This window comes from Ylistrum balloti, unplaced genomic scaffold (genome assembly GCF_031769215.1).
Source record: "Ylistrum balloti isolate Yb309-2 unplaced genomic scaffold, AGI_CSIRO_Ybal_v1 Utg370000, whole genome shotgun sequence".
In the NCBI taxonomy this organism is placed as follows: Eukaryota; Metazoa; Mollusca; class Bivalvia; order Pectinida; family Pectinidae; genus Ylistrum; species Ylistrum balloti.
The window spans coordinates 1,193,571-1,265,659 of NW_026782078.1; the positions used below are offsets into that span (position 1 = coordinate 1,193,571).

At 36.7% G+C, this 72,089-nt stretch overlaps 3 protein-coding genes across 3 annotated transcripts; 1 reads left to right on the forward strand and 2 right to left on the reverse strand.

The window, feature by feature from the left end:
- The first annotated feature begins 1,119 nt into the window (after positions 1 to 1,119).
- LOC132548081 (integrator complex subunit 13-like) lies at positions 1,120 to 47,142 on the forward strand. The gene is made up of 14 exons (XM_060211905.1): positions 1,120 to 1,235; positions 22,333 to 22,423; positions 24,869 to 24,997; positions 26,066 to 26,150; positions 34,336 to 34,428; positions 34,969 to 35,058; positions 35,416 to 35,594; positions 37,027 to 37,114; positions 42,263 to 42,339; positions 43,019 to 43,176; positions 43,580 to 43,795; positions 45,092 to 45,201; positions 46,124 to 46,268; positions 46,651 to 47,142. The coding sequence occupies exons 1-14, from the start codon at positions 1,120 to 1,122 to the stop codon at positions 46,667 to 46,669; spliced, it is 1,596 nt and encodes a 531-aa protein (XP_060067888.1). The 3' UTR covers positions 46,670 to 47,142.
- Positions 47,143 to 60,078: 12,936 nt separating this feature from the next.
- LOC132548082 (periostin-like) lies at positions 60,079 to 64,795 on the reverse strand. Its single transcript, XM_060211906.1, has 6 exons — positions 64,642 to 64,795; positions 63,028 to 63,239; positions 62,336 to 62,525; positions 61,195 to 61,293; positions 60,956 to 61,066; positions 60,079 to 60,179 (listed from the first exon to the last, which is right to left on the reverse strand). Exons 1-6 carry the CDS (start codon positions 64,793 to 64,795, stop codon positions 60,079 to 60,081), a joined length of 867 nt encoding a protein of 288 aa, XP_060067889.1.
- Positions 64,796 to 66,775: 1,980 nt separating this feature from the next.
- On the reverse strand, positions 66,776 to 70,504 carry LOC132548083 (transforming growth factor-beta-induced protein ig-h3-like). Its single transcript, XM_060211907.1, has 6 exons — positions 70,354 to 70,504; positions 69,877 to 70,088; positions 69,138 to 69,327; positions 68,681 to 68,779; positions 67,273 to 67,383; positions 66,776 to 66,897 (listed from the first exon to the last, which is right to left on the reverse strand). Exons 1-6 carry the CDS (start codon positions 70,502 to 70,504, stop codon positions 66,776 to 66,778), a joined length of 885 nt encoding a protein of 294 aa, XP_060067890.1.
- Between the last annotated feature and the right edge of the window lie 1,585 nt (positions 70,505 to 72,089).

Genomic DNA, 72,089 nt, shown 5'->3' on the forward strand with positions numbered 1-72,089 from the left:
CAATAAGATATAAGCCATAACGGTATTGTGATTTATTGGTTTGTACTTGGCTGGCTTAGAAACAGTGCCAAACCTATAGGGTTTCTTTATCAACAGTTTACCCTTAAACCCCTTAAAACAGACTTAGAACGAGCCAAAGCCTCTAAATGGGTAACCCACAGAGGAAAATTAGTGAGAAGAAGTATTGGGTCATATTAAAAAGGTCCTAGAATATATCTTATCATCCAGTACAGTTTATTGGGCAAATCTTATGGGACCAAGTGTTCTCTATAAGTCTCAGCGTTTCACTTTAGAATCTTCGGCTCTCATGCAAGCATGGTCTATCTCATGTTGATAATTAGCCTGTCAGATGTACATTGACTTAAGAGACACTGATGATTGACTCAAACAATAATTATTAGGGGATCCAAAAGGGAGAAATCTGACCCAGATAAACATGACATTATAAAAAGATATATGATGATGGCCCAAATGTATTATTTATCAGGGGATCAAGAAGGGTGGATTCCTTATCTAGATCTACATTGACTCAAGAGACACCTTATGATGGCCTCAAAGTACTCATTAGGGGATCAAGAAGGGTGGATTCCTTATCTAGATCTACATTGACTCAAGAGCCACCTTATGATGGCCTCAAAGTACTCATTAGGGGATCCAGAAGGGTGGATTCCTTATCTAGATCTATAATGACTTAAGAGACACCTTATGATGGCCTTAAAGTACTTATTTGGGGATCCAGAAGGGTGGATTACTTATCTAGATGACATTGACTGAAGAGACACCTTATGATGGCCCCAAAGTATCAAAAATTATTAGGGGATCCAGAAGGGTGGATTTCTTATGTAGATCATCATTGACTTAAGAGACACCTTATGATGGCCCCAAAGTACTTCTTAGAGGATCCAGAAGGTAAGATTTCTTACATAGATTTACATTGACTCAAGAGACACCTTATGATGGCCTCAAAGTACTTATCAGAGGATCCAAAAGGTGAAGATTTCTTATGTAGATCTTCATTGACTGAAGAGACACCTTATGATGGCCCCAAAGTACTTCTTAGAGGATCCAGAAGGTAAGATTTCTTACATAGATTTACATTGACTCAAGAGACACCTTATGATGGCCTCAAAGTACTTATCAGAGGATCCAAAAGGTGAAGATTTCTTATGTAGATCTTCATTGACTGAAGAGACACCTTATGATGGCCCCAAAGTACTTCTTAGAGGATCCAGAAGGTAAGATTTCTTACATAGATTTACATTGACTCAAGAGACACCTTATGATGGCCTCAAAGTACTTATCAGAGGATTTCTTATGTAGATTTCTTATCATCTTCATTGACTGAAGAGACACCTTATGATGGCCCCAAAGTATCAAAAATTATTAGGGGATCCAGAAGGGTGGATTTGTTATCTAGATGACATTGACTGAAGAGACACCTTATGATGGCCCCAAAGTATCAAAAATTATTAGGGGATCCAGAAGGGTGGATTTGTTATCTAGATGACATTGACTGAAGAGACACCTTATGATGGCCCTAAAGTATCAATAATTATTAGGGGATCCAGAAGGGTGGATTTGTTATCTAGATGACATTGACTGAAGAGACACCTTATGATGGCCCTAAAGTATCAATAATTATTAGGGGATCCAGAAGGGTGGATTTCTTATGAAGATCTTCATTGACTCAAGAGACACCTTATGATGGCCCTAAAGTATCAGTAATTATTAGGGGATCCAGAAGGGTGGATTTGTTATCTAGATGACATTGACTGAAGAGACACCTTATGATGGCCCTAAAGTATCAATAATTATTAGGGGATCCAGAAGGGTGGATTTCTTATGAAGATCTTCATTGACTCAAGAGACACCTTATGATGGCCCTAAAGTATCAGTAATTATTAGGGGATCCAGAAGGGTGGATTTGTTATCTAGATGACATTGACTGAAGAGACACCTTATGATGGCCCTAAAGTATCAATAATTATTAGGGGATCCAGAAGGGTGGATTTCTTATGAAGATCTTCATTGACTCAAGAGACACCTTATGATGGCCCTAAAGTATCAGTAATTATTAGGGGATCCAGAAGGGTGGATTTGTTATCTAGATGACATTGACTGAAGAGACACCTTATGATGGCCCTAAAGTATCAATAATTATTAGGGGATCCAGAAGGGTGGATTTGTTATCTAGATGACATTGACTCAAGAGACACCTTATGATGGCCCTAAAGTATCAATAATTATTAGGGGATCCAGAAGGGTGGAATTCTTATGTAGATCTTCATTGACTGAAGAGACACCTTATGATGGCCCTAAAGTATCAATAATTATTAGGGGATCCAGAAGGGTGGATTTCTTATGTAGATCTTCATTGACTGAAGAGACACCTTATGATGGCCCTAAAGTATCAATAATTATTAGGGGATCCAGAAGGGTGGATTTCTTATGTAGATCTTCATTGACTGAAGAGACACCTTATGATGGCCCTAAAGTATCAATAATTATTAGGGGATCCAGAAGGGTGGATTTCTTATGTAGATCTTCATTGACTGAAGAGACACCTTATGATGGCCCTAAAGTATCAATAATTATTAGGGGATCCAGAAGGGTGGATTTCTTATGTAGATCTTCATTGACTGAAGAGACACCTTATGATGGCCCTAAAGTATCAATAATTATTAGGGGATCCAGAAGGTTGGATTTCTTATCTAGATGACATTGACTCAAGAGACACCTTATGATGGCCCTAAAGTATCAATAATTATTAGGGGATCCAGAAGGGTGGATTTCTTATGTAGATCATCATTGACTTAAGAGACACCTTATGATGGCCCCAAAGTACTTCTTAGAGGATCCAGAAGGTGAAGATTTCTTATGAAGATCTTCATTGACTCAAGAGACACCTTATGATGGCCCTAAAGTATCAGTAATTATTAGGGGATCCAGAAGGGTGGATTTCTTATGAAGATCTTCATTGACTCAAGAGACACCTTATGATGGCCCCAAAGTACTTATCAGAGGATCCAAAAGGTGAAGACACCTTATGATGGCCCTAAAGTATCAGTAATTATTAGGGGATCCAGAAGGGTGGATTTGTTATCTAGATGACATTGACTGAAGAGACACCTTATGATGGCCCTAAAGTATCAGTAATTATTAGGGGATCCAGAAGGGTGGATTTGTTATCTAGATGACATTGACTCAAGAGACACCTTATGATGGCCCTAAAGTATCAATAATTATTAGGGGATCCAGAAGGGTGGATTTCTTATGAAGATCTTCATTGACTCAAGAGACACCTTATGATGGCCCTAAAGTATCAGTAATTATTAGGGGATCCAGAAGGGTGGATTTCTTATCTAGATGACATTGACTGAAGAGACACCTTATGATGGCCCTAAAGTATCAGTAATTATTAGGGGATCCAGAAGGGTGGATTTCTTATCTAGATGACATTGACTGAAGAGACACCTTATGATGGCCCTAAAGTATCAATAATTATTAGGGGATCCAGAAGGGTGGATTTCTTCATTCAATGATACTTACTAATTTATCCAAATGTTGTTAATATTGTCCAGATCTACAGTGACTTACAAGAGAGACTCGATGAGGTAACCAGGCCTCGAAATATTTATCAGGGATCCAATTTAATAGGAAGAAATCATATCTGAACCAATTAGCACTGAATTAGTCCTGAATCCAAATCTGTAGCGTGTTTCTACTGACATCATGGAACAAAAGTGGAAGTTAAGCTTTACATTCAAAACTGTCCTTGTAGGAATTTTGATAACATCACAATTAATGATGAATGTGTTTGTTGTTTTGTTTGTTGTTTTGTTTATTGTTGTGATGCTTTTCTTCCAACTGTTTCCCTTAAGTACCTTATTGTATAGTGAGGACAGTCAGCCAATAGGATTACTAATCGTGTGCAGCAGTGTTTTATTTGATATTAAACAGATATAAATCTGTAATAATCCTTTTAAATAACACATGTTATAAACTGTGTATAGACGTACAGATAATACAGCAAGCTTATTCCTTGTCAGAGGTTTTCATCACAGGTGATTTGGAGATAGCAAATGTTTGAAAGTTTTAGGATTGATAAATATCAGTTTGTGATGTTTTTGTTTTAGCCATGTACTGACCAGCGCGTTGTTATATTGCCCATCCAATTCTTACTTGACGTCATCACTTTAGCAACTTTTATGATAATATAGCTTATTTGAAGGAAAATACTTTGGAGAGTTCCATATTTCAACAAGGGTTCCAAGGTCAAGGTCACTGATTTAAAAATAAATAAATATTAGGTGATTCATATTCTGTCTCTGGATTGTCCATGAAAATTTCATATATATTTTTTTTCATAAAGTATTTAGCCCTTTTTCCATTGTTTTTTAATGTGAGTGAAAAATTAAATAAGACATTGAAGGTTATTTACATAAGGAGCAGGACACAGCCAGCCATGTTGTAGACATTTCCAATATTTGTCTTCAGATACTGAACTTTTTATTCATTTTTATCAAAGACGTTACACAATGTGATTTGTATTGTATTCTGACGTCAGAAAGACAGATACTTTATGAGAGTAGCTATGGTGATAGAATAATTAATAGCTATGGTGATAGTATAATTAATAGCTATGGTGATAGTATAATTACACTTGGTGGTACATTTTTATCTTAATGCATTTAGCACATCTTAAATCAAAAGAAATTAACTGTTAACAGTTTGAGTTGAAAAAAAAGTACATGATGTGCTGTTTCCCTATTTTTTTAGCCGATACATTTTCTGTGTTACTTGACCAACTCACATCATCCTATCGCCTGTTACAATTTCTCAATAGAATCGTGTCATTTGGCAGTCCTAGTGAAAATAGCACCCATATTGGTACAACTGAGCCACACTCCTGACAAGAATATGTTTACAGCTAATTCTTACAAACTCATTATACCATGATGAAGATGCTAACATCTGACATGACTTGAAGGAAAAACTTGAGCCACTGATTTCTATGAACAACTACATCATTGGAATCAGCCCTGTGGGACTTGTATGTCAATGATGAAAGAGCTTGCACTGGTCGTTTTACACGAAAAGCTTCTCCTCCTGCAACAGGTCACTAAATAAGCTTGGAGACTTACTACGTTCTAGAACAAGCTATTTTGTCAATTCTAGAATCAGGGATGAGGCAGGCATTGAACACGGCTGTCGCCAGCATTTCCAGATAAAACTCAATCTGTTGCATGTCTGTGTTAGGTAATGAACGCAACAAATTGTCTTGATTGGAATGGAATTGGGTTTTTTACAGTCACAGAGAAAAAAGGGCTTTTTTATTGGGAAGAAAATGTTCTGTTATTGCAGTCTGTTTCAGCTCCAACATCCCACGAGAGAATCAGACATTTCACTAACACATTTTTGCCCCGATTTCTGTGTCTATTCATTTTTAGGAAAACAAATTCAAGCAAAACTTGTCTTTTATTTTTATCTTCACTTAAATTTTTTTTTTTTTTTTTTCTTTGATTGGAAAATTTCATTTGAATTTATTTTGTTTTTCTTAAAATGATGTTTCTGTATACGAATATCACTTTCTATGCAAATTGAATTTTTATGTCCTTGAAGGGAGAGCATATAGTCACTGCTTTGTCAATCCATTTGTTCATCCCTTTGTCTGTCCATCCCTCCGTCTGTCCATCCATCATAACTGTGTCCAGATCATATCACAAAAGCTATAAGCGATATCAACATGACACTTCATAAGGTAGATAGATCTAGATAAGGAGAAGTATAGGGTACAAGAACCATAACTCTCTTTTTCATAATTTAGAGGTTATTGAAACTTAGTGTATACATCAGTCATACTAAGAGAATGTGCAGTGTACCAAATTCAGGGCCTGAAACTTCTTATTTACAGAATTATTGCCCTTTGATTAAATTTTGTTTTCAGTAAATTTGTTTTCGGGGAGCATTCATCACTTTCATAGATACTCTTGTTTCCTGATGTAATGAAAACGTTTTGATGATTAAATATAAAAGGAAGTTACACCTTAAAACTGATTTGTGAAATGTCCTGTCATATAATGTACTATGTAAACAACATGATATATGTGTTTGGAAAAATTGTATAAAGTATACAAACATGTATATATATAAACAATCACACCTGTGTGCGATATTTGTAAGTCAAGCATGCGTGTAATTGTCTTGATGGTGAATGCGAGACATGGATTCCAGCATTGTTTCCACAGTCCCAATAGAGAACTGTGGCCGGCTTCAGAAGTTCTGATATCAGCATGTATTCCTAAAGACACTATAGACAAGATCATTCTGCGTCAATAACTACAATGTTTCAGATCTCTCATCCTAGTAGTATTGTCCCCAGATTTCTATAGTACAACCTATTATTAGGCAAAATCATGGTGCTGGAGGGGAAGAACCAAAAGAATTTGAGATGAAGCAACAGAGAAAATATAATTTGAAATTGGGATCAGACTTTTATGGAATGGGACGTTTCCTTTTGTGTTGCTATGTCATGCCTCAGTGGGTGGTAATTATGTCTGTAGATTTTGAGGTTAGATCGCTGAAAATGGTTTCCAGTCATGCCCTGAAGTATTCTTCCTCCGAATCAGGCGAGTGTATGTCACTACTTAATGGAAAAATAGATTAGAAATCTATCTGCTTTTTCAGATTGGCGTTAATGTTAATGCTTCTCATCATTAAAGTTGAAGGTATAGAGGATTCAGTTGACTTTACAGTTGTTGGCGTTTACTTACTTATCATAGTTTGTACCTACTGTAGTATCAGGCTTCTGTATTCTCCTCGTCTTCAACAAGCCCAATAGTCATTCTAGTTTCATGTCAGGTAGTCCTGGTTTCTCCAGTGTTGTAGAGGGGCCTTGATGCAAATTTACAACTTCAAAGATAATCGTAGGGTGGTCGGGTGGCGCAGAGGTAACATGCTTTCCCGAACGGACAAGGGAAGGTAAGGGGTCACCTGCCAGACCACGTGTGTTAGACTGTTATCATCAGCGTGACCCATACATGTGTAATGTATTGTGTGTTAGACTGTTATCATCAACGTGACCCACACATGTGTAATGTATTGTGTGTTAGACTGTTATCATCATCAACGTGACCCATACATGTGTAATGTATTGTGTGTTAGACTGTTATCATCAATGTGACCCATACATGTGTAATGTATTGTGTGTTAGACTGTTATCATCAATGTGACCCATACATGTGTAATGTATTGTGTGTTAGACTGTTATCATCAACGTGACCCACACATGTGTAATGTATTGTGTGTTAGACTTAAGTTATCATCAACATGACCCATACATGTGTAATGTATTGTGTGTTAGACTGTTATCATCAATGTGACCCATACATGTGTAATGTATTGTGTGTTAGACTTAAGTTATCATAACATGACCCATACATGTGTAATGTATTGTGTGTTAGACTTAAGTTATCATCAACGTGACCCATACATGTGTAATGTATTGTGTGTTAGACTGTTATCATCATCAACGTGACCCATACATGTATAATGTATTGTGTGTTAGACTGTTATCATCAATGTGACCCATACATGTGTAATGTATTGTGTGTTAGACTGTTATCATCAATGTGACCCATACATGTGTAATGTATTGTGTGTTAGACTTAAGTTATCATCAATGTGACCCATACATGTGTAATGTATTGTGTGTTAGACTGTTATCATCATCAACGTGACCCATACATGTGTAATGTATTGTGTGTTAGACTGTTATCATCAATGTGACCCATACATGTGTAATGTATTGTGTGTTAGACTTAAGTTATCATAACATGACCCATACATGTGTAATGTATTGTGTGTTAGACTTAAGTTATCATCAATGTGACCCATACATGTGTAATGTATTGTGTGTTAGACTTAAGTTATCATCAATGTGACCCATACATGTGTAATGTATTGTGTGTTAGACTGTTATCATCAACGTGACCCATACATGTGTAATGTATTGTGTGTTAGACTTAAGTTATCATTAACATGACCCATTAATGTACAATTAATATTTTTTTTTTTTATTGATTCTGGATTTACAACTTATCTATGTTGATAAAAATGAGAAATCACAATAAAGCGATGAAGATTATTTTCTGGTTTCAAATGAATATTAAGAAGAAAAAAATTCCAGACATTGCTATTTTGTTTTGAGTTTAACTAACATTAGCAGAGTATGATTCCCTAGCCTAGGCTGTAGTATTATGTAATTTAACTGTTCTTATGACGTAAGCAATCGTTGATCATTGATTAAACGATAAAAGCATTGTCTGGTAGGGATGGAATTAAAAGCCTAGGACTACACATGTATGGTTCTGTAAAATTATCTCAATGACTGATAAAACCTGGATATAGGTAATGTAATGTTTGTCATTGTCATAATACACACCACAAATCCAAAGGCTTTAAATAAAATAGGCTTTATTTCTCACAATCTTATTCTGTCTAACTGGCACAAGATCTGTCCATTTGTCCTTAAATCTTGATAACTGACTTTATAGATCTGTCCATTTGTCCAATAAATTCTGTTTTATTGCAAGCATGAAGCCTTTCGTTAATGCTTAAAGAATGGGCTTATCAGTGAACCTTGTAAACAGTGCTTACTTTCAATTCCAAGCATGGGCTCAGTACTAATTCTGCTAGTTCTTTAAAATACAGTGGGCTGAAGTAATGTGTTAGTCTGGGCCTTAAATACTGAGCATGTTTTTATTCCATTTGGTGTTAGGCCCTGTTGTCTGGTTATGATATAATGAGCTAGGTGAGAAATTTGTCTGTCTATGGCTGTTTATATGCCCTTTTTATCATTAATCAATAGTAGATAAACATCGACTTTGGTAGGATATCAATGGTTATATACTGGCCCTGATATATAATTACCAAATCTGTAATGGTTCTTTATCTCAAAAAAGCTTGAAAAATTCTTCTATTCATGTAATTTTGGATTTTAAAGAGATATAATTAGGAAAATTCCATGTTGATATGCCTCGAGGGAATTTGTGATAAATGGAAGCGTCACTGACAGAGCCTTAAGCACAACCTATCAGGCTACAAGACTGCTCATGTCATGCTTATTGGATTGGGGAAAATCTTGATCATGTGAATGTTTGTTATTGTAAAAATTCCTATACAGAGAGAAAAGCTGGTGATGATGCAGATCTAGAATTAGTACAGAAATGGCATATATCTATATACAGGAATTTCCCTCCTCACAGAATCCTATAAAAAATGATGTTGTCAGAATTTATCTCTGATCATTTGGCATGTGGTTTTTCTCACATTTTCACCCGTTCTATAGGGGATACGACTGCCAACTCTTCTATTTTTCTTTACTTCCAATAATCAGGGAATAGGCATTGTTAGGAATACATTACTTAGAATAAGTCTTTACATGTACATCTGTTATTGTCACACCTGTGCCAAAGGTCATGGAAGCAAGACTTGTACTATTCCATTGTACTGGATTATAGAAGAAAACAGTTTGAATTCACGTTGTAGGAACTGCTCAATTTTCCTTTTCAACTAATCATGTTTTGGAGTAATGAGATTAAAAAAGTAAAATTTTATTGAAAGACGACAAACAAAATTCACATCTTAATGAACTAATTTGATAATCCTGACTACACTGTTCATAGTTACACTGACAAGGACAAGAAACACTATCAAGAATGGGGTTTCAATTCAATTGCATATTTAAACTGAAAATGTTGTAGAATTAAATTTCTCAATGGAATCAGCATGGCTGACTGTACATGGAAATGATTGTTCTCTTTTTCATTATTCCAAGAGAATAGGATGGGTTATTCCAAGAGAATAGGACTGATTATTCCAAAATAGAATTGTATGTGGAGTAATTGTTGTATTTTCAAGGCTTGCTCTTCTAAAATTAGCGATTGATATCTTTATGGGTAATATCAGATGTCTCTAATTTGTGAGATAATTTCAAGGTGATCAACGAGTTATATATAGTTCTTTAATGAAAAGCGATTAATTATCAATTGTAATTGTCAGGCAGATGATCACAATTGTGCATAAAGATGTGGTTGGAGTAAAGTTGGGATATCTACCATATGATTTGTCTTGTTGTTCTATTAAATGTTAGAATTGAATGTTCTTTTCAGAATTTTCTATCACAGATATGTTTTAAATGAATGTATCAGTGAGCATACAGTCTTTCAATAGATATTTTTTCTCAAGTTTTAGGTAAACAAGTTTGATGTTTTACAGGTGATTACACGAGAGCTAAGTAAGGAATATAAGTCAGTTCCACACTGTTACCCAGACAGAATGTCAGGACATCAATGTCAAATTCTGTAGAAACATAGAAAGATTTTGTGAACTTAGTAGTTCTTTAAAGTTTACAACCGTTTTGGGGAGAACTGACAGATCTTAAGCCTGGTGAATGACCGTTTCGGGGAGAACTGACAGATCTTAAGCCTGGTGAATGACCGTTTCGGGGAGAAATGACAGATCTTAAGCCTGGTGAATGACCGTTTCGGGGAAAAATGACAGATCTTAAGCGTGGTGAATAACCGTTTCGGGAAGAACTGACAGATCTTAAGCCTGGTGAATGACCGTTTCGGGGAGAATTGACAGATCTTAAGCCTGGTGAATGACCGTTTCGGGGAGAATTGACAGATCTTAAGCCTGGTAAATGACCGTTTCGCGGAGAAATGACAGATCTTAAGCCTGGTGAATGACCGTTTCGGGGAGAAATGACAGATCTTAAGCCTGGTGAATGTCCACTGCTTTGTCTGTCCATCCATGAGTCCGCCTGTCCGCTTGTCTGTAGCATATCACAAAAGCTGTAAGTGGTATCAACATGAAACTTCATCGGTAGATAGATCTCGATAAGGAGTGCAGTGTTTAACAACAACAACCCTCTTCATTATGTTATGTAAACTCTTTGTCTAATATGTATATTTATATATACATAACTAATGGAACCGAAGAACAAAAAGTTCCATCCATGATCGTTTTACTATATAATACAAATTATCAATCCTGTATCTTTGACCTTATTTTCAAGAACAAATGAAGAATTTTATCAAATTAGGTATGATATCTATATCTTATAGAGATACAGAATCCATTTGCTTGAGAAAAATTGATGGACAATGTTTACGATGAACAGACAATGTTTGCGATGAACGGTTGATATGATTCTTGATGAATTATAAACACAATTGAGTTCTATGTTCCAGAGCACTGTAACAGACTAATACATCGTAATGTTTCGTAATGAAGAACGGTTATTTAACCTGCAGGCATGGATAAAAGTACAGTAAACCTATATATATATATATATATATAGAAAAAAAATCAGAAACAAAGAACCACTTTTAGTCCTAAATTCTTCATGAAAAATTGGTGGTAAGTTGAACAATAGCATCCCAAGGGCAAGGGTGAACAAAATGTGGAAATTGGAGTATTGTTGGAACAGATTTGGACTGAAACATTCTTTAAGAAGAGTTGTGGTTGAACTTCTTCAGAAGCTAGCTAGAATTCAGTTTTTCTGTGGGATCCAGGAAAGCTTTTTATTTTTGCTGCCAGATTACATAAGAGACAAAATGTATATTTGACTGGTGACAGAACTGTTTTGCAAATTCAGAGATTAAAGGGGCTTTGAATTTAAACAATATCGTATCTAGAATTCTATTTAAACCAATTAAATGATATAAACATTCGGGGCCTTTAAACTCTTTTGTCAAATATACCAAATTTTTATTCATATCTTTCTTTCCTTTTTAACATATGAACCATCTCGTCACACTGTTTTTGACCTTAGTGTACATAGGATAGTACAGCCAAAATAGTGGGTTGATTCCTTACCATCTCTTACACTACGTATGTTGGTGCTACTCCAACCTGGTCATTTGTCTGATGAAGGTGACCATGAGGTCATCGAAACATCATGCTCTAATCTTCTACTGGTTGTGTTTTTGAACAATGGGAGAGCCAGATGTCATTTTAAAAAATAGATGTAAGAAGTTGTTTGACAATCGAGGAAACAAAAACGGTAGATAGAATGCTAATCAATAAGATTTTAATTAGTTTTTGTTGGTTGTTATTGCAGACTGTTGTAGGCGTAATCTGTTATCGATACGGAGTATCGGAACATGTTAAAAGTACATTTAATCATGGTGTGCTGAGGCCTTATCTTGTCTATTTCATAACGACAGCTCCAAATCTTGACGAATCAAAATCCTTTTGACCCTTGACCTAAAGTTATGTTGTCAAAATGATATATCGTGCAATACTTAACACACACAACCTGTGCTTAAAGTACAGTATATAAAAATCTGCAATAAGTTAAATCAAAGACGCCAAAATGGGACTTTGATAAATCGGCAAGTATGCAACTCTTTGCCTCCCCTATGACATGAACCTTTTACACATTTTAGCCTTTAAGCAAAATTGTTGACGGACCACCGTTTCCAATCATCCATATTTCTGGATGGGAAATACTGTGCATTTAACAGAGACATTGCAGGTGATAAACGATCAGTCATTGATCCATCTACTTTACTGCGTCTGACAAATTAATTAAAGAACCATCTATATATAGTCACACAAAATCGATGAATTTGCTCAAAACACCTTTATTGGTTTTGCAAAGTCATACCCTGCAGTATTCACATGACATGAAGGTATCACTTTTCCTCCTGGAAATAAAAGAGATTTGGCTGGTTTTGACACTGTATGTGGTTTAACAGGCTCGGAGCATCACTGTTTGTATGTTTGTTTGTCGTCCCGCGTGAGCCAGGCTCATTTTGAGGTTTGACGTCCCACGTGAGCCAGGCTCATTTTGAGGTTTGTCGTCCCGTGTGAGCCAGGCTCATTTTGAGGCAGGATCTCCTTGTAGTAGCCATTGGCTTTCTCACTCAATAAATGACTTCTGAAATTGAGCCCATAAAAAATCATTAAAAAAGAAGAAAAAAACAGACGAAAGCATGGCTTTGGATACTGGATATCATGACTATGAAAATATTGCATGGGTGAACTGCTTGTATGTACTGACATTTCATGGGTTTGTCGTTGGTATATTGAAACAAAGATATTATGTCACTACATTTTCATGGCACCATAAAAAATGAAAAATTTAAAAACAAAAGTTCATGGTTTAATTGAAGTTTTCATGTGAATTTCACATTTTTTTCATGGAGTCTGTGTTCAGTGATGTAGTATAATTCATCATATCACTAATGTTTCATTCTGAAATGATGTTTTAAGTGAGTAGATGACAGTATAAAGTACAAAAGGGGCATCGTTTTCAGAGGTTGTTGTTCTGAGATAATTCCTATACAAGTGTACATTGATTTCTGTTTTGCTAAAAAAACTGTGAATTTTGTACAGGATTTTATTTTATCTGTGTCCAAGCTGCTTTGGCTGTTTAAAATTCCATCGAGATAGTTTTTGAAATTAATTAATTTTACTTTAAAAAATAGACAGAGTATAAAATAATTTTCAAAATATTTTTTGATATCGAGTTTGGAATCAATACAATGAAACATGTAGATAGTTCTAATTTGTTTTAGGATTAACCAACCTATTTGAGGCAGCTAAAATCTGTACGGCTTAGAAAAAGGAATTAGAGAGTTATTCTCTTCTGGTCTATTTGAACATGTAATTAGCCATTTTACAATCACTGTATGTGTTATTTGATCAACATGGGGCCACTGTGTCGGGAAACAAGAAGAGCCTTGCAGTATTTGTAGACATATTATGACAAAAGCTGTAATTTACTTTGAATAAATATGCAAAAAACGAACTTAAGCTTCACCGTGGCTTTTAGAAGTTGACAATGAAAGTATTAAAAACAAAAATCTTACGTCTCAGGAAAGCTACAAAGCCGTGTGATTGGTTGATAGCTGAACACGGTAAAAGGTAATATTGTGAATTGTTATCACTTTGAAATATTCTGGAGTAGTTTTCATTTGAAGCATCTTCCTTGAATTAACAGTTTTATACCAAAGATATGATAAAGTGTGAAGGTTACTGAATCCATATCATGATACAAACTTTATTTTACAACAATTGTGAAACAAGCCATCAGCTTATAATAATTGCTCTTGCTGGAAACACATGGAGGGGTTTTATAATTGTGGGAGGAAACCAGAGTACCTGGAGAAAACCCACATAGTTGGACAGATGACCCCATACCTTATCATACCCTCTTTTGGAATCAAACCCCAGACAGCTAGGTGAAACGTGTATGTGTTACCACTGTGACTAAGGTACCTGACCACTCAGTCCAATGAATTGTGTTTCCACTGTGACTATGGTACCTGACCACTCAGTCCAATGAATTGTGTTACCACTGTGACTATGGTACCTGACCACTCAGTCCAATGAATTGTTCAGTCCAACGAATCCATTTGAATGAAAGAAATGACTTTTACTGAAAAAAAATCAGGGACATCTGTAGAAATATTTTCCTTTAATTTTCTATAGAATTCAATCACAAAGCTTTATTCGGGTATACATACATGAGTGGAAAGCATCTATTAATACCAGTCTATAGTTAGATACAATTTAGCCAATAAACAACAAGAGAATACCAACATGTCAGCGTAATGAAATTCCAAACTCAAATTCAATTAAAGTAGGACAAATTATAATTTTCATCAACCTGCATCTTTTTAAAACCCTGTGTTACAACTTCGTGAGTCAGTTGATAACTTCTTGCATGAAAATGGTAATAATGGGAACAGACCCCAGACTATTGATTTGACTGTGACATGTAGATGCTATAGGTTGGGGATGCAGGAATGTTGCCATCCAGAAATGGACTTTATTCACAATAATGAAATGAAATCACCATGCTTATACAGCTTGGTGGAAAGCTGTCCATGTTTTCCAATGAATTACAATTTTCAGCTGTTTTGTTCTTTTATGACTTGTCAGTGATGTTAAGGGCCTAAACTATGATGTTGTCCTGATTTGACTTGAAGCATGCTTGGGTGAAGGGTAATCAATTTTGCATTAAACAATGGATTTTGATCCCGTAGGGTGGGAGGGAGTGGCTACATAGTAGAAATCAAGCGAATTCTTTAAATTCCTTCTGATAGTGGAATTGAAGACATATTTGGTGGAGAGAACATATTCTGTTACAAACAGTACAGTTTTTGAATATAACAAACAAAACAAGATGAATGATACAGGCCTAATGGGCCTCTTGTTTCAAGAATGAAGGTTGTGTATTATATATGGCTTTTTTTTTTAGATTTTTAGGTCACCTGAGACCTATTGCCATCATGATTTGTCTGTCGTCGTGAACTTTTCACATATTCGACTTCTTCTCAAAAATGATTCAAAATCCAAGATGGCCACCCTGGCCTCTGTTTGGCTAAGACATTTTGGACTTCCTCTCAAGAACCACTGGGTGGATCATGTTCAAACTTGGTACAGATGTTTTACACATGGTCCTGCACAAGTGTTGTTACATTTTTGCAACATCTTAAAATCCCCAGATTATTGACATATATTCTTCAGGTGATCGTTAAGGCCCCTTGGGCCTCTTGTTCAATATCCTTTTTTTCTTGAAGAATAATATTCTTTTAATACAAAATATGTTTACATAGCATGGCACTTTAGTGCATACAGCCAAATTTGTATAACAATGTGTTATTATTAGTTCATATATCCCACCACTGCCACCCAATTAATTATAAAATTATATGTTAAATGATAAAAAAAAGTTATCAAAGATCATGCATGCATGCAAATAATTATAGTGGAGAGAAGTATCTCTTGTGAAGTGATTCAGGTATATTTTTAACTTACACTTTTACATGTTGATACAATGTACAAAATTAGGCTGTCATTTTGTGTATGACAAGCCAGCACGAACTGAACATGTGATATTGTAACATTGTATCATCCTTTGCTGTCTGAATCAATAGTTTAATCAGAGAGGTATTAAGGATCTATATCAGAAGGTGCTTTCAAAATAATCAGAAATGTGTTGATTCTTTACAGTTCAAGACAAATTATAATGGTACCAGTCAGATCTATCACACTGGGACACATGAGGGAGGGGGCTGGGGGAACAATTTTCCAATTATTGGCTGTTCAGTAGTGACAGGAAATTTAGAATTGTTCAGTTCAAATATAAATGCATCTTTCAGTTCCTTTCTGGTGTTGTCAATGTAGCCAGACAATGTAATGATAGAATGTGTCAGATATACTATACCATTGTAATGAATGTGTCACTTGTCTTGATTGTACAACCCTGACTACGCAAACTACCTTGATGTAGAATATTACAGGAAGCATGCATGACTGTAAAAATATTATAGATAAAGTCATGTCACGGACATACATATTGGTTTGAAATCCTGGTGAATATCTGTCTCATAGGAATTCTAAGGTAGCTGGTGTAAAATAAATGCTATGAAACTAACTATAAAATGAACAATATGAAAACTACTATAACATGAACAATATGAAAACTAGCTATAACATGAACAATATGAAAACAATATGAAACTATAAACATGAACAATATAAAACTAGCTATAACATGAACAATATGAAAACTAGCTATAAATGAACAATATGAAAACTAGCTATAACATGAACAATATGAAAACTAGCTATATGAACAATATGAAAATGAACAATGAACAATAAAACTATAACATGAAAAACTATGCTATATAACATGAACAATATGAAAACTAACTATAAATGAAAAGCTATGAACAATATGAACTGAAAACTAGCTATAAATGAACAATATGAAAACTAGCTATAACATGAACAATATGAAAACTAGCTATAACATGAACAATATGAAACTAACTATAACAAACTAACTATAACATGAACAATATGAAAACTAGCTATAACATGAACAATATGAAAACTAGCTATAACATGAACAATATGAAAACTAGCTATAACATGAACAATATGAAAACTAACTATAAATGAACAATATGAAAACTAGCTATAACATGAACAATATGAAAACTAGCTATAACATGAACAATATGAAAACTAGCTATAACATGAATTATATGAAACTAACTATAAATGAAGGTTATGAAGTTGAACCATCACTGTACATGCCTGACCATTACTAAGTCTCCCCATATTATGTGTTTTACTTGGTCGGATGTGACCTATTGGTTAACATTGTTACTGTTATGATACATTTGATGTTATTAAGATTGTTGTTGGCGATTATCCTCAGACAAATTATCTGCAGCATTGAGTCTTTTCACCAACTGATAACCATTAGAGAGTCATCAGATTTGTGTATTAAATTATGTCTCTGTGGTTTTCTAGACGAAGTATATAAAGTGAATGCACAGCCACTGTCTTAAACTATAAACTGTATTTTACCTCTTTTCTCTTTTTTCACCTTCGACAAAATACAGCTTATATTTTATGACATTGACCATGTATTCTATTTATCCTGCAACATAGATTGAAAATCAGACAATAAAATTCAGCATTTTTGTTGCTCTGTGTTGACATTACTCTGAATTTTGCCTGAAGATGTATGACAAAATAAATGCTTTGCCATGAATATAATACCTTCAACTTTTTCATACATCTAAAATTGCTTATTTCAACTGTTATTTTTATTGTTAAATGAATTTTTAAGTAAATCTAGAAATTAACTCTGTCAAATACAGCAAAGATATATGTGGCACGTGTATTCTGACGATGGCAGTGTCAGTTGCAGGGTAAAATATAGGGTATGATGAAACTGTAGTCCTAGAGATTGATGCTGACCCAGAATACATCCATGTTGTTTACTAAGTCTCAGTCTCCAGCACCCTCAGCATTAAAGGTTACATCCATTATAATGTAAATGGATTCTTCCACTCATTCATTTAATTTTTTCTTGTACTTATGTCAAAAGCTTACCATTCTGCAGTGTTTCCTGTCGCAGCTGATTCAATATTCTAAAGCCTATTCCCGTTATCAAAATTTTTGTGCGAGAAGCTGTCAACTGACGCATAAACTCGTAACACAGAGTTTCCAAAGATGCAGGTAGATGAAAATTATGAGGAATTTAACCAGTCACCATAGTGATCTCCTTGAGAAATATTCTATTTCTTTGTGCGATATGAAGCTGGGCGTGTTTGATGCTCGTTAGTTTGCCTGTTGACCTCGTTGTTGTATACCTTGTTCTTATTTGAGAGCGTGACATTACTTACTTGGATTGACCAAGGTTTACATGGCAAGTGTCATTGTTGAAGCAGAAAAGGCTTACTCTTCCGGAACATGTGGTCTTATTCTCCTTGCACTTTTTCAGGAGTTTTTGTGTAAATCTTTCTTTTGTTCTTATTTTGCCCTAGTTTTAAGGAATTTGAGTTTGGATTATGATTATGTTGACATGTCAGTATTTTTCATTAATCCTCTAGTGCCAAATACTTGAACTTTGTTGAAAAAATTATATCATCAAAATCAAATCCCAAATAAGAGCAAAATTAGACGCTTGCTGTGAGTTTTTTTCAGAAAAAAGATTGTCTTTGATTTTTATGAATGTTGCCTATATGAAACGGTTTGGGCAGTTATGTGAGTTTCACCCTGTTTGACATGGGATTTCAGGAAAGAGTTTCTAGATATGGGGTTGGAAGACACAGTTTCTGTCTTTATTAAAACAAAGCCATCACAGCCATTCAATTTACATCCATTTCTCTTTGTCTGCCAGACAGGAAAATGGCTGACACGTTCACATCAGACATCGTCTAGAATCCTTTCTTTTGCGTTGGATGTAATTAGCTGATACACTCACTAGCTCAGGTGAAAGGAATGGCCTTCCCACTTTCGTCCTGACCAGAGCTACCTCACAACAGAAAACCGATAATTTCATATACTTCTGCTTCGCCAGCTGACAGTGTCTTTTGCATCAAAGTCACCCATTGACAACAACGACCATAATAGTATGCCAGAATATATACATATACCTTTGTCTTGATTTAATCTTCTGCTTGTAGAGTGATGTCAATCTGTCTAGAAGGTCTATTCCTCTCGTAAAGGCGTTGTAGCACTCAATGATTGCAGGCTGTAAAATTTGTACATAAGATTACGTCCCTCTGTCCCATCTTTTTGCATGCCCTGCAGGCTCAGTGCCTAAATTGAAATATAATTAGCTGCCTTGTTGTCATACCATCTCAATAGCACAACATTGTTTTATCATGAACGACTTACAACATTATTATTTCATCGATGACTTATATTGGTTGGTCTTCTTCCTTCCTTCTTTAGGTCTTTCTCAGTATTAAACTCACAGTCATGTAACCTGTTTGATCTGATTGTACCAACAAAATAAAGGGACCTTTTCAGAAGTTCCTATGCTAGAGTAAACGAAGATTTTATGATTTTGGCCACTGGGAAGTGATTCAGTACAACATCTCTCCATCTGCTCCTATAGAATGTTCAGTTTTCTTCCCTGTTCCCCCTGATGGATATCAAAATTATAGAGAATATCGAACACACCAGCACACCCCCACGTTTTGAAAGCCAATCGGTTTGACTTGCCTCAGAATATTGTCTGACTCCTGACTTGCCTTTAAATGACACCATAATCTCGATCACTGCGTTGTTTTGCTCAGCAGGGATCCCAAGAAAGTTTTTAATACAAATTTTCGATAGATGATCCTCTTCTTCTTCATCAGTAACAACACTGTGAAATGAATTGTTGTGACTAACTTCTCAAATTTGTTTCTTGGCATTTTGCTCTGTAATTGGGTCATATCTCATTAAGGAATCCCAATAAGCACGTACACGTGGCATATGAACTTGACCCATGTACAAATAAATACCGATCATTATCTCTATTTCCTTCTTTGTTGTGTTGATTTCTATCCTTTTTGTACATGTTTGTTTGCTGTTTTATGTTATCCAACATTTCTTCCATTATCAGCCGTCAGAAGAATGTATATGGAATTCAACCTGTCCGTCAGCTGGAGGTTCATTTTTCTTTTCCCTTGAAGAAAGTGTCTGGAACTTCAGTTGGAACTTTCCTCCATGTTCTTACTTTAGGTTTCCTTTGTGTAACTATATTACGAAAGTCACCATCTGCATCTAAGCCTGTCTGGGATACGGGTCGAAGTTGAGCTTGTGGTATATCAGGTCTGGAACTTAGTTAACTGAAGTTCCATCATGTGATGATAAAAACACTGTAATTTTCAGGTTATGTGCATATCAGTAGAAGTCTAGGATGTCTACTGTTTTAGGAATTATTGTAAATTTATCTGTTATTGTGTAAAATTTCTAGAATTTTTCAAATCTGAAAATATTCATTATTTCTGTTATAATTTCAAGAAATACTTGTGCATTTAATGGAGAATATAGAGCTAAAATGGTTTAGAATAATTTAAGCTGTGAGAAAATTTTATGTTTCTTTCAAAATACTATAAAATCATCACACTAATTTTCATTGTTTTTATTGGTATTCTTAGTCAACAAATTCATATGTCCATAAACTGTTTAAGTAATAAATATAACTAGATTGTTTGAGGAATATTTATTCATGAAATCAAATGTACATAAACTAGAACTTTTTTTCAATAATTTTGAAAATGAATGATTATGATTTTTAGCTCACCTGTCCCAAATTTTGTATAAATTTTGCATTAATCTCAGCCCCCTGTGGCAGGGGAAGGCTGGGGCCCAAAAAGGGAAACTGAACAAATTCTGTTCAATCCTTTATCCCCTGTGGGAAATTATCGGATTACGACCACATTTGGTCTGAAATATTCTTGGGTGTAGAGAAATCAATTCTTCCAAGTGAGTGATACAGCTCCTGTGGGCCTCTTGTACTGCAGTGTATTGTTGAAAGCCAACAGATTTTGGTTGAATGTGTTACTGGGACCTGGCAAGCCACATACTGGTCAGAGGTCCATCCCTATAAAGCAAATGTAACTGTATGTAACATGTATGAAAGTCAATGTTTATTTGAGGAGTCCATTGACAAGGGGTTTTATTTTGTCTAGTCCTGTCTTATCCCAACTACCCATTAGTTGAGTGATAAATGGAGATACCAGGGTCTGTCACTCCAGGCATGTGTTTTTATTGATCTCTTTGATGGGATCTCATACAACTGATATGGAATTGGTGGGGTTGCTATGAATCCCAACCCCATTAAAGATACCTTGGTCAATTTTTTATTAATTTCCTTTTTTTTTTTTTTTTTTGGTCCTTTTCTTTAAGCATTTGTTGAATTTCTATTGAAAATAATAGAACTGCCTAAATTTTGCATTATTTAAAATAGATTATCAAGATTTATTCGACATAAAAACATTACCTTTGATATGTTTTACATAACATCATTTTTATGATGAAAAATCCATTGGAATCTTGCCAAAGGTTTCTGTCAACAAATTCCACACCCAACAAAATGAAAGTATATGGTTGTCTCCCCATATTAATGATGGAGTATCATTGAGTACCTTGTTGGGAGAACTTGTCTGTTTTAGTTCTAAATCTGTTGAATAATTGTCTTAATTCCTTTGTGAATTGTTTATTTCAGAAGTTACTAGTTTAATATAACCAAGGCCATTATATTGATTGTACATTAGAAGTTCATGATTGTCTCCCTTTGTAAATTGCCCATTAAATAATTAATAGTTGTCTCTTTTCATTGATTGTACATTAAACGGTCATGATAGTCTCCATTTGTCAATTGTCCATTAAACAGTTAATAGTTGTCTCTTTTCGTTGATTGTACATTAGAAGGTTATGGTTGTCTCCCTTTGTTAATCGTCCTTTAAGCAGTTTATGAATTTTTTTATCGCTTCATTGATTGTACATTTGAAAGTCATGATTGTCTCCCTTTGTTAATTGTCCATTAAAAAATTAATGGTTGTCTCTTTTTATTGATTGTACATTAGAAGGTTATGGTTGTCTCCCTTTGTTAATCGTCCTTTAAGCAGTTAATGAATTTTTTATCGCTTCATTGATTGTACATTTGAAAGTTATGATTGTCTCCCTTTGTTAATTGTCCATTAAAAAATTAATGGTTGTCTCTTTTTATTGATTGTACATTAGAAGGTTATGGTTGTCTCCCTTTGTTAATCATCCATTAAAGATTTTATGTTTTTTTTTTTCGCTTCATTGATTATACATTAAAAGATCATGGTTGTCTCCCTTTGTTTATTGACCATTATACAATTAATGGTGGTCTCCCTTTGTTTATTGACCATTATACAGTTAATGGTTGTCTCCCTTTGTTAATTCTACATTTGAAGGAAGTTATTGTCTCCCAATGTTTCTTGATAAAATTGTTACCAATCGTGTATTTTTCATTTTTTTCAGCCTGATGGTCATTGAACACTGTGAGTTATTATTGATTCATATTGTACCCGTTGGGGATGATACCAAGATAGCAGACAGAACAAATCGTCAGGTAATTTTTTTATTCATTTCTACTTATTCCAGTTGGTTGATATCATATTTTCAATATTTTTTTGAATTTTTTGCAGCCTCAGTCAAAGGAAAATTTATTTCATTCTTTTGCGAAGTTCAGTATTATATCTAGCCATAAAGAAACATAACATTTTAACTGTTGTCACAATTTATATCAAATGATTATTTTCTTTGTGCTGTATCAATTTTCAGAATTCTAGTCTATCTCACAATACCAATGGGCCTCCCCATGTCTATCTCACTAAAAATTGGCACAAATGTTTTATTATTTCTCTGCTGACAATCCTTTACAGATTTAAATATAAAATACTTCATATGTGCTTGTATTTAAAAAAACAAAGGCCAAGGTTGTATTGTTGCTGTTGCCTGAGGCAAATCACAAGGGAAGTGAGGCAGATGTATATATATGTAGAACAACAAGGAATGACAAAAAATGAGGAAATCAACTCTTCATTTGTGCCTTAAAAAATACTTTTAAACTGATGTGATGAATTTGATAGAGTATTCAATATTGTTACATTGGTCTCAAGTGTGGATCAGATTTACAAAAGTTCACGCCATATTGATTTCATCCCTTTGTTAGAGTTTATGAGGAAAAACAAGCCTTTTAATGGGATAACTGGGAAGTTTCAATTACTTGTGAGGAAATTTCATATGTTGCTTAAATGATAGATCAGTTGATGATCAGTTTTGAGCTTGGACAATAGGCTATTAGGGTTTTTCAACATCTGTTGGAAACATCTATTCTTCTTCTTCTTCTTCTTCTTCTTCTTCTTCTTCTTCTTCTTCTTCTTCTTCTTCTTCTTCTTCTTCTTCTTCTTTTTCTTCTTCTTCTTCTTCTTCTTCTTCTTCTTCTTCTTCTTCTTCTTCTTCTTCTTCTTCTTCTTCTTCTTCTTCTTCTTCTTCTTCTTCTTCTTCTTCTTCTTCTTCTTCTTCTTCTTCTTCTTCTTTTTCTTCTTCTTCTTCTTCTTCTTCTTCTTCTTCTTCTTCTTCTTCTTCTTCTTCTTCTTCTTCTTCTTCTTCTTCTTCTTCTTCTTCTTTTTCTTCTTTTTCTTCTTCTTCTTCTTCTTCTTCTTCTTCTTCTTCTTCTTCTTCTTCTTCTTCTTCTTCTTCTTCTTCTTCTTCTTTTCTTCTTCTTCTTCTTCTTCTTTTCTTCTTCTTCTTCTTCTTCTTCTTCTTCTTCTTCTTCTTCTTCTTTTTTCTTCTTCTTCTTCTTCTTCTTTTTCATCTTCTTCTTCTTCTTCTCATCTTCTTCTTCTTCTTCTTCTTCTTCTTCTTCTTCTTCTTCTTCTTCTTCTTCTTCTTCTTCTTCTTCTTCTTCTTCTTCTTCTTCTTCTTCTTCTTCTTCTTCTTCTTCTTCTTCTTCTTCTTCTTCATCTTCTTCTTGTTCTTCTCTTCTTCTTCTTCTCCTTCTTCTTCTTCTTCTTCTTCTTCTTCTTCTTCTTCTTCTTCTTCTTCTTCTTCTTCTTCTTCTTCTTCTTCTTCCTTTCCCTTCTTCTTTCTTTCTCTTCTTCTTCTTTCTTCTCTTCTTTCTCTCTGATTGGTAAGAGATACCATTATAGATTATTCAGTATGTTGTAAGAATGTGTCTGAAGATGTCAGTGCCACTTTTTACAATTAGGTCAAAAATCAAAGGTCAGCTTTTGGTTTTTGGAATGAGCTACGTTTACAAAGTTCATTTTTGGGTAACACTGGAAAATAATTTGAATTTGTACATTCTGGGGTCTAAATGTGTGATATATGAATTGCTTGAAAGGTTGGCTTTCATGTTTGTGGAAATGATCGATCTTTGGGTAAGTGGTTGAATATATGTGGAAAGTCCATCAAATTGTGGCCAACAATGTCTTGGTATGGTTATTTATGGTAAGTATTCCATGGACATCATGAAAATTTGATTTACTAGAAAAAACCTCAATACACCATATTGTGTTCTATATGAAATGTGGGGTCTGGAAAATGGCATTAGCTGAAAAGTTGTTGGCCAAGATTTTCTAGTTATCATTGATATATACTGAATCTTTCAATATTGTTTCATAAAACCATTATGAAATGAAAGATAATAAACTTTTCAACCATTTTGCCTCTCATCTTTTGATTTCAAGTTTGATTCTTCTACTGAAATAAAATTGAAATAGGAAAACTTTAGAAAATTTTCTAAAAAATACTAAAATAAATCTGTAAACACGAGGTTTATGAAAAAAAACCCAGTTCCTAAATCTGTTAAGCACGTTATTGAAACGTTGAGAAAGTTATTTCAGTGCATTAGATATAAAAGTCTTTTATGAATATATTAGTGTCACTATAGTGTACAATGCATTAAGATATTCCATATGGTAGACACCACTGCAGTTGATTTCTATATATCCAACATGTCACCAGTGATGTTGATGAAAGCATTATCATATACATGATCTTTATATTGCAGGTGTCCCCCCAGTTGAATAGTGAGGTACATGCTACACAGTCAGGTCGGCATCTATACAATAAACTCATACAGCTTGTACAACAGCATTACAATCTAGCCTCCACAACAGTTACTGGCATACCTATGAAGGTAAGTTCAAAGGTCATCAGCATGTATTGACCTCTCATCACACAACAGATAATGTTACACAGTACTTATAATGGTAAGGTCAAAGGTCATCAGCATGTATTGACCTCTCATCAGAAAACAGATGTTACACAGTACTTATTATGGTCAGGTCAAAGGTCATCAGCATGTATTGACCTCTCATCACACAACAGATAATGTTACACAGTACTTATTATGGTAAGGTCAAAGGTCATCAGCATGTATTGACCTCTCATCACACAACAGATAAAGTTACACAGTACTTATTATGGTAAGGTCAAAGGTCATCAGCATGTATTGACCTCTCATCACAAAACAGATAATGTTACACAGTACTTATTATGGTAAGGTCAAAGGTCATCAGTATGTATTGACCTCTCATCACACAACAGATAATATTACACAATGCCTAATAGGTAAGTCAAAGGTCCTACATTTGGTATTGACCATGCCTCCACAACAGTCACACTGATACCTGTGAAAGTAAGTGAATTAAGGTCACACAACTAGTATTTATAGTTATAGTCGTAAGGGCAAAGGTCACACAACTAGTATTTATAGTTATAGTTGTAAAGGGCAAAGGTCACACAACTAGTATTTATAGTTATAGTTGTAAGGGCAATGGTCACACAACTAGTATTTATAGTTATAGTTGTAAAGGGCAAAGGTCACACAACTAGTATTTATAGTTATAGTTGTAAGGGCAAAGGTCACACAGCTGATATAAACCCCCTTCAACAACAGGAATACCTATACAGACTATGTAGGCCAAGGTCATCTAGCTGGTATGGCCACACCTCCACAACAGTTTCCAGGAATAGTGTAAAAGTAATGTCAAAGGTCATTTTACTAATATTGACCATGACTCCACAAGGTCAAAGGTTATTCATCTGGTTTTGACCTCCTGTACTAATGAAGAAAGGTTAAGGATCACATGGTTGATAAATTCTTGTCTACTTTATAATTTGTAACCTTAGAGTTAGATAATATCATTATACAGATGGACAGATTTTTTCTTGTTTCATTCTCTTTAATTTGCTGTACTTGTAGGAGGAACAGAATGCAAGTTCATCAGCCAACTATGATGTAGAAATCCTTCACCCGTTTAGTGTACATCAGGATCTCCTCAAGTCAGGTAGGTATAAATGACTAACTTTGATGTAGAAATCTTTCACCCGTTTAGTGTACATCAGGATCTCCTCAAGTCTGGTAGGTATAAATGACTAACTATGATGTAGAAATCCTTCACCCGTTTAGTGTACATCAGGATCTCCTCAAGTCTGGTAAGTATAAATGACTAACTATGATGTAGAATCCTTCACCCGTTTAGTGTACATCAGGATCTCCTCAAGTCAGGTAGGTATAAATGACTAACTTTGATGTAGAAATCCTTTACCCGTTTAGTGTACATCAGGATCTCCTCAAGTCAGGTAGGTATAAATGACTAACTTTGATGTAGAAATCCTTCACCCGTTTAGTGTACATCAGGATCTCCTCAAGTCTGGTAGGTATAAATGACTAACTTTGATGTAGAAATCCTTCACCCATTTAGTGTACATCAGGATCTCCTCAAGTCTGGTAAGTATAAATGACTAACTATGATGTAGAATCCTTCACCCGTTTAGTGTACATCAGGATCTCCTCAAGTCAGGTAGGTATAAATGACTAACTTTGATGTAGAAATCCTTCACCCGTTTAGTGTACATCAGGATCTCCTCAAGTCAGGTAGGTATAAATGACTAACTTTGATGTAGAAATCCTTCACCCGTTTAGTGTACATCAGGATCTCCTCAAGTCTGGTAGGTATAAATGACTAACTTTGATGTAGAAATCCTTCACCCGTTTAGTGTACATCAGGATCTCCTCATGTCTGGTAGGTAAAAATGTTTAGTCACCATGTTTCGTCATCATCATTCTCAAATGAGTGGTTTTGCTTTTACTACAAAAATATTGTGAATTGTTTTATAACTGTCCTACTATACTACTTCTACTGCTATATACAAGTTTTTATAGTCAAGGGTCTCTGAGTGAAATTTAACTCTGGGATATAGTGTTACATATGTCCATTGCTGCCCCATCATGGTACCATCATGTCCAAAATCACTCCAGCAAGTTCAGTTCTTAAAGTTCTATCTACAGCAACGCCCCAGCTGAGCTTGTGTTTCATAGTTTCAAGATCAAAGGTCAAAAGCAACATCGTTGTTTATGGAAAATGATTACCCACTTTCATGTATTCATAACTTTATTTTATACGAGCAAACTGTATGCTAAAGGCCATCATTGAGAACATCTTGGGTGAGTTTGTATTCGTGGTTCAAAGCTCAATGTGAAGATAGATTATAATAGAAAAATGAATCTCATACAAATAGGTGTACAGGCATTCCTGTCTTACAGACAGTATCTAGATTATATTATATACAGATAGTATGCTGAGACTACACACAGTGTCTCTATTATAATGTTGACTACAGATCCCACACAGTGTCTAGATTATAATGCTGGGACTACAGATCCCACACAGTATCTAGATTATAATGCTGAGACTACAGATCCCACACAGTGTCTAGATTATAATGTTAACTACAGATCCCACACAGTATCTAGATTATAATGTTGACTACAGTTCCCACATAGTATCTAGATTATAATGCTGGGACTACAGATCCCACACAGTATCTAGATTATAATGTTGACTACAGATCCCACACAGTATCTAGATTATAATGCTGAGACTACAGATCCCACACAGTATCTAGATTATAATGTTGACTTCAGATCCCACACAGTGTCTTGATTATAATGTTGACTTCAGTTCCCACACAGTATCTAGATTATAATGTTGAGACTACAGATCCCACACAGTATCTAGATTATAATGCTGAGACTACAGATCCCACACAGTATCTAGATTATAATGCTGAGACTACAGATCCCACACAGTATCTAGATTATAATGCTGAGACTACAGATCCCACACAGTATCTAGATTATAATGCTGAGACTACAGATCCCACACAGTATCTAGATTATAATGTTAACTACAGATCCCACACAGTATCTAGATTATAATGCTGAGACTACAGATCCCACACAGTATCTAGATTATAATGTTGACTACAGATCCCACACAGTATCTAGATTATAATGTTGACTTCAGATCCCACACAGTATCTAGATTATAATGTTGACTTCAGATCCCACACAGTATCTAGATTATAATGCTGGGACTACAGATCCCACACAGTGTCTAGATTATAATGCTGGGACTACAGATCCCATACAGTATCTAGATTATAATGTTGACTTCAGATCCCACACAGTATCTAGATTATAATGCTGAGACTACAGATCCCATACAGTATCTAGATTATAATCCCACACAGTACTAGATTATAATGTTACACACAGTATCTAGATTATAATGTTGACTACAGATCCCACACAGTATCTAGATTATAATGCTGAGACTACAGATCCCACACAGTATCTAGATTATAATGCTGAGACTACAGATCCCACACAGTATCTAGATTATAATGTTGACTACAGATCCCACACAGTATCTAGATTATAATGCTGAGACTACAGATCCCACACAGTGTCTAGATTATAATGTTAACTACAGATCCCACACAGTATCTAGATTTTAATGCTGAGACTACATATCCCACACAGTATCTAGATTATAATGCTGAGACTACAGATCCCACACAGTGTCTAGATTATAATGTTAACTACAGATCCCACACAGTATCTAGATTATAATGTTAACTACAGATCCCACACAGTATCTAGATTATAATGTTAACTACAGATCCCACACAGTATCTAGATTTTAATGCTGAGACTACATATCCCACACAGTATCTAGATTATAATGCTGAGACTACAGATCCCACACAGTATCTAGATTATAATGCTGAGACTACAGATCCCACACAGTATCTAGATTATAATGTTGACTACAGATCCCACACTGTATCTAGATTATAATGCTGAGACTACAGATCCCACACAGTGTCTAGATTATAATGTTGACTACAGATCCCACACTGTATCTAGATTATAATGCTGAGACTACAGATCCCACACAGTATCTAGATTATAATGCTGAGACTACAGATCCCACACAGTATCTAGATTATAATGCTGAGACTACAGATCCCACATAGTATCTAGATTATAATGCTGAGACTACAGATCCCACACAGTGTCTAGATTATAATGTTGACTACAGATCCCACACAGTATCTAGATTATAATGCTGAGACTACAGACTGACCTGTTGATCTTGTAATCATATATATATACTGAGTGAGTAATTTTATACCTGAGTGTTCCTGAGTTTCTTTTAAGCGTAAGGTCCCCTGTTTTGCCTTTTATTAGAAGAGGTTTTATTATTTAAGTGTAAGCTCTCAGATTTGTCATTAAATTGTAAAAGAAGTATTATGTTTTAAGCTGAAATTTCTCTATTTTTTCATCAGTCTCTATCAGATATCCTACTTGAGTTGAAGAAGCATTATAAGTTGTGTCTGGATATCTGACTCTTAATGTTGATCAATAGGGTTGTCATACTGTTGAAGAAATCTACTAAAATTCAAAAAAATTCATAAATCGCACCATTCTCCTGAAATAACTGATACAGGTAACAAAACATTAGAACTTTTAACTGAAAGCAATTTTATGGTATTTAAGTTTTTTTTTTTGTTTTTGAAGCCAAGTTACTTTATAACGACAAAATTCCTGTGAGACCATGGTTGATATAGAAAAGATGAAGTGTTGTGTACAATGCTTCGTGACTTTAAACACTGAAAAGGGAAAACACAAATGGTATTAGCTGTTTTTATTACTAGGTACATATTATACGGCTTTTTGAGAATCAAATTAGTGGGCAATGGAAACATTTCACCAGTTAATGAAACAGAACTCGTCCTGTTAGTATTGTTAGGTTTCTACATGTGTTGGATTCTCTGAATTTGCTAATTTAACTTAAATGTTTTATAAGATTTCCAATCACTCTTTCCATTTTGATGGGAGTCTGGTTTTAAATTCTGGATTAAGATTATTTTGACAATTCTATGCTGATCAATGTTTTAATCTTTATAAATCAAAGAACATAAGTTATATATTTGTTTCATGTTTGTGTCATTTCAAATTTATAACAATATTGTTTTAAAGCGTTGATATACATCTGTTTCCTTCAGGGAACACGGCTGTGATTGAATTTAAATATTGAATTTTTTTGATGTACAGGTCATGAAAGAAATTTCAAGCAAGAGTATATTTGAAACGATAGATAACGACTAAATTCATGATTAAGAAGTTCAGCTAAATGTACAAGTACTTACGCCTATCATTGTTGTTCATGGGTTTGTTTCTTTTTATTTCTTGAAAAGTATCAAACTCAACTTCAAAGATGCAAAGCTCTATTGTTTCAAATTTTATTTCTCTTTTCTTATAAGAATGATTTCTCGTTCGCATGTGACTTGAGATTAAATTCGTAGAAATTTAACAATGAAACAATCTATGAAGAGATTACAGTAAAAGTGCTTTCAGCTTTGGATTTTGTTTAAAACTGAAATCCTATTACCGTATTTGTCCTGTTGTGACAGCTCAGTCGATGTTGGCCTAATTTTAGTTGTGTGGTACATTGTTCCCTTTGAATCTATTGCGTATTTTATTTCTAAGGAAACTGAGAAACTGCCTGGTCTTTACTGATGTGGTAGTATCCTCTGGCAATTAAGACACATTAGTCTTATTGCTATGGAAGCTGTGAATGAACTCTCCTGCAATAATTTCATGGAGGGAGGGGTGATGGGCTTCAGATGTATATGGACAATGTATACAGATGCCCTTATAGACATGGAACCATTGCCAGAAATATAGATGCATGCATTCATCTTGAGGTTTTGCAAATTTTCTTTGAACACTGAATGATGTTTGACAGGTGTCTCTTTGTACTAATGATTAGTCTAAAGAATACTAAAACAACTGCAGCAGTCGTACTCAAAAATGATTCAGATATGTTTTTGAAATAGCTACAGTAAAAGGCACTTATGTAATTTATACAACAAACAGGACATACCCTGTGTCTCTTGATTCAGATTATCATGTTGACATACAAATTATCTCAACAGGAACCCTAATGTGATATTAACAGAAACTAATATATGATCTCTACAGGAACTCTTATGTGATATTAACAGAAACTAATGTATGATCTCTACAGGAACCCTAATGTGATATTAACAGAAACTAATATATGATCTCTACAGTAACTCTTATGTGATATTAACAGAAACTAATGTATGATCTCTACAGGAACTCTTATGTGATATGAACAGAAACTAATGTATGATCTCTACAGGAACTCTTATGTGATATTAAAGAAACTAATGTATGATCTCTACAGGAACTCTTATGTGATATTAAAGAAACTAATGTATGATCTCTACAGCAACTCTAATATCATCTCTACAGGAACTCTAATGTGATATTAACAGAAGCTGATATATGATCTCTACAGGAACTACTTTACTTTTGAAGTTATTGTTGTGATGATATGGAACAATTCTTGTAAATTAAATGTTATCCAGACTTAACATTTTTGTTCTGTGTGTATCAATTCCTAAATCTGTAAATTTCTTTACAAGCTTGTTTGCTCGAGTCCTAAACAGTAAGGAGCAAGTGGTACAGTTTGAAGTCAATGAATCTAATTAATGAATTTGCTTTGTTCAGACCATTCTATTGAAGGATTCTCCAGTATACCAGGGACCACTCTCTATAGAGCATCAAACTGTTCAGGGGTGAACTGTGTTGTCATGGTTGAGTTCTTTGGCAACAATACTTCATTCCTTTTGATATTTGTGATAAGCAACAGGCCTCCAGCATATTGTTCAGCAAGGTTATAAGTCACTAACTTCTTCAAGAACACCAAACTCAAAATAAATCTTGGTTTCTACCGAGCTGGTTAACACGGAAACATTTGATAAAGTACTTATTTATGGAATAAGAGATAAAATCACGGACCGTTTAAGTGAGATCACATCAATTAGCTAAAGCTATAAATTAGAGAAAAACAGTATAGCATGTCTCAAAAACCGTTATTTATGCCTTAGAAAATATTAATTAATCATTTGTTACAATAAGATAAACATATCTTTGATGATTTAAAGCTCAACTTGTAAGTGATGTCTTTGATGATATGAGTATGTCTTTGTACAAGGAAAAATAAATCATATTGATAATATCCCAAATCGTTTTCAAGGATTTCAAATGTTGCTACTCCTCGATATCTCATTGTTTGGCCTAAAATTTGAGAAATAACTGTTATTTTATATGTGTCCGAAATGTTCCTCTTTCACCTCATCTTGGAATCTGTATGTTGATAATAATAATAAGCTTTATTTATTTTACAACTGTTGCAAACCAGGTATTTCCAATTCATATTAATCACTCTTGTTGGCCCGGATTTAAGCCTAGAGTAGTTTTAGTGGTAGGAAACCGTAGTAACCTGGAAAAAACCATGTGGTTTGGAAGGTAACCCTTTATCTTTTCACAGTCATTCTGGGAATCGCCCCCAGATGGCCAGGTGAAAGGCAAGTGGTGTGTTACCACTGCGCCACCCAACCACCCTGTATTTGATGTGTGACAAATCCCTGAGATGTAGTTAGACATGGTTCTTTTTCAGATGAAATTTTTGACCCATTTTGATTTTGAATAATTTTTCTTATATCAGTTAGAAAATATATGTGCAATGTTTTGATGACTTTTCTGCCACCATCATATTTCAGCAAGATTGAGGTTACTGTAAATTACTTATACTTTGCATGATATTTATTTTCGCGTTAAAACAGCCAATCGTGAATATCTCTTGTGATTAGTTGTATGAACCTCTTAATGACATTCCTGTTATTCCTTTATTGACTTATTTTACTGTTGTTCAGTTCGTTGAATCTATACAAGCTTATTATGTTGTCACAAAGAAATTTGTTAGATATATATAACAAACAAATTCAAATATCTTTAGAATCTGTATTTTTAAACCACATCCCCATATTGCTGACTGTAAAGCTTCACAAAATGGCATCATTCAAATTACAGCTATAGGTCAGAGGTCGGAGGTCGAGACTGTGTACCATGATATATATAACTATAAATCCCAAATGATAATTTGTGTTGTGCTAAAATATTTACAATAACTTGCAAGATATTTATCTTATTAGATTACAAAATAAAAAGTAAGAAAATCATCAAAGAAAATTTCCGCTTGGACAAATACTGTTTAAGTGGTATAAATACTTTGCAAATTTTAATGTTAAACATCGCACAATATGTCTGGCTTATAGAAGCGCTGTCATCTTAGCATGGAAATAACTCACTTCAGTCCTCAAATATAAGAACATGTGGCATGATCACGTTTGTTTCTTGTATGAACACAACATGTATCACATGACTAAAGCACTTTTCTTTGTGTTAATATATTTTGACTCTCAGAAGCAAAATGGCTGCCAATATGAAACTATTGGTAGCAGATATCAGACTTTTCCAGAGTCCATATCTCTAACAAAATCATGTTTTGCGAATATCTCTGTGGAGGTAAGTTCATGAAATAAAGTGTTCTTGAAATCTAAGTGTTTTACAGTAAATATGTACTGTTCTAAGATCAGCAATTCATTAGACACAACTGGTTGTTTTCTTGAAATCTAAGTGTTTTACAGTAAATATGTACTGTTCTAAGATCAGCAATTCATTAGACACAACTTGTTGTTTTCTTGAAATCTAAGTGTTTTACAGTAAATATGTACTGTTCTAAGATCAGCAATTCATTAGACACATCTGGTTGTTTTCTTGAAATCTAAGTGTTTTACAGTAAATATGTACTGTTCTAAGATCAGCAATTCATTAGACACAACTGGTTGTTTTCTTGAAATCTAAGTGTTTTACAGTAAATATGTACTGTTCTAAGATCAGCAATTCATTAGACACATCTGGTTGTTTTCTTGAAATCTAAGTGTTTTACAGTAAATATGTACTGTTCTAAGATCAGCAATTCATTAGACACAACTGGTTGTTTTCTTGAAATCTAAGTGTTTTACAGTAAATATGTACTGTTCTAAGATCAGCAATTCATTAGACACACAATCTAAGTGTTTTACAGTAAATATGTACTGTTCTAAGATCAGCAATTCATTAGACACAACTTGTTGTTTTCTTGAAATCTAAGTGTTTTACAGTAAATATGTACTGTTCTAAGATCTGGTTGAATATCTTTTGACTTTAATTTCCCATTAAAAATATTTTATCTTTTGTTTTTAAAGCTCACGGGGATGGATTAGTGATACCATCGAAAGAAGGTCTGCCTACAGAAACCATAACGCTGAAGTGGTGTACCCCGAAATCTAACGTTGTAGGTGAGTAGATTTTGCCCAAATACTTTCTGAAGCATGATTGGATGGAAAGGGGATCTGTTTGGTATGAACAGTTGGTCTTAACTCTCGGAGGCTGGAGGCAGAAGGTATGGGACTCTATAAATGAAATAGAACAAAATCTTGAAAAAAGTTCTTCTTTAGGAATGGTAGTATTCTGTCTCAATTTGGTCTGAAGCATGAATGTATTGTCTGATCACCAAGGGACTGAGGATTGGGACCTTATGGGAGAATAAGGATTGTGTTGTGTTTTTGGATATTTAGAATTTCTTTTCCTTCAGTTTGGATGAAGCAATTTCAGCCAAGCAAAGCTAAGTGAGCAATACAGGCCCCGTGGTCCTCTTGTTTGTTTCATTATTTGGCCCTTTGTAGGATGTCCCTAGATAAACCTTAATGTGAAAACATGTTGATGGTAGTCACAAGAGTAAACCGACAGCCTACATGCCTAGTTGTTTTCATTTCTTAGAAACCAGTATTTCATTTTGTTTAAAAATTTTGTGTAAAAATGTGTTATCTGTATTCCAGAAATGCACTATTGTACGGATGTACACAGAGTGACACCAGTAGATGTAAACAGTCGTCCATCCTCCTGTCTTACCAATTTCCTGCTCAGTGGTAGGTTTTGTTCTATTTTCTTTACAAAATTGTTTGGTAAGGAATGGATCAATGATAAAGACAAGACACTACTTTTATAAAACGTGCACTTGGTCTGCTTTTATCAAACTTTTGCTCATCATGGAATACACCTTCAATCTTTATGCATGCTGAGACAGATGTATTTCCACTCTTACAGACTGTAAATTTCAGCTTTTTGTAATGGATATGTCAGATAGGTCTGCATTTTCCTCTGTTTTCATTGGCTAAGAGTCCACTATATCTAGATACATTCAGTTCGTCGATATTAAGTGGCCATTTTGTTTTGAGCATATAAATTTGAAAATTGTATTCAGACATTTGGCTCGTAATTTACAGGTCGTGCTGTCATGCTTGAACAACCAAAAAAGACTGGTATCAAGGTCATATCTCACATGCTCGCCAGCCATGGTGGGGAGATCTTTATCCATGCAATACATACAGGGCGCTCCTTGCTAGAAGATCCTCCCTCTATCAGTGAAGGATGTGGGGGTCGCGTAACTGATTACAGGATCAATGTAAGTGATTTTAACTCAGGATCGCCATATCATTCAGTGAATATGTCTGCTGTCTCCGGGGATAGGTGGATTTTTAGTGTCACTCATATCTGTCCCATCCAGTCAGTTTACTCCCATCCTGTCTCGTCCCTGCCATTGTCACATCATGTCCTGTTCTGTCCCATCCATTCTATTTCTGTCACATCATGTCCCATCCTGTCCAATCCATTCTATTTGTGTCACATCATGTCCTGTTCTATCCCATCCATTCTATTTGTGTCACATCATGTCCTGTTCTGTCCCATCCATTCTGTTGTCACATCATGTCCTGTTCTGTCCCGTCCATTCTGTTGTCACATCATTTCCTGTCCTGTCCCATTCATTCTGTTGTCACATCATGTCCTGTCCTGTCCCATCCATTCTATTTCTGTCACATCATGTCCTGTTCTGTCCCATCCATTCTGTTGTCACATCATTTCCTGTCCTGTCCCATCCATTCTGTTGTCACATCATGTCCTGTCCTGTCCCATCCATTCTATTTCTGTCACGTCATTTCCTGTCCCATCCATTCTATTTCTGTCACATCATTTCCTGTCCCATCCATTCTATTTCTGTCACATCATTTCCTGTCCTGTCCCATCCATTCTATTTCTGTCACATCATTTCCTGTCCCATCCATTCTATTTCTGTCACATCATTTCTTGTCCCATCCATTCTATTTCTGTCACATCATTTCCTGTCCTGTCCCATCCATTCTATTTCTGTCACATCATTTCCTGTCCCATCCATTCTATTTCTGTCACATCATGTCCTGTCCCATCCATTCTATTTCTGTCACATCATGTCCTGTCCCGCCCCATCCGGTGTCCAAGTCATCACACTATAAATGTCATTTCTTTAGAAATTTTCATTAAACTTAATGCTAAAGTAAACTATAACAATACCTCACATGTGTTATACTGTTTAAGTCTTTACAAGTCAAGGTCAAGGTCACTATTAAAATTTACAGAAACTTGTTAAAATTTGAAACAAAAATATGAGCATGTACATTAATATGTTAGGAACATTTTCATGTTTACATATAAAAATACAGTATGACATGAAGTATACATCTGTTGTGTGGAAACTTTCACATTAGCTATGGAGAAACCACAACAATAAAACATAACAATTGACTTCAGATGAAAGCATGGTATCTAGGTATGTAGAAAGTCTTTACCCTTAAATTGATGTCATAGATTTCAACAAGAAAGAAAGAAGAGATTTTAGTCATGAAGCCTTGCCATCCTCATAGGTGTTGGGTTACATATACTACACAATCAATTTACAAAAATTGAACTAAGTCAGAATAGTGTTTTTGAATTCAGCACAATTTTAAGATTTGTGATTCTGTGAGAAAAAATAACATATTACACGTGAGCAATTTTAATCGTAACATTTATTTCATTTCCAGGACTTTGGTGAATTCATGAAAGAAAACCGACTAGCACCAGTTTTGCCCAGTGCGTTAGAAGAATCAGATGACCCACCGTTGGACAGGGGTGAGTCATTATGAGGAATAGAATCTTAAACTCTTTGTTACACTGTAAAGAATTACTGCTTTTGTTTTCCTGAATGGGACTTTATGGTCAAACAACCTCCAGACAACTTTTTATCCTTTGTTCCTATCCTGTCTAGAGATCTTATGTTTTGACCAACTTGGCAGTATTCTTGCTATGACATTTTGTGTTTATGCAAATAGAATTTTGATTTTACAATTTTTAGAAGAATTAAAGCAATTTGTGTTTTCCTTTTGTTTTTTATTTTTTCAATTGGTTTCATTAAAATTTTGTAGCTGTCTTTTTGATGAAATGAAATTTTGATTTCCAAGTGACTTTTTTTCAGAACTATTGTTACTTTGCTATTGATCACACTTTGACAATGGACTTTTCTATTGAGATCATTAACCACCACTATTCTGACCTATCTGCTTACTTCTCTTTGTTTTGTGTTTTTCCTTTGACCAGTGTTATATCAGATTCAGTTTTTGTTTCGTTTTTACCACTTAAACCATTACTTGATAGAAATATACGGCAGATCGCCTTAAGCCATTACTTAAGCCATTATTTCATGGAATTTCCAGTGTTTTTTATAGGCTAACTGCACTCCTACATCTCAGAAATATCATTTCCAGAACTAAGGGTAACCTAGGGATTTCCCCTGGTTCTATAGACAAGGGCCGAGTCATGCACACAAGCTTGGTCTTAGATGATAGCTGTGTAGATCTCTAAACGTTACGTAAGCATATCAAACAGATATTGTATTGTTTATGAGGCTCTTGTCCTATTGAAAAATAAAATGTTTCGTAAAGGTTGATTTTTTACTCAACCTTTACATGGCTTCCATGAAAAGTACATCCTTTCTGCATCATCGAGCTTATTGTACAACTACGAAAATTTGAATCAGTCACAAAAAAAACAACAACATTATACTTATCAATCAGACTTAACATATTAGTCAAACGTTTTTAAATACCTTAATCAATTCATTTACATGTCTGCAACATCAGAGAGATTTTTTAAGAAATAAAATAGAATGTGTGTACTTTACATTTTTCAACACAGCAATGTTTAACAAGTAAGGGAAGACTTTCACAGCTGTGGTGTATATATTATGGGAGATAATTCACAGCTGTGGTGTATGTATCAGGGGAGATAATTCACAGCTGTGGTTTTTATATCATGAAGAGAGTTCATAGCTGTGGTTTATATACCAGGGGAGAGAGTTCACAGCTGTGGTTTATATACCAGGGGAGAGAGTTCACAGCTGTGGTTTATATATCAGGGAAGAGAGTTCACAGCTGTGGTTTATATACCAGGGGAGAGAGTTCACAGCTGTGGTTTATATATCAGGGGAAAGAGTTCACAGCTGTGGTTTATATACCAGGGGAGAGAGTTCACAGCTGTGGTTTAAAGAGTTCACAGCTGTGGTTTATATACCAGGGGAGAGAGTTCACAGCTGTGGTTTATATATCATGAAGAGAGTTCACAGCTGTGGTTTATATACCAGGGGAGAGAGTTCACAGCTGTGGTTTATATACCAGGGGAGAGAGTTCACAGCTGTGGTGTATATATCAGGGAAGAGAGTTCACAGCTGTGGTTTATATACCAGGGGAGAGAGTTCACAGCTGTGGTTTATATACCAGGGGAGAGAGTTCACAGCTGTGGTTTATATATCAGGGAAGAGAGTTCACAGCTGTGGTGTATATATCAGGGAAGAGAGTTCACAGCTGTGGTTTATATATCAGGGAAGAGAGTTCACAGCTATGGTTTATATACCAGGGGAGAGAGTTCACAGCTGTGGTTTATATATCAGGGAAGAGAGTTCACAACTGTGGTTTATATATCAGGGAAGAGAGTTCACAGCTGTGGTGTATGTATAAGGGAAGAGAGTTCACAGCTGTGGTGTATGTATCAGGGAAGAGAGTTCACAGCTGTGGTTTATATATCAGGGAAGAGAGTTCACAGCTGTGGTGTATATATCAGGGAAGAGAGTTCACAGCTGTGGTTTATATATCAGGGAAGAGAGTTCACAGCTGTGGTGTATATATCAGGGAAGAGAGTTCACAGCTATGGTGTATATATCAGGGAAGAGAGTTCACAGCTGTGGTGTATATATCAGGGAAGAGAGTTCACAGCTGTGGTTTATATATCAGGGGAGAGAGTTCACAGCTGTGGTGTATATATCAGGGAAGAGAGTTCACAGCTGTGGTGTATATATCAGGGGAGAGAGTTCACAGCTGTGGTTTATATATCAGGGAAGAGAGTTCACAGCTGTGGTATATATATACACAGCTGTGGGGGAAGAGAGTTCACAGCTGTGGTTATATATATCAGGGTATATAAGAAAGTTCACAGCTGTGGTGTATATATCAGGGGAGAGAGTTCACAGCTGTGGTGTATATATATAAGGGAAGAAAGTTCACAGCTGTGGTGTATATATCAGGGAAGAGAGTTCACAGCTGTGGTGTATATATCAGGGAAGAGAGTTCACAGCTGTGGTGTATATATCAGGGAAGAGAGTTCACAGCTGTGGTGTATATATCAGGGAAGAGAGTTCACAGCTGTGGTGTATATATCAGGGAAGAGAGTTCACAGCTGTGGTGTATATATAAGGGAAGAGAGTTCACAGCTGTGGTGTATATATCAGGGAAGAGAGTTCACAGCTGTGGTGTATATATCAGGGAAGAGAGTTCACAGCTGTGGTTTATATACCAGGGGAGAGAGTTCACAGCTGTGGTTTATATACCAGGGGAGAGAGTTCACAGCTGTGGTTTATATACCAGGGGAGAGAGTTCACAGCTGTGGTGTATATATACCAGGGGAGAGAGTTCACAGCTGTGGTGTATATATCAGGGAAGAGAGTTCACAGCTATAGTGTACATGTCAGAAACATAACAGCTAGGCAGTTTATTTGTTGGATTGTAATGTTAATCTCACTTTATATGTTTTGTTGAGTGTGTCAATAAACATAATTACTTAGATTCTTTGTTGTCATATTCTTCAACTTAGTAGCATTTATTTATGTTAGTATACCTATTCCCCAAATTTATATTATATCTCTTAAAATTACTAAGGTATTATTATTGCCTAGTCTGAATTTGTTGGACCCTAAACTGTTGATGTTAACACAGTTTTTCTGTTCACAATCCTAACAGTGACAAACCTTGGAACAAATCTTGTTTTCTTGTAGGAAAGACTACCAGTTGTTTGTTGATGCAATCACACCTGTTTTACTGATAAACAAAAATATTACCCTGTTGTCTAATAAATCCTCAACCTTTTTCGAAATCGATGACTGATTTTGTTTTCTCTGGGATAACCGACACTGCAGTTTCCTGTACAATTTACATAGCACACAGCTCCACAGAAACGATAGTTTTTTGTTAGATAATGGAAAGTTACATTGAAGAAAGAAATCTCAGGCCAAAAGAAGGATTGTTGATCCCTGGATGCCAGTTTCCCGTAGAAATTCAATCTGTAACAACAGAATCTCTGTATCTATGATACATAAAATGGTCATATCATTGCCACGTCCAGTGTAGACCTGGAACATAAAGGCAGTATTGAATATTTTTTCTGCTTAATTTCATATATATTTCAAAAGTTTGACAGAATCTCTATATTTTTCATGAGTGTGAAGCATGAGGGAAAAATACAGATATATTCTGTTTTACCTGTGAAATATATATTGTATTTAACTGAAAACCATTAAATTGAATCCAAGCAGGAGATAAACGCAGGTTATCAACAGAATAGCCTGGGTATGTTGTACAAATATGTGTAAACAGAATTTTAATAAAAAACTTTCAACTCTTCTAACATACCTGATGGCCAGACTTGTTTTAAGTGTGTCTTTGTGTGTAATGAAGGATGACTTGATTCTGTTATACATGTAGTGGACAAGCATTAAATAATGGTGGAAAAAACGCAAATTCAGCAAAAAAAAAGTACGATAATGAAACTCAGAAGCAATGTTCATGCTCTGACGCATGTCATTTTTCTTGTCAGTACGAATTTGATCTATGTTTTACAAGAAAGATTTGATAAGTATCTTCATTAATGTTCACCCTACGAACCAAGCTAATAAACAATTGTTTAGAAATATGATAAAGAACATATTGGAATTTTATATATTATAATGCAGAATGAACACCCTAAACACTTTGAGTGTATAGTATTTCCCAACCCCTGGTTGTCTGTACATTCTGTGAATTTCAGTTTTGTATGATACAATATGTAATATTTGTCTATTATATTGCATACATGTATAATGATGTATATAAAATTACCATTTTATATTCCACTGATAAAAAATCAAATTTTTGAAAAGAACAGAAAATAGGAAAAATTTTCTTTTTATTACATTTGAAATGAAAAACAAATAACCCCCGCCCGCAGTTATCCTAGCATAAGTACAGGGGTGTTGAAAACTTTTGGGAAGTATTAGCAAATTCTTGGACGTTAGGTTAGTGTTGAGCTTAACAAGGCTGCTTAATGGTGTTTTTTTCAGTTACATATTTTTAATATCATTTTATAATAAGAATCATTTGCAGAACTTTTTTCTATACCATATAAGAAAAAACAAGAAATGTATGCAGGATTTATTTGATGAAAACCAACTTATTCAACCTTTGTTTCATTTATGTGCGAACTGGAATTTTAGGCAAATTCCAATGTAGTGACTGTAGAGAGTACCGCTTTGGTTGGTAAAAACTGTAAAAACATAGGTCATCACTAAATAAAGTTATATCATCACCAGTGAATATATAATATCTTTAATCTCATTACTCAGTGATGAGACCAATAATTGTTTTTATCACTAGAATGCTTATCAGTACATTGGAGCCTATTGATGTGAAATCATTTCACAGATCATTTTGTCGTTTATATATATAAATGGTGATAATGACACTGTAAGAAATCAATTCAAAAATTTTGCACTTACCTAATATAAATCTTGGAAATTTAGCTGTGATGTCAGAAGTTAACCTCTTACTTTGCCATACATAAAACTTGATAATGTCCATGATATCTGTAACCTCAATGGATTGCCATGACCTTCAACCTTGACCTTTACATTTAACATATCATACCTTGACCTTTACATTTAACATATCATACCTTGACCTTTACATTTAACCATTACAGCTCAGAGCCACCTGGAGAGGATGAGTCGATACTGGCCAACTGTAATAGGGGAGACAATCATCTTTAACATGGCATCGGTAAGTGTGGCTTCATATGACCTTGATTCTGCTTGACCCATCCAAAATACTAGATAGTATTGGCAAGTGCAGCTACCAGGGTTTAGTCTTGATTGGATGGAGCTCTTATAGTTACCACAATGATAAAGTGTTATTCCTAAGGTTTATGTCTTAAAATGAATGATTAAGTTGTTGGTGATTTTAGTTTTATGCTCCCTGAAGGGAGAGCAAATAGTCTCTGCTTTGTCCATCAGTCCATCCAGCATAATTTGTCTGGAGCATATCGCAAAAAACTACGAGAGGAATCAACATGAAACTTCATAGGTAGATAGATCTCAACATGCTGAAGTGCAGTGTATGAGAACCATAACTCTCTTTTGCATAATTTAGGAGTTATTGCCCTTTGTTATTTTTCATACGAGGGTTTGGGGAGCATCAATCAATTCTACTGATTCTCTTGTTTTTTAAGTTGTGGTTAAATTTTCTCTGAGACTTGTTGGGTAAGATGGGGGCCACTAGAGGCTTTGGAGGAATTGGGACTCCCAAAGTTCATGGTAATCACAAGGGCTTTTATTTCATGAGTTGGTCAGATCAGAAAAAATCTATTCAGCATTAAAGGTACTAGTTAATTGGTATAGCTGAAGTCAGATTTCTACCTTTTTAAATCCAGTTTTTGTTAACATTAAACGTCTATTTTTAGCACATAGACCCATTGCCCACTCTGATTGTAAAGGAAACGTTGGATGAAGATGATGTCATTGAATGTCGTAAAGCCATCTACCATGTCGTCGGTATGGAGAGTAGAAATGAGGCTCTACCAATAACATCTAGTGGTTCCCGTGCTAAAGGCCCAAAAAGGTAAATAAAAAACACCAAGAAAATACCAACATGTCAATATAATCATAATCAAAACTCAAATTCAATAAAACTAGGCCAAGTATGAGCAAAAGAAAGATTTACAGAGACTCTTGAAAAAGTTGAAGAAAAATAAGACCAGGTGTTCCTGAAAAGTAAGCATCTTTTGCTTCATCAACAAGGCCCTCCATGTAAACCATTGGCAATCCAAAAAAGTAATGTCAGGTTCTCAAAATGAGAACAGGGTATACAACGATGGAACCAATACCAACTACCAATGCCTCATCAGCTTCACAGTAATGAAATTCATACTTCAATTGTGGATTAATTACTACACTTATATCATCTTTGACCAATCAGGGCACATCTTTTAAACATCTTTGTTACAACCATTTTGATTGGACAGGGATGAACAGTACCGACAAATGTGGTCAGAGCTTGAATCCCTGGTGAGTGCTCATGCCTCGACATCGGCTATGCATCAACGCATTCTTGACTGTATCTTGGACTGCAAGAAACCCGATGACTCCAAACCATCGCCAAGGAAAGGAGACAAAACCATTAAAGAGGAGAAAATGGACATAGAGAGTCAGGCCGAACAATCCTGGAAAGAACTGGAAAAGTAATGTAGAAAATCCTAATTTTTTATCATTAGGTGGTGTATTTTCAAATCATTTTGCATCCATAGTGTTGTAAATTGAGGGACAAAGTCAATAAAGATTATAATTGCGTTCATTTTATTTTATTATGGTCATCATGGGGTTTGAAATTTGTTTGTGATCACTGTCTCCTCGAAACTCTATTGAAACAATCAGTCTGGGTCCGAGTTTGATTCAATATTCGAGATGACTGCTGATGGCCATTTTGGATTATAACATTAGGTTTTCTGTGAAACATACTGAAATGATCTCTTTTAGAGCCTTTTTAGAGATAAATTTGATATAAACCTTAGATTTGCATGCCATAATTTAAAAACAAAATGATGTGTGATTTGATTACCTGCAGTCGTTTAGTTTTTCAACATGAAATATTTGATATTTTTGCTGCAATTTCTTGGCAACAAATAAAGGACATCCAGAAAGGTATGTGATCACTTCATAAAGAGTCAAGATGTGTGGCCTTGTTATTAGCTTGATCACAGATTTAAGATGGTTGTCATGGATTTAGACATTTGACAAGTTTCTTCAAGAAAGAATTCAACTGTAGGCATACCTATGTGCAATGTCATAATGAGGTCTTTTCCTTCTTATGGGTAGGTTTATTTTGAGGTTAATTGCAAAAAACCCAAAAAAAACTAAAGAGAAAAAGAATGGTTTGCATGCAGTTTTTGTGACTTGCAATTTTGAATGGTAAATACAACTTTTAACATAGATAATACAGGTGTAGGACAGCACATTTATGTACGACCAATTCAAGACCACTTAACAATGGCCACTAAGGTCCTTGTAGGATCCGTCTCCTTATTATGAAATACTAGTCATTTCCTCACAACTCCATGGAAGAACTTACAAGTAGCAAATGTATTGTTGACTTTTATGAAGCCAGTCTGACAGAGACTTAACCAGATGGTACAGAGTGCAAGAACAACCTGTACATCCTCTTAGTAATAGTTTGAGGCAGTCTAGTGCAATAAGGTGGGGGTTCCTTTCGTATCATCTTCACTTCTCTTGATGTCATGGATGTCCACGTGGTCCCAGAACATTTTGTAATAAATGTTTACAACAGTTGGACATAGTAATGTTAGTTTGATAGGATATACAAGACATCTAAATTTCAGTGGGTATGAAAAGTGGCCAACATCCAGGCTCCTTAGTTAAATCTTGTTTTGAAATGAGACGCTGACTTCTGCTTAAAAGTGTGACAACACTGACCTTTTCATTATGTTTTCTAAGTACAAAAATTTCTATTGTATATGTAGATACCAGAAGATGACTGAACGTGAGAAACAGGACGCTAACAAAGCAGACTCTGCACCTCAACCAAAACGACAAAGAACTGGGATAGAGGGCCCCTTTACACCATCTGGAGGTAATTAATGATGCAGAATCTTCCTGTCGTTGTTTTGACTAATGCTTACAAATGCACACTTTATGTGAAGTGGTGCATATGAACTCACAAGCACAATACAAAGACAACGAGATCCAAAGTCCGGTCTGGTAGATTTAGTAATATCAGCAGTCTTTCTAGGATGGATTCCTAGTCCTGTTGAAAGATGTGTACACAGCAAATATAGAGGACCAGAGAACAGCTGTAGGAAGAATTAAGACTGTTTAATAGTTGATATGTTTCGGCATACTAGGTATGCCGTCCTCAGTTCAGAATAACTTTCCACAATACCATACATATATACGCACATAGATATTGGCATATCATAGAAATTATTCTTTTTAAAAGAAACACCACAGATTCTAGTCCTGCCTGTCAATATAAGCATACTATAGAATTTGAAATAAGGATCGTATATGATTGTGGTACAAAAGACACGAAGTGAATCGACCATTTTAATGAAAATTAAGAAAATTTGAACTTTGAACTTCATACAGTGACTTCCTCCCTCTGTGATGCTAAGGGCCTAGATTTTGAAACCTAGGAGGTTTATATATCTGATCAGTTCAAAAGAACCTCAAATACATGTGTATATTCTGAACCAAGCCACTCTTTGAATGAAATAAACCATGAGATGCATTTTACTGCAAACCTCAGAGGTTAAACGTCCAGTAGTAGTGTCTAACGCCTGCAGTCTCGAAGATTGTACAATAGACACATAAGTGAATAGTACCTTTTATTACAAATTTTAAGTTTGATGCACTGTACAGTAGGACTTCACATCTAACCACTGCAGAGTTATAAACTGGTGTGGTGTTGTCCAAGTAAATTTTCAACAAACAAGATGACTTCTTTAAACTGTAGCGAACATGAATAAAATTGTTTAAATCTTTTCTTACTGTAGCTGGTCCACAAAACCTCCTCTCTTTGTGGACCAATCGAATCAAGTCTGTACACTCTCGAAGGCATGAGGAGTTCGCTGGTCGACAGGAAAGTAGTGACGGCATCACAGAGCTGTACAAACACATGAACGAACCCAAGGAGACAGGGTAAGAGTCATTTGAAATTAACAGATGACTGTTCACCGCTGGCAGTAAGAAGTATCTATATTTGCAGTAGTTTGTAAAGCTATTGGCTTCAGCTTCAAAGGATCTATTAAAAATAACGACAAGAATCATTATATATAACAAAAGCTGTTCTCAACGGAAAGATTCAACTCCAATAAATATGTCTTATGGACAGATATCAGTTAAGGAATGTTCTATGTTAAGAAATAGATACAGGATATGATGAAATGGCTGACTTTAACTTAGAATCAAAAGAGAAACATTTAACTCACATTCATTTATTTTTGATTTCACAGACCCAATCATATGGACAAACTTGTCTCCAAGTCGTCTAAAGATAACAATAATAAACTTTTTCTTGCAGAGAGCAGACAAAGATATAAAGCTCTAAGTAGACGACCCAAGAAATATTTATTCCATCACAAAGAACTGTGCAGAATTATGTAGATGTGACGTAATTCTCTTTTTGTGATAACTTACAATCATACGTGTAAGGTCTCTCACATAATGAGCCATCATTCAACAATTGGAAATATACTAATTTGATACTCGCATTTGAGGTATGCTATCATTTGAAATCTAAACTCAGAATTGTAACTCTAGTATAAATAAAGATAATGTCCTGTTGTTGTAGATAATGTAGTTACATATGTAATTTACATTTTACATTTGATCATGTGATGTAACTTTTTGTGATTGCGAAGACGTATTCAGGAATAACTTTATCCTAATCATGTCCTTTCTAGGACAATAGTACTGCCATACTTCACAGTCATCAATAAGAGGACATGTGACGGTCATTCATCGAAACATCCCTTATATCAATTTTATGCATTTTTTTATGTATAATAAATATATCAACAGTGAAATAATTTGCGTTTGTATTCTTTCCTTCAACATTCCTCAAAACAACAGAATAGAAGCCGCTGATCTGGCACAACAGAACAGCTTGACATGTATTACATTCAAATCCAGCTGATAGCATTTATATATCAGTGAAGATCTAGTTATTATAAAGTAGGTGGTTAAATACAATCAGATTTTAGCAGGTTTTCACTTTTTATTGAATTAGCATAAAGATGATTTGCATATAAGTGCAATTAGCCTGATCATATCAAAGCACAATATTTTCAACGGTAACACCCCTAAAATAAAATTATCACTAACAGAGAATTAATGTGTATGTACATTTGCAGTATTTAGTGACGGCCTCTTTGGAAGTAGTTTTAATGTTTAAAAGTTCCTATTTAGGTATGTCTATCAAATCAAAGTGAGGTCCTCTTGTCGCTCGCTGCCGACCTTTGTAAATTCGAAAAAAAAAAAATTTTGTGCTAAATCTTAGTACATGTTTACTGTTATTGCTCTGCTTCTAAATTCCATCTTGTCACACTATTTTCTACCCAAGTGATACAGGATTAAAATACAGACAAAATAGTGGGTGCTTTTGGAAAAGTGAATCGTCTGCTTCTTTGACAACAATAGGTATATAACGTTTGGACATTCTAAGAAAGCAACATCATTTTCTTAAATACGAAAAAGGTTATCGACAATACTACAAGGCATGCATACGTCGGGTGTCATCCACAAGAAGAACGCGCTTTCTCTTCCGGAACACCTGTTCCTTTTAACCTTATTTCCATTTTGGAACGTGACATTTCTTACTTGGATGACCAATATTTACATGGTGGTGTCATCGATGAAACAAGTGGCGCTAATTCTCCCGGAACACCTGGCTTTATATCTGCTTTGTACCCTAAGTTCATTGAATTTTAGTTTGAATTGAACTTCTGTTAAAATGTTGATATTTTTTGCTGCTCTTTCATACTTCAGCTTCACACAAATAGGACATTTTTCAGGGTTGACAACCACGATGACCAGAAAACGTTCTCAAAGGTCTCGAAATGCATCCCATATTCCTCTGTCCTCTATCCACAGCTTTCATGGACACCCCGATATTTCTTGAATTCGGCAAAAGACACCTCTTTATTTACTAGATGTTTCCTTAATATTGCTTTGCTTCCAAAACACGTGGTTCCAAGACTGATTTTAAAGTCTGTTTATGTTAATGGGTTGGGTTCTTCTTTACAAGCATCATAGCTTACAAAGTGAGTGGACAGTGATTTAAGAAATATTTTGAATTCATTTCACAAGTCTATCTATGGAGACATGCATGTTATAACAATACCAAAATGGATGCACATATTTGAATTTTAAGAATGACATGCACACAATGTCCGTGAGCACACTAACAAAGGAATCAATAATTTGTGACATGTTTCATGACAGATAGTTATGGATTATCAATCTCTTACTAAAACACGATCCTCCTGTCTTCAAGGTTATACAAAAGACATATATGAATATCGACTTTCATTGCAATTATAGAATTGGCTACATTAAGGCAAAGTAATGAAACAAACTGCATCATACAATCTTTGGATTATCCTTGGTCGCCTCCATAGCACCACTGACGATTCCTAGAAGGACGAAACAGCTGTATGATGTAGCATCACTGACGAGTCCTAGAAGGACGAAACAGCTGTATGATGTAGCATCACTGACGAGTCCTCGAGGGACGAAACAGCTGTATGATGTAGCATCACTGACGAGTCCTCGAGGGACGTAAAAGCTGTATGATGTAGCATCACTGACGAGTCCTCGAAGGACGAAACAGCCGTATGATGCAGTGCCAATGACGAGTCCTAGAAGGACGTAACAGCTGTATGATGCAGTTTAATTCATTATTTGGTGCTACTTAAAATTTGTGTAAGAAGGTGCTGATCACTTGTGTGTCCTATGTACAATGTTAAGGACATACGAAACCGAGGAGACTGAGGAGAATCAAATTGATCGGGAAAATGTCAAAATCTAGATTTGGACGATAAGTCAATAAAGTGAAATTTCCATATATCTGATCATTCCTTCTGAACTGTGCGACTTTACAAATGGATTAAAATGTCTTTCATGGGTTTCCCACCTGCTAAGTGTTTACCACATACAATCTCGTAGATTGTACAAAAACACAAGTAAATAGGACCTTTTAATAGAAATTTAGAGTTAAGTCCCAATAACGTTAAACTGCATCCTACAACTGTATCGTTTTTCTATGACTTCACATTGACATTAGGGGCCTAAAGTTATTTATTGTTTAAGGTTAGAATAGAAAAATGATAAGTCATTGTCTTAGCACTTATAGTTAGTGTCAATATGTATCTTAACACAGATATATGTGTATATGTTGCATTGAATCCTACTGCTCGCTTACTATATCAAAAAGAAATAATTGACAATTGATGTTTCACCAAATAGACATTCAGCAATTCATTTAATACGAAGAGGTTAGGTTCAAGTCGATCCTTGCGACGAATAACAATCAAAGTTATGGACGTGTTTGACGGTACGGGAATGTTGCTGTCATTATATCAAAGTTATGGACGTGTTTGACGGTACGGGAATGTTATTGTCATTATATCAAAGTTATGGACGTGTTTGACGGTACGGGAATGTTATTGTCATTATATCAAAGTTATGGACGTGTTTGACGGTACGGGAATGTTGCTGTCATTATATCAAAGTTATGGACGTGTTTGACGGTACGGGAATGTTATTGTCATTATATCAAAGTTATGGACGTGTTTGACGGTACGGGAATGTTGCTGTCATTATATCAAAGTTATGGACGTGTTTGACGGTACGGGAATGTTGCTGTCATTATATCAAAGTTATGGACGTGTTTGACGGTACGGGAATGTTGCTGTCATTATATCAAAGTTATGGACGTGTTTGACGGTACGGGAATGTTATTGTCATTATATCAAAGTTATGGACGTGTTTGACGGTACGGGAATGTTGCTGTCATTATATCAAAGTTATGGACGTGTTTGACGGTACGGGAATGTTGCTGTCATTATATCAAAGTTATGGACGTGTTTGACGGTACGGGAATGTTATTGTCATTATATCAAAGTTATGGACGTGTTTGACGGTACGGGAATGTTGTTGTCATTATATCAAAGTTATGGACGTGTTTGACGGTACGGGAATGTTGCTGTCATTATATCAAAGTTATGGACGTGTTTGACGGTACGGGAATGTTATTGTCATTATATCAAAGTTATGGACGTGTTTGACGGTACGGGAATGTTGCTGTCATTATATCAAAGTTATGGACGTGTTTGACGGTACGGGAATGTTATTGTCATTATATCAAAGTTATGGACGTGTTTGACGGTACGGGAATGTTGCTGTCATTATATCAAAGTTATGGACGTGTTTGACGGTACGGGAATGTTGCTGTCATTATATCAAAGTTATGGACGTGTTTGACGGTACGGGAATGTTATTGTCATTATATCAAAGTTATGGACGTGTTTGACGGTACGGGAATGTTGCTGTCATTATATCAAAGTTATGGACGTGTTTGACGGTACGGGAATGTTATTGTCATTATATCAAAGTTATGGACGTGTTTGACGGTACGGGAATGTTGCTGTCATTATATCAAAGTTATGGACGTGTTTGACGGTACGGGAATGTTGCTGTCATTATATCAAAGTTATGGACGTGTTTGACGGTACGGGAATGTTATTGTCATTATATCAAAGTTATGGACATGTTTGACGGTACGGGAATGTTATTGTCGTCCTTATTTAGACGTTAGTGTAAAATTATGATGTATTCTGAGTTGTTTTATTATACAAGAAGTCTTCAACTAACGGACGAACTCGAACACAGGCTTTCAAATGATGTAGGTTGATGAAAATTATGGTTTTACTGTCGTGATGGTGACCTCGGTGAGAAATATTCTTTTTCTTTGTACGATATGGACTCTAATGTTGACATGTTGGAATTTTCCGGAATTTTTTTTAACAGGTTTTGTTCTCATATTAGCTTCGAGATCCAATCTTTTACATTGCGTGCTGACGCTCCTACGTTTGTAGTTTGTATCAGGGTACTGTTAAATATTTCTTATTTATGCACCAGAGGAATACTAAACCCAATAACAACAGGCATGTCGTTTATTCCATTTCCGCCGATACAGGAACTATCAGTTGATATACTGTCATAATCGTATTTAACGGTCTTAATAACAGTGGCTTGGCGTGGTCAAGGATATATGTCACTAGTCTGATTAGTATAAATAGGAGAATATGTAATACACAGAGTTCACATATTGGGTATCCTTTGAGACCAATTGTTATGGCTGAAGATAAATAGCGGTATTGGGACATATGAATGGGATTATCGACCATTGTTCACTCCAGCTAGGGGGAATACATGTTTATACTTCGGTTAAGCATTATCCTCTATTCTAGTAATTGACAATTAAGTTAATTTATTCATGACGACTATAAACAACTAATTTTCGTATTTCAGTTATTGAGTTTTTATGTGTTTTCATGAAAACCGGGACAACTGCTTTCTTCGATAACAATACAAACATTATCAATGAAGGGATTTACTTGTAAATAATTACACTGAAGTTTGCTGACTTTCATATCAAATTAGAAATACCTACATGAAATAGTGACAATCTTACTTCAAATACAAATTAGTTGATGAAACAGTGAAAAAACATGAACAAAAGAAAGATTTCCACGGTGACCTCTGAAAAAGTATAAGGAAAATAAGACCAGGCGTTCCGGAAATATTAGCGTATTCTGCTTGATACGGCACACGTCGTATGAATCTTGGTCAATCCAAGTAATGTCACGTTCTCGAATGAAAACAGGGTACACAACAACGGAACCAACAGGCAAGCTGACACGTTTCAAACATTTCCAGCTTCATATCGCACATCGAATTATGACGACAATAAAACTTCCCTTTAAACGTCATCAAGCTGCTTCTCTCTAAAACTCTGTGTGAGTTTGCTATTTTGTTGACGTCATCTTGCACGATAATTGCCCTAGAATATCAAATCACCTTCGTCATGTTAGCACCATAAGACTGACATTGATATATGTTAGAAAGTTTCAATTTCTTAGTGTCCAGTACATATATGATGTATAGAATAGAAACACTTCTGGCTAGTAAAGCGTTACCAGGTAGGCAGTAACGTAGCCCTACTGAGACACTAAAGCTCACTGTAAAGCGTCTGAAGGTTGATATAAAAGGGCTCTTGCTTCACTTATCAGAATTGTTTTCAATTTTGTATTGTTTATATATATATGTATATATAGTCAACAAAAGAAGGACACAAAAAGAGAAAAATAGAAAATAGAGGCTGGCCAGCTTTCTTCACAGTACATGTATTATATACATCCGTCTATTTGTTTTAAAGAATTATAAGGAGCGTCTACAAATTTCGTTTGTAGATTTACGCTGATCCAACAGTGTAACATGTAGCTGATCAATTGTTGACGTAAGTGCAACTTTTAATCTTGTTTACGGAGAATTATTGACAATAGAGAATTCAACATACACAAAGTATATTTTAGCTGTGACGCATGTTATAAAGTAATTTCAATTCTCAGTAACATAGAGATAGTTATAACCTTAATATAATGGCGATATCCTAGACATTTAAGGCATGCCCGTTGAAGTATGTGTTCGATGTAGAGTCATTTTAGTTAAGCTATATTTACTACTTTTAAATCCTTCATTTCCTCTCGTTTTCCAGTCCTGATATTTCTTGATAGTCCATCACCTCGAGTATAAAATTCTCCTGCAAGGGAGCCACTTCAGACATAGTTGTGTAATGTCCTTTGAGTTACCTCGACAAACTAAATCAATCTCTTTACAATCTGAAGTTTTAGCCTCAAACAAGCTTCCACGCATCGTTTGTTTACAAAAAAACCACCTCTGTATTGCCGAAAAGACTACTTTCGAGGTCATTCAGTCAAACGTTTGTAAAACTATTGACCATACGTTGATCTTGTCGTTCAGGGCTGTTTAATTTGCGATGATAAAAAGATAATTTGAGATTGAATATCAATAACTTTTTCATGTATTCAATATGGTAAAAGACGCTAACAATCAACAAACAAGTTAGCCGTCCTTTGAGTTACCTATAAATGAATCTTTTTACAATCTAAACCCTGAACAGGCTTCAACCCCTCTGTTGTTAAAAGTCCTACCTCTCTTGTATTGCCGAGAAGACCACTTTCGATGGCATGTCGTAATTCTCATTTTCATTTCAGTAATAATTACCATAACTTTAGTATGCAAACACAGTACCTACACCCATCTTTGTATCCCAACAACAAAAGATTCAAAAGAAAAACAATCCCGCCCTCCCTACGATCCATGAGCCATCACGGCAGGAACGCAGAGTGATCTCCCTTCCTCTTACCTTTATGGCTGCCGACGAGTGCGGAGGTGTCTGAGCTAAGTGCTTTTCTTACTCCTTCTCTTCGTACTGCCATTGTCGTTTGAGTATATTGTTACTCTATTAGTAGTCTATAAACCCATCTCCCAACTTATATTGTGAAATTAAGTATTGTCATTTGTTTATTTTGACCGTATTTCCGGCCGTTTTTTCCTCCACGTATTCGAGTGCGTGACTACTTGTCTCGTTGCTCGGATTTGCGTGAAGTTGGAATTTGTTTTCTTGCTGCTTTGTCGGCCGTGTTGTACGGCCGTTTTATTTATGCAGTGCAATCTTGCTACGTACGGTAGGCTTTGTGCTCTCGTTCGTAGTTTTTTGATTGTTCGAGAACTTCGTTTCCGGCCGTGTTTTTCCTCCGCGTGTTCTAGTGCGTGACTACTTGTCTCGTCACTCGGATTTTTGTGAAGTTGAAATTGTTTTCTTGCTGCTTTGTCGGCCGTTTTGTACGACCGTTTTCTTTTTTTGCAGTACAATCTTGCTGCGTACGGTAGGTTTTATGATCTCGTTCGTAGTTTTTTGATTGTTAGAAAACTTTTTATCCTTGTTTTCATTGTTACAATTTTTTATTGTTTCGATGCTGGATAAAGGTGCCGGGTTTACGTCGGGGGTCAGCGCATGGATTTTCCTATTTCTATAGATAATGGGAACCCCATGATACCTGTCCCATTTGCCGACATTGCAGCCAGACCTCGCAATGTGAACTTTGTTTGCACATGGAGTCTGCTGCTTAGGCTCCCATGCTTTTCCAGCTAACTTTCCGCCGGAAAAGGGATTCGTCCTCTTCTTCCGGTAAGGGAAGTAAGCTTTTTAAGACCTCCCTCCTCAAGTTCTGAACCAGAGCGTTCCTGCTGGGGGTGCTCTCGTTCCACCGAGCTCCGCCCTTCAGCAGGGGGTGGCTCCCCCTGTCCAGGTGCGTCCTGGAGTAGGGGGGGGGGCAGCCCGACCCTGAATCGGCGCAGTCAAGGGTCGAATTGGCCGGTAGCTTTCGATAGGCGGCGGTGTTACCGTCGGAAAGGGACTTCCGGTCGAGGTCCCTGATTCCTTCAGGGACCTCGGCGCGCCAGGTGGCGTCGTTGGTGGGGGCCGCTTTGACTCCGGAACTGTGCCTTCGGGTATAGGGTCAGGGGCCACAGACTTTTTGTCAGGATTGTCTGTGGCTACGGGGATTAGTGACACTTGAGTTCACTAATCCTGGTGTCAGCGTGGGGTCTGTATTCCCACCCTCACAGGCTTCTGGCTCTGGGACTTTCCGTCCCAATCCAGATTTCCCAGTGCAGGGTTTCCCAGGGGGTTTTCCCCAAGGGTTTGGGGCTTCAGGCCAGGAGTCCGGTTTCCGGTCTCCCTTTCCCCCGGGCTCAGGGAGTAGGGGTGCCTGCGGGCACTTATTCCTGGGTCGCCCAGGCCAACCTGCGGATGGTTTTGGGTACCAACAGTTACTCAGCAGTTACGGGCTTAGCCCGTACATGTCTGGGTTTCCACCTGGTGGGAGTGGCGGTTCATCCTGGTCCTTTGGACAGGGTGTCCAGCCCCAGACTCAGGCAGGCCATCTTGGCCAGTTCTGGGGTCACTCCCGGCCCGCTGGACCGTTCCCATTCCCTCAGGGGTTTGGTTTTTTACCCCATGGGTCTTCACTCGTGGAACTCATAGGGGTTGGTCTCTCCTCTAGGAGATGTTATAGCAGTGCGGAATCCCCCCAATGTTCTGCTACTTCGGGGGCCTTGTTGGCCGGTCCTATAAAGGTTTGCCAGACCTCAAGGACTTCCGCCTCCAGCGCGGACCCGTCGGTCTCCTGTTCCCAGGGGTCGGCTTCGGGTCTCCGACCCAAGACTACAGCTACGGCTGTTGGTCGCGCTGCGTCCAAATGCCATAAAGAGGAGTTCCCCTCTGCGGAGATGGCTCCTCTGGCGGCCCCTGTTCTTCCCAAGGGGACTTCGGTCTCTATTGAGGAGGAGATGGACATAGAGGGTGCGGGCTCGGCAGAGGAAGACGATGTCATTCATCTTTCTCCTGGGCCAAGAGGGTTCACAAGGGGAAGATGGCCCTGAGACTGCTGAAGCCGAGGCTCAGCATGTGCTTTCTGGGATGCGGGTCCTCTGGGCCAACATCTCCCGGATTCTCAGGGCGGAGGTTTGCCCACCGCCTCAGCATCGTCGGCGCCTGAATCCACCATCCTTCTGGGTTCCCTGGTGGCTCCTCGGGCTTCCGTTCGCTCAGATCGGTCTCTGCCAGAAGGCAATATCATGTCTTCGGTTCTGGCCACGGCCCGGGCTCCGGTTTTAGAGAAGGACTCCTTCTCTACCCGTGCTCCCGGGTTTGTCGGTCTGCAGCTCAGTGTTGGTGAATTGTCGGAGGCTTCAGCTTCCGACTATGCCACACATGATGGGCAGCTGGCCTCTCAACCAGCACAGCTGGAGTTGAGACAGCTATCTGCCTGGCCCGGCAAATCAGTGGACCAGGTGGTGCTCGATCCTAAAGAGCACCACAGGATGGAGAGAATGTTGCACCTCTCCATCCAAGTTCTGTCATACATAGACTTCCTGACAGTTTGTCTATACAGGGTATCCGATTTGCCTGAGTGTCGGTTATCCGAGACAGAACAGCCGACATACAGGACACGGCAGCCTTGCAGGATCTCTGCTCGTCAATGCCGTGTTGGCTAGGCAGTTTTCAGTTCTGAAATTCCGCCCAGTCCAGTAACCCTACCGTTTCCGCTTGTTGAATGCCCCCTTCTAGGGCTCTACCCTGTTCAGGGGAGCTCTTCCTTGGGTTCAGAAGGATATGAAGGAGGACTCGGTCGCCTCAGCACTTCTGGTGAAGAGGTTTCAGGCTGAGAAGGCCAGTGCCTCGCAGGGGTCAGTGCCTCCTAAGAAGAAGGCAAAGTCTTCGGCTGCTCAGTTTTCTGCACAGCCCAAGTCCCAACCTCACTTCAACGGCAACAAGGGGAAGGGTAGGAAGGGTAAGAAACCTCCTGGGGGCAAGAAGAAGGGTTCCTGACTATTTCTGCTTCTTGGCCGCGAAAGGCGAAGGGTATGGCCGGGTGGACGGTGGTTCTCCTTTCCCGGGCTCATGTCCTTCTCCCGCAGGCTCAGGCTCCGGGTGGGCAGACGATTCTCTGGTCTGGCAGGGGCTCGATCTTCCCCATCCGGAACTCCCTGTGGGCGGATGTCTCTCTGCTTTCCTTTCCCAGTGGCAGGATATTACAGATGACACGTGGGCTTTTGTCGGTGGTCAGGGAGGGTCTAGGTATTCCCCTTCTTCAGGATTCGTCCCTCGCCTCCTGGCCGTTTTTGTTTCTTTCCTCCTCCCGGGGATTCAGAAAGGGCACGGGTGCTCCAGGAGGAAGTAGGGACCATGCTGCCAAGGCAGAGATGCCCTTGGGGCTCACGACAGCTCCTTTGGTGTTCACCAAGTTGCTGCTGGTGTTTCCTTCACTCACGCAGAATAGACTTCCACATCTATTTCGACGACTCCCTCATGCCTCTTTTGGTGTGGGAATCGTTAGTGAAGGACACTCGTCTGGTCCTGAAACTCTTGCTCAGAGTCGGCTTCATTCCTTCCAGAGAGAAGTCAGAGGTTCCTTCATATTAGGACTTCTTCCTGGGGAACCATTTTGACATGGTTCGGGGCTTAGCCCTTCCACCTCTGGAGAAGTTTGAGAAGGTCAGGGCTCTGGCTCTGACTTTCATCACTTGGTCGCTTGTCCAGGTATATTGGTTCCTCAGTTTTCTGGGGTATCTCAACTCCTTGGCATATGTGGTCCCCCTAGGGAGGATTCACATCGGACCTCTCCAGATGTTCCTCCTGTCTGACTGGTTTCCGTCATCCAGGAGGCCTGGATCCCGCTTACCCAGTCGGTCAGGGAGTTCTCTTGCTGGTGGACCATTCAGGAGAACGTTTTCCACGGGGTACCTCTGACCAAGCCTATCCCCTCTATGATCCTGTTCATGGACGCGTTCATGACAGGAATGTGAGCTTACCTCGATGGCCAATGCCGCTCGGGGGAGTGGTCTGGCGAACAGCTCTCGGAGTACATCAGTGTACTCGAGATGAGACTGTTCATTTGGCTCTGCAGTCCTTTAGGGGTATCCTGCAGTCCAAAGTGTGGCTACCGACAACAGTTGTCGCGTATCTGGAGAGACAGGGGCCACCAGGTCTCATGTCCTGTGTGCTCTCTCCATCCACATCCTTCTTCTCTGCCAGGACATGCAGTTGACCATAGCGGTCAAGCATCTTTCTGGCAGGCTGAGTGTGTTGGTGGCCACTCTCCAGGCGCCACCAGCCGGTGTTGACGGAATGGCAGCTGTGTCCCTTGATTTTCAAGGGGAATTGTCAGGCGTGGGACAGACCTATTATAGACCTGTTTGCCACTTCCCTGAACAACCAGCTGCTAACCTTCGTCTCCCCGGTCCCAGACCGTAAGGCGTGGGCTGTGGACGCCCTTTCTCTGGAATAGGAAGGGACGTATGCATATGCATTCCCTCCCTTCAACCTGGTGGGCAGGGTTCTACAGAAGTTCTGGGAGCATCACTGCTCCTTACTTCTGAGAGCCCCTCTGTGGCCGAGGCAAGCTTGGTTTCAGGAGCTCTTGTCGTTTCTGGTGGAGGAGCCCTTGGCTCTACCCACCAGACCGAATCTCCTTCGCCAGCCTTGGCCCAGAACGACACACTCTTGACCAGAGATCCTCCACCTTCACGCGTTGAGGCTATCTCTGGAAGCCACGCCAAGGCAGGCTTTTCTCAAGAGGTGTCAGATTGCATTGAGCAATCAATCAGGGCTTCCTCTTCTGCCGTCTACCAGTCACGTTGGATGATCTTCTGTGATTGGTGTGTCGGCAAGGAAGCTTATTCATTCGAAGCCTCTGCATTTGATCGCGGACTTCCTAATCTCTCTGTTTAGGTACCGCTATCTGCCACCTGGCACTATTGCTGGCTATCGTACAGCTATTGCCAGAGTTCTTGCTTGTTATGGCAGGAAGGAGATCGGTTAGTCCTCCTCTCTTTCTGCCCTAATCAGAGGCTTTGCTATGAATAGAGTTGTTTTTAGCGAAGAATCAGGTTCCGGGGTTCTCGCACGATCCCATCAGGATCCTGGCTGTGACTAGCTCGGAGGAGCGAGATAGGTTGCTTTGTCCTTGTCGGGCTCTTAGGTTTTATCTTGATAAAACCAGGGGGCGGGGCTCTCGATCCCGTCTGTTTTGCCCATTAAACAGGGACAACGAGATATCTCCTCCCAATCGGTTTCCAGGTGGGTTTGCCAGGTGATTTAGTATGCTTACGAGCATTTTGATGATCTGGCTCGGGCGAGAGCGAAAGCGCGGTCTCACGAGGTCAGGGCCCTTGCTTCATCCTGGGCCCTTCTCTCAATGAGTCCTCCTTTCAGGAGGTCATGTCTGCAGTATTCTGGCAGGGCAGGGATACCTTCACAGATTTTTATCTGTGATCCCTAGCTTCCCACTCAGAAGGCCTGTATTCATTGGGACCTTTGGTGGTGGCATAGTCAGTGGCTGGGCCTCCTCGTTAGCCCCGGGCCATGTCTTTCCGTACGGCGGCATGTGGGTACACCTGCTCTTTCACAGAGAGGTCCCTTCCTTCACTTTAGCACTCTGTTCTCCCTCCCTACTACTTTGGTTGTGCTGAAGGGGCTGCCTGGCTTCTAGTCACCACTACGGTAAGACGAATTCGCATACTAAAGTTATGGTAATTATTACTGAAATGAAATTGAGGTTTTTTAATGTAAAACCAATTTTCATGATGTAATACTTACCATAACTTTATGGAGTCCCACCCTATCCTCCCCTCTTCCTTATCTGCATGGCTGCCCCTCTGTGGGGTCTACGCCATAAAGGTTATTAGAGGAAGGGAGATCACTCTGCGTTCCTGCCGTGATGGCTCATGGATCGTAGGGAGGGCGGGATTGTTTTTCTTTTGAATCTTTTGTTGTTGGGATACAAAGATGGGTGTAGGTACTGTATTTGCATACTAAAGTTATGGTAAGTATTACATCATGAAAATTGGTTTTACATTAAAAAAACTCAATTTTTTTATCATTTTGAACGTACGTCGAGTACATGTGTATACCGTGCCACCAATTAAACGAATGGAAACGCGAAATACAGTTACGGAAAACCCCGGCGACTAATGATTCTGAAATTCTGAATTTTTATGAAAAAAAAGTAATGTAAAATCTTGAAAAAATCTGTTGCTTACTTTGATATATGTATCTGTTAGTCGTTCGTCATTCTCTCCTCGGTTTATAACAAATAATCTTTTTTCGTTATGCATTGTTATCTTTCTGTTTTTTTACCGATTACCCAATTTTAAAAATCGTCCATGTTTAAGTAACGATGTCAATGTTAATAGACTTTAATATATAATATTTTTGACATAATTACATTAATGTTGTCAAGTAGTTAGATGGCTATTTAGAAACTTAAGCGTTTTCAATTTCCTTTAATTTATTTCTTTAATTCGGCGGAAGTAGTACCCTGTCGATGACTTGAATGACGCCATTGTTCACAATTACGTCAAAAATTTTCAACAAAGCGCCATTGATGACGACGTTACCTGAAAATTTTCAAAAAATGTATATTAACTTTATTTTACAACTATTTCGAAACAAGCTTTAAGCTTATGTTGGTCACTCTTGTTGGCCGGGTGGGGTGATACATCGTTTTATGTCTTATGGTACCGTTATGAGTTTGCATTTCTCATAGTAAATACTCCTTTTACTGTGAATTTCATGGCGCAGATAGCTCTTCGTATTATCTAAATCGTTTCATTCAAATCTATTAAATATATCCATTTATTCCATCACAAAACAGCTGCGCTTGTTATCTTGTTACCAATCAATATTCAACAGGTTTTTTAAAATAAACACCAATTAGTACTTTATGATATTGACACGTGTAAATATATAATTCTGTAAAAAAAAAAAACTGACAGAGGACGTTAAATTCCTTTTCAAAACAGGCACTGAACGCAACCTGAAGACATGGGGTTGAAATAATGACAAAATAATGTCAATGTCTTAATCCTAAGAGTTTTGTTATTGTTTACTAAACATATACAACTGGAATATTTAGTGTTGAAAGTTCTCTACTGTTATAGCGGAGACGCTAGTTTAACTCTAGAAATAAAGGCAAATACCTATTCGAAATATGTATAAGTGACATGGATAGGCAAAAAAGAAGATTTTTCGTTTTGATCAAAAAGAAATTATAATAAATCAAATTATCTATGAAGCATTCTCGTGATATAAAAAGTTTGAAATAAACAATTCAGTTCAGAAGATAACTAATTTGTATAAAGTATTTAATTAATATAGTCTTCCTCACTCTTACCTTCCATAACAGTTACGATCAACTGTTTATCGTTAGCCGTTGTAAGTCTTTGGTTGTCATGGAGACCTTCACTGTAAAGGGTTTCCCTCAAGGCATGGTACTCCACGAAGTCTACAAGGATGTAAAACAGTATGAGACAGTTAATACAAAGCGAGACAACTCCTTCGTTATAAACACAACCGAATCTACAATATGTATGAAAAAGTCACATACAGGTAAAAATATTTCAAAAGTCGTACCAATCACTCCTGTTTTGTTCAGCATCAGTTTTTGGAGAAAACCTACTGGCAGTTTATTAAACGCTTCATTGTTCGGCGCAAACAGTGTGAACGGTCCGCCTTCAACACAAAGTGAATCTATCAAAATCTTAGCTCTCTGTTTTCCTATCACTGATAATATTGGATGGTTTTTCGTATGTTTTTCGAGGAGTTATTTCTTATTCGTATTCAATAAAACAATTCAAGAATAATCAAGACAAATACATAGAGTTCAACAGCGAAATAACTCAGTCAACAATTATTATTCTCGATTTAATTCATCAATGTTTCATTAATCTCTCTCTCTCTCGAGAGAGAGAGAGAGAGAGAGAGAGAGAGAGAGAGAGAGAGAGAGAGTACAGCAATATTCACGAAATCCTAAATCAAACGGATGAAACTAGGTCTATATATAAAAAAGTCGTGAGATTTTCACAGACATCATTACAAAATTTGAAGAAAGTTAAGGTTGATTAGAGAAAGAGTAGTTTAGTGAACATTGTATATAAATATTACCCGAAAAATATGAAAAAAATTAGTAATAAACTCTTACAACAAAAGCGAATATCAATGTGTTAACAAAATCATCAATCTCATTAAAGAGACTGATAAAACAGGAAGGATGCTATGCCAAGGAATGCATAAAAATCTATTGAAAAATTTAACATTTCATACCACATCGTCATCTGTTAGGATGGTCATTCAATCTAGGAAAGACAACAGGAACTCGGTACGTATAAAGGTTATACAAAACACAAAAGTGATCAGCACCTTTCATTATAAATTCAGAATTAGATACAGCAGAGCCAAACAATGAATTAAAACATTCCCAATAGAAAAAGTATTGCCTGTGTTAACCGATTAACGAACGAAACATCTGTCGTGAGAAAGTTAAAAAATACATTTAGCTGCTTGAATGACGAAATTTCATGTTTTATTGTTGGAAAATGCACCTGAAGAGTGCTCGTTCGAAGGAAAGTCATAATTAAGGTGTTTCAAACGTTTTAATCGTTTGAATGCTGATAAAAACAATTTCCAGATATGATATTAAGGTTGACTTTCGTTGATGTTTTGAACAGGGAAAGGGAAGTTTAAATTTTAATGATATTCGCAATATTTACAGTACCTCCGAAGAAATCCGTGAGATTAGCATGCTTAATGACGTCGGCGAATAGAGATAGTGAGGGCGTTGCTGTTAAGTACCCTAGGAGGGACTGTATCGGGAGAGGGTACATCACCCTTTGAAGCATGTGAACCACGCCATTTGAAGCGGACAGATCAGTGACGGTTATATCCACGCCGTCAGCTGTAAACGTCTGTAAAAATGCTGCTTCTTCATTTTATTCAATTTGAGTACTATACATATATTTATACAATGTCCAAACTACCTTGTGGAAGATGTTCTGGTCACAAAGTTATGACGGAGCATACTGGGGAGTTATTTTTTGTGGTAATCTACTCTGATTTTGCGCACTAAGACTAAAGGTGTTGAGATGCAGTAAGTAATATCTGTATTAATTGATTGATTGATTGATTGATTGTGATTGATTGATTGATTGTGATTGATTGTGATTAATTGATTGATTGATTGATTGATTGATTGATTGATTGATTAGGTTATTTAGAATCACTGAAACTGTTAAATGCATTAAAATATTTTTGTTTACGCTTTTGATTCCAATACCAATATAATTTCGCCATGGCTTTTAGCATTAGATTATATGTCCATTCCTACTTAGTGAACACCAACACGATAAAATATTTCCATTAAACTTTAAAGTTAATGATTACTGACGAGAAATGGTTTTACCCACTCACCGATCCGATGATGTTAATGCGGACCTTAGTAGCACCATTCAAAGTAGGATAAGTGACATCGTTTGTAAACGTGTCCGACTTCCTCCGCCCTCTGACCACATGGAATGTGAACACGTAATCAACAAACGTCATATTTTTATTTAATTTGTCCATAACACTTGGCGGTAACCAGTTAAATCCATCGTCTAATGGTGCAAATATGGTATAGTTACCTGAAACAGTCATATTTGTAAAATCACACTATGAAATGACATACTTTGTTCAAGGTAATGTTATTCTGGTTGTCGTATATGTAAAAAAAATCTGAAATTATATAAACGTATCAAAAGTGTTATCTTGAAATTAATATTTTTTTTATAATTAGCTTTGTTTATCTTGTTTTGTTATTTTGTTTTTTAACTAAAGTTTAGTATATTGCATTGCAAAGTGTGTCAATGTATTTAATTTTTTGTCACATTTAATGTTAATTTGTTGACTAGTTCACCCTTATAATGTTTACCATTTTCACGGTTCCCTTATTAGGACAATATTTACTTCGTAATTATTCATTTTCGTTGAAGATTTATTTTTGGTTGATTTCGTGGAGGTAATCGCAATCAGTGAATTTAAATTTTAATGATAACGAGTAAAGGGTACATTTGTCTTACAGTCGTCTCGGAATTACCTTTGAGTCTGTGGTAACGGAACAATTTTAGAAATGTACAAGGAGTGGTGACCAGGATAACAGGATAACCGGGGGGGGGGGGGGGGGGGGGGGGGGGGGGGGGGGCAGTGGTACAGGTACAGCGTAATAATCATTTGAGCGAAACATGATATCTACTTAAGTCACAACATAATTAAATAATGTGATTTTCACGCTCTTACACTGACAAAGTCATTCAGTTAAGCAATTCACGAGTAATCACTTTATCTATTGTTATATTAAAAATCAATATTGTGCGAAAGAAAATGTTATTTTCAATATTTGGCATGTAATTGTTATATATTCAGTATCAAATTAGAATTAATGTTCATCAAAATTGAAAACATATATATTTTTTAATGTGAGGTGTGTTTTTTCTCTTAACGCTATAAAAGGGGCGTGCCTCTCGTTTAATGTGTTATCGGACTTGGATATAGACTGTTCTAAGTCCGTGACAATCTATACAATGAAAACAACACGATTGGAAATCGTACAGTTTGTAGTTATGTTTTTATTTCCGTTGATTTAGAGTGAAATAGATAAACTGGGGTGTGTCTTTACAATGTAGTGCTCATGTTATTGGTCGTAATTGCTTGTCGCCTTCGAAGTCCGGCGAATGCAACAAGGTAGCATATAGCTCGATTTGAGGCAATGACATAGCCAATTAGCGACAATTTGTTTTTGTAATGATATGTGCCTGTTGGCTTGTCTTCGATGGTCAATCATACTCCTAGTCGTCATATACACAGTGTACCGTTTCTTGTACTTTTCAAACATTGTCCCGTTACCATGACCTCAAAGGTAAATCCGGACTGGGTGAAGCAAAAATCGATATCGTGAGTACTGCTTATTCAAGAAATTTCATGTCAACAAAATTACATTTTTATGCGAAACTTGAGCCCAACAAAAAATAAACGATTATAACGTAATACCTTCTCCTTGTAATAGTGCTTCAAGATCTGTTCCATGAATCAACCTCCGTAGGATTGTTGCACCATTCTTGGAAGCCACATCCAGAATCGTGTTCTCATCGCACGTGGCAGTTACATGTGTCATAAACAATAACACGAAGGATAATGTTTTCATGTTTATGTCACTCAGTATGGCAACGATAACCAAGAGTTCAGGTCAGTATTGTTGTAATCGTCTGTAAGAATGCCTACGTGTTTGCATTAACACTGTCATACCGTTTTAGGCTGTCACATTTTCATTTGATATTGAAGTCCAATATAGTTCAAATAATATTATGTGTGTTTAAGTACAAAAATGTTAAATAGTTATCGAGTTTGACCTCCATTATCACTAAATTTACTCACAGATAACGTTATTGGTATGTGATCACGTTTTCTTCGGTAGGTTGGAGTCCTGGGGTTGATCAAAGTTCGTCCTTGGAATCACCATTCAACATTTAATTCTGTCACCTGTGGCGATGTTTATATATGGAACAAATGTATTATCTCGATAATAGTGTTTCGCCTGTATTTTGTAAATGAAAACAGAGTTTACTATCAGACAAGTATTATAAGAAAATTTGATTTTTTTATCAATTTTTAAGGAACCAGATATATCCTAAAACTGATGCCAAAACTCGGTCATATCAGATATAACTAGGCAACTCACTTATCACTTCAAAACAAGCATGCCAGAATTGATTAGTATTTTTCAGATAAAGCTTAATTTACGTACGATCACCATCTATGCCCGGAATTCGTTATGAGCTTGTTTACACTTGAAAGTGACATTTAATACTGGGATTGACCAAGGTTTTTATGGCGCGTGTGCGTGATGAAACAGAAAACGCTTACTCTTCCGGGACACTGGTATTATTTTCATTGTACTTTTTCAGGAGTCTCCCTTTAAATCTTTCTTATTTTGACCTAGTTTAATGGAATTTGAGTCTGAATTATGATAATGGTGACATGTTGGCATGTTTTTGATTTTTTAGAACACGAAGTGAAAAATACAAAGTGTATCGATATTAGTAAATCATTGTCTGAAGGAATACGGTCACCTGGACGTGTTTCATGCTCATTAGTATACTTGTTGGTAGCGTTGTTGTACACCTTGATCTCATTTGAGAACGTGACATTACTTTCTTGAATTGACTTGAATTAACAGAGTGGGTGTTGTCGATAAAGCAGAAGACGTTTATTTTTTCCAGAATAAATGGTCTAATTCTTCTTGTACTTTTTCAATGTAAATCTTTTGATCAAATTTTATTTAATTGAATTCTATTTTTGATTATGATATATTTACAGATTGGTGCTTTGCTTTATTATGTCGGTAGAAAAACATTTTCAGTACTAGTTTGAAACATATATATATATTAAAAGAATAGAAATAAAAGTTACATTAAGATGCTGATATCTGGGCTAGCGTTCTATAAAGATATATGACTGCCGCTCAATTATAGATTTATTGATCCGACTGTCACCGAATCAATGAAAATGTATAGATGTTTACGAGGCACTATGGTGTTACCAGTCGTTTGTTGGGAGTAAGGTTTTGTCATGAAAGTAACGGAAAAATCTAACTGTGTCTCACTGCATTTCGTAAGAGGCGAATACTTATGGAACATTCCTTTAAACGGATGAACGACCGAATCAATTGTGTACTAGTTGTTACCGCCAGGTCGTTCATGTTTTTGTATATCTTTTACAATCTTTCAGAACGTTGTCATGTTGTATAAACATCAGCGAGATTAATACGGAGCCTAAAATAGCAGACAGATTCATATTTACGTGAAATGTTGACAACAAGTTTTAAGAATAAGAAACTACCTTCAACAATGACACTATTTATATGTACACAGGTGTGTGTCGCGTAATAAGAGTTATAATAACCGTTTCATATATATTACCACTTTATCATTTTGTACTTTTGTTGTAAGTTTTAAAAAATTTAAGATTACTTTTTTTGTACACGGTGACCAAATGTACAGAAACAAAAAACCGCAAAGTAATAAAGAAAACACAGAGAGGACAACAGTTGTTTGAGTTTTATATTATTTACAACATTAGGTAACATAGACTATCTACATATTTACAGTTGTTACATTCACACGTATCAGCTTGAATGTTTCGTGTTTCTGGTTGGTGGCAGAAGTACGGTATCAATCACGTGGATTACGCCATTTTTCACTGTGACGTCAGCAGTGGTTACCTTGGCGTCGTTTATTATGACATTTTCTGAAGAAGAAAAAAGTACATAAGACTTCAAGGATGAGTATTAGGGAATAATGTATTATATAACAAAGCAACAAAATTATAAAGAATAATTAATTTTTCATTCAAATTAGAGGAAACGTAAGTTTTATTTGTTTTTTGTTTTTGTTTTGTTGTTGTTGTTGTTGTTTTTTTAATTTTTTACAAAATTTCATTTTTTAATGTTTTCTTTGGGGGAGATAATTGTCTGCCATAGGGACACATTTTTTAAATATAGTGTCTGATATAACCTTACCCAACCTACTAACCGAGTGTCGTCCATGTCTTAATTTCTTAAACGATGGAGTTTAAAAATGTTTGGTAAGGACGATAATTTGTCTATATAATTAGTAAACTTACCCCCTTCGATTTTTACTGTAAGGTCCTGGTTGTTTGCAGCTTTCACTCTCAGGTTGTCACTGAGTCCAGCACTATATACTGTGCCTAATATGACATGGTACTCCAACACATCTGAAGAGAAACACAATAGACATTTTACTATTCAAAAACAAAATGGCGGCCTTTAATCGTTGCTGGTTACTAACCCAGCTCATATTAATTGGCCTTAGTGTACACTCCTGTCAAACTTCAGAATCAAAGAAAACTTTAGTACTTATCACAGAAATAGTCCTTTGGATAATTCTGTGATTGTCCTTTCACTATTGATTATAAATACCGAACTTTTTACTTCGCCATAAACGGATAAGCCGTCGATGATGCGGAATGGAGATGACCGACAATTAGTACCTCATCACTGATAACAGTTAGTTTTTTCAAACCTTCAAAACCCGGAGAGAGTTATAATACATTATGCTTTGTATTTCAAGGCTTAAAAAATTCATATTGAAAAGGAATATTGTGATCGATCGGCCCTGCAATGCATTTACCGTTGTAGGACAGTGTTTTGATTGTGGACAACTAGGAGTTTTTTATTGTCCTGTACAATGGTGACCTACGTTTTGTCCACGTCGGTCATGACTTTCTAGTCACTCCAACTGCAGTTTTGATTGTGTCTTTAACTGTCTAGGAAGATGGTGATATGCTTACTATCCACATCGATGGTGACCTACCTACATGTACAGCCATATCCGTTATAAACACGATTCCTTGGCCGCTTCTAGGACGGTTTTGACAATGATTTCTTGCGGAAGACCATGGCAATCAGCTAACTATCCAAAACAATGATAACTGGCTAATTATATAGAACGCTATTGTTGTCGAGACACTTTTTGTTGAGGGTAGTTCTGTTAGTGAACTGTTTAATCTGATGCTAACCTACTTACAATTTACCGGTAGAGGAGGTGTTAATGGTCTGTATATATGTCGGTTATATTAAGGGCTGCGATGATATGTTCGCTGCCTATAACTGATGTCTGTGGTGACCTACTAACAGTTAGAATTCTGTTGGTGACGAACGTCTGTAAAGCGGCCTTGTTGGGGGTCGACTTACTGTTTAGAACGGTCTTGTTGGTGACTAACTTACTCTGTTGGAAGGCTTTGTTGGTGGTCGACTTACTGTTTAGAACGGTCTTGGTGGTGACTAACTTACTCTGTCGGACGGCCTTGTTGGGGGTCTACTTGCTGTTAAGGACGGTCTTGTTGGTGACTAACTTACTCTGTCGGAGGGCCTTGTTTGTAGTCGTCTTGGAACAATCCTGTGATAATCTACCTGTTGTTTAAGAAGGTTCTGTTGGTGAACTATTTGCTTTTTAGGATAGCCATTTTGGTGACCCATACTCCCCGTAGATAAGGATAATGATATACTTACTGTTAAGTGCTGTCTTATTTTGTAAGAGGTCGCTAAGGACACCAGCTGGTAGTTTATCAAACGCCTCATCCGAAGGTGCAAACAAGGTGAAAGGCCCGCCTGTACCAACAATAGTTATAACTTTTCATGTTTCACTAATTTACCTAACATCATATATGGAACATCCATGACATCACTTTATAAATGACAATTGCCGCAATTCAAGATTTCTATTAGTATAAATTTGTGTATGGGCACATTTTTAAGTAAAGACAGTTATTTTTATTGTCTTTTTCCTAGCTAGTGGACTACAGCCGACTACATTTTCCAAATTTACACTCGATACGAAAGGACAATGGTCTCAAAACCAACCAAGAAGCAGCTGTACACGATACTGTGTATAAATAATTCAATTATTCCACTTTTAAGGCAATATTTTGCATCATTCTGAAGTATAAAATCACAATCATTTGGCAACCTTTGAAGAAGTCTATAAGGTCCCCCATGGATACGGCATAGACGAGCTGGGATAGAGTAGGGGTTGCAGCGGCATACTCCAGAATGCTTTGTGTGGGGAGAGGATATAGTACTTTATCTACCATATGTACCACCCCATTTGTAGCCAGCTGGTCTGGTAGTATCACATTCGCTCCGTCGACTGTCACCTTCTGTAACACAGATATTCTACTTTTGTATCAGATGTAGTAAAATCATAAAGGAATATGAAATGATGATAAGTTTCAAAACTTCTCTTAAAAAGCAATTGAAAGCTTAAAACCTGAACATAGTTTCAAGCCACCTCACCTATTCGTAAACAAGGTCTCAGTTAATCGAAAACAGGAAAATACCGGCAATGTCGAGTCAATGAGTAAAACACGGACAAACAAAAATAATGTCAATAAAATAATATTTCAAACACAAATTTAATAAAACTAGGACAAAATATGAACAAAAGAAAGATTTACACAGAGACTCCTTAAAAAGTACAAGGAGAATGAGACCAGGTGACTATGAGGTAAATAAGGGGTAGCAGATTAACCCATAACGATTACAGAAGATAGGAGGTTCCTGAAGGATAAACGTCTTTTGTTTTATCAATTATTATTTTATCTACAAGTATAATGATAAGTTTTCACGGAATGAAAACTCCAAACAACGATCATAAATTGTGACTATAGCTGGTTTAAGAAAAGAAAGAATATTTTGAATTTACTCACTGAACCGTAAATGTTGACCCTTAGTTTGGACGTGCCTTCAACCGTATCGACAACCATGTCGTTTTTTAGCTGATTAGATGTGACGTTACCGCTGACCACGTGGTAGGTAAGAACCTGTGATAGCAACTCCTTATCGCTGGTCAATTTGTCAAGTACATCCTGGGGAAGAGCTTTAAAGGCTTTGTCAACGGGGGCGAAAAGAGTGAATGGTCCTAAAGCAACAACAACATACAAACTGGATAATTAGGGGAGTATACGTCATATGGAATCTGAATAAAAAACGTGTAGCCACAGAATCTATAAGGCATCATTCAAATATCAAAACTCAAAACCAAGGGCCTAAATTATAAAGCATAGAAGAAGACTGGCCAAAATAAATGCAAATAAACAGAACTTTTTTCCAACTCCCTTATAGTAGAATACGTCCGTGAGATAAAATTCTACCAAATATTTCAGAATATCATTAAAGTTGATTACCTTGCCCACTAAGTGTTTCCACCAAATCCGCGTCCTTTACCAACGTTCCCAGAGTTTTACCTCCCAGTCTCTCAGCAGTCATTAAAACATTCTCCTCAGCCAATCCGCTTCCACAGAGGAAAAGTATCACCATAATTTGTGACCCAGTCATCACGAAATTGTTTGCTGTTCTGACCGTCTTGTTTGATATTGTGTAGCTATTTCACACCTGTCTTACCTAGATATGAATTAAACTTTCTAGTGATAGGTAACAGTTGGGAATTTTGTGCAATCTCTATCCTCACCTACGAGTATTTATAGCGCACATGGTCAGTATACAGGACTGTTTGTAGGACACCTGACCACTCACGTACGTGTATACGACAGATAAGAAGCACAAACGAACCATAAACCTTCAACCAGTATATATTACAAATAATTAGGTATTATGCCTGTTCGAACACTAATTACTATCAGTATATGACGTATTTGAGTCAAAATTCAGATGGAATATTGAAGCAAAATAATATTGAACCTATTTATACTGTGACAAAACCTTATAACATGTTTCTATAAAAAATGTATGTACCCAGAGGTTCCGATCACTAATAGTATCGAACACTCTGGGCTCGGATTTTGAAATACAGTGTATGAATCCCCTTAGATAATTGATTTGACCCATTCAAATGACTATATTATCTAATGGCTCGTTTCCATATATGAATGGGTGATAATGTTATGATAAACGTTATCATTTTAATGCTAATAAAAGTATTACGACAGGAGTGCTGTAGGATTTATGATCGGGTGATATTTTCCTCTATGAAAACATCCTTTTGTTTATGTAATTCATATAGATAAAAACCCGTTTTGTCTGAATCTCCTCATAGCAGAAAGCTGCATTCATTTAAGAGACTCACGATGGGGAAACTACGACACTAGATTTTGGGGTACACCACTTCAGCCTGATGGTGTCTGTAGGTAAATATTTCTACTCACCTTCGACACTAGATAATAGGGTACACCACTTCAGTCTGATGGTGTGTGTAGGTAAACATTTCTACTCACCTTCGACACTAGAATATGGGGTACACCACTTCAGCCTGATGGTGTGTGTAGGTAAACATTTCTACTCACCTTCGACACTAGATTATGGGGTACACCACTTCAGCCTGATGGTGTGTGTAGGTAAACATTTCTACTCACCTTCGACACTAGATTTTGGGTTACACCACTTCAGTCTGATGGTGTGTGTAGGTAAACATTTCTACTCACCTTCGACACTAGAATATGGGGTACACCACTTCAGCCTGATGGTGTGTGTAGGTAAACATTTCTACTCACCTTCGACACTAGATTATGGGGTACACCACTTCAGCCTGATGGTGTCTGTAGGTAAACATTTCTACTCACCTTCGACACTAGATTTTGGGTTACACCACTGCAGTCTGATGGTGTGTGTAGGTAAACAGTTCTACTCACCTACGACACTAGATTATGGGGTACACCACTTCAGCCTGATGTTGTCTGTAGGTAAACATTTCTACTCACCTTCGACACTAAATTTTAGGGTACACCACTTTAGCGTGATGGATTTTGTAGGCAGATCTTCTTTGGGTGGTTTTTATTAATTATTAAAAACAAACAAAATTGTGTCTTTTATATATATCGTATACATCTTAAAGATAAAGTACATTTTAGGAGTCAAGAGAAATTAATCGAGGTTTGTTGGATGATATTGCGATCTGAATTCGGTC

Excerpts from the sequence above, each read along its gene's own strand:
- LOC132548081 (XM_060211905.1), top strand. The coding sequence starts at position 1,120 with ATGGCCTCAAAGTACTTATCAGAGGATCCAAAAGGTGAAGATTTCTTA. Across the intron at positions 1,236-22,332 it reads CTTCTTAGAGGATCCAGAAG|CCTGATGGTCATTGAACACT; the intron begins GTAAGATTTCTT and ends CATTTTTTTCAG. Across the intron at positions 43,796-45,091 it reads TCCTGGAAAGAACTGGAAAA|ATACCAGAAGATGACTGAAC; the intron begins GTAATGTAGAAA and ends TTGTATATGTAG.
- LOC132548082 (XM_060211906.1), bottom strand. The coding sequence starts at position 64,795 with ATGAAAACATTATCCTTCGTGTTATTGTTTATGACACATGTAACTGCC. Across the intron at positions 62,526-63,027 it reads GCATTAACATCATCGGATCG|ACGTTTACAGCTGACGGCGT; the intron begins GTGAGTGGGTAA and ends GCATTTTTACAG. Across the intron at positions 60,180-60,955 it reads GATCGTAACTGTTATGGAAG|GTAACGTCGTCATCAATGGC; the intron begins GTAAGAGTGAGG and ends GAAAATTTTCAG.
- LOC132548083 (XM_060211907.1), bottom strand. The coding sequence starts at position 70,504 with ATGACTGGGTCACAAATTATGGTGATACTTTTCCTCTGTGGAAGCGGA. Across the intron at positions 68,780-69,137 it reads CCTTATAGACTTCTTCAAAG|GCGGGCCTTTCACCTTGTTT; the intron begins GTTGCCAAATGA and ends TTGTTGGTACAG. Across the intron at positions 66,898-67,272 it reads TACAGTAAAAATCGAAGGGG|AAAATGTCATAATAAACGAC; the intron begins GTAAGTTTACTA and ends TTTCTTCTTCAG.